General features: G+C 53.2%; 5 protein-coding genes across 12 annotated transcripts in view; 1 reads left to right on the top strand and 4 right to left on the bottom strand.

Moving 5' to 3' along the window:
- Positions 1-8,192, top strand: part of GZF1 (GDNF inducible zinc finger protein 1) — an 8,726-nt gene extending 534 nt beyond the window's left edge. The window contains exons 2-6 of the mRNA XM_058801981.1: positions 731-2,003; positions 4,478-4,572; positions 5,037-5,204; positions 5,837-5,994; positions 6,686-8,192. Of these exons, the coding sequence (XP_058657964.1) occupies positions 745-2,003; positions 4,478-4,572; positions 5,037-5,204; positions 5,837-5,994; positions 6,686-6,997 (1,992 nt within the window). The 5' untranslated portion in view covers positions 731-744 and the 3' untranslated portion in view covers positions 6,998-8,192. The remainder of the gene's footprint in view (positions 1-730; positions 2,004-4,477; positions 4,573-5,036; positions 5,205-5,836; positions 5,995-6,685) is intronic.
- Positions 8,193-8,665: 473 nt separating this feature from the next.
- NAPB (NSF attachment protein beta) lies at positions 8,666-16,961 on the bottom strand. The gene is made up of 11 exons (XM_058801219.1): positions 16,779-16,961; positions 14,891-14,970; positions 14,449-14,565; positions 13,698-13,744; positions 13,543-13,620; positions 12,802-12,857; positions 12,490-12,574; positions 11,841-11,945; positions 11,515-11,583; positions 11,254-11,304; positions 8,666-10,249 (listed from the first exon to the last, which is right to left on the bottom strand). Exons 1-11 carry the CDS (start codon positions 16,874-16,876, stop codon positions 10,145-10,147), a joined length of 891 nt encoding a protein of 296 aa, XP_058657202.1. The 5' UTR covers positions 16,877-16,961; the 3' UTR covers positions 8,666-10,144.
- A 9,244-nt stretch (positions 16,962-26,205) lies between these two features.
- On the bottom strand, positions 26,206-39,652 carry ZC3H6 (zinc finger CCCH-type containing 6). 7 transcript variants are annotated; one of them, XM_058801587.1, is made up of 12 exons: positions 38,999-39,652; positions 35,199-35,379; positions 34,792-34,917; positions 33,980-34,235; positions 33,649-33,788; positions 33,444-33,560; positions 32,406-32,517; positions 31,782-31,891; positions 31,061-31,314; positions 30,104-30,606; positions 29,437-29,721; positions 26,206-28,621 (listed from the first exon to the last, which is right to left on the bottom strand). In XM_058801587.1, the coding sequence occupies exons 1-12, from the start codon at positions 39,088-39,090 to the stop codon at positions 27,120-27,122; spliced, it is 3,678 nt and encodes a 1,225-aa protein (XP_058657570.1). In that variant the 5' UTR covers positions 39,091-39,652; the 3' UTR covers positions 26,206-27,119. The 7 variants fall into 7 exon arrangements, with proteins under 7 accessions (XP_058657570.1, XP_058657572.1, XP_058657571.1 ...); XM_058801589.1 differs by having other exon boundaries at positions 29,482-29,721; XM_058801588.1 differs by having other exon boundaries at positions 33,649-33,770.
- A 2,443-nt stretch (positions 39,653-42,095) lies between these two features.
- FBLN7 (fibulin 7) lies at positions 42,096-48,509 on the bottom strand. Its single transcript, XM_058802893.1, is given in 10 exon segments — positions 42,096-43,167; positions 44,045-44,183; positions 45,193-45,330; positions 45,724-45,861; positions 45,955-46,080; positions 46,396-46,566; positions 46,666-46,838; positions 46,840-46,913; positions 47,373-47,442; positions 48,106-48,509. Coding segments are annotated over 10 exon segments (1,806 nt in total). The 3' UTR covers positions 42,096-42,794.
- Positions 48,510-49,495: 986 nt separating this feature from the next.
- On the bottom strand, positions 49,496-66,578 carry MERTK (MER proto-oncogene, tyrosine kinase). Of its 2 annotated transcripts, none has more exons than XM_058801923.1 (19): positions 66,408-66,578; positions 62,601-62,934; positions 62,407-62,507; positions 62,145-62,318; positions 60,951-61,037; positions 60,256-60,371; positions 57,951-58,134; positions 57,146-57,297; positions 54,711-54,864; positions 54,294-54,447; positions 53,086-53,171; positions 52,895-52,990; positions 52,519-52,599; positions 52,313-52,405; positions 52,108-52,226; positions 51,788-51,897; positions 51,467-51,626; positions 51,053-51,189; positions 49,496-49,975 (listed from the first exon to the last, which is right to left on the bottom strand). In XM_058801923.1, exons 1-19 carry the CDS (start codon positions 66,475-66,477, stop codon positions 49,516-49,518), a joined length of 2,868 nt encoding a protein of 955 aa, XP_058657906.1. In that variant the 5' UTR covers positions 66,478-66,578; the 3' UTR covers positions 49,496-49,515. The 2 variants fall into 2 exon arrangements, with proteins under 2 accessions (XP_058657906.1, XP_058657908.1); XM_058801925.1 differs by having other exon boundaries at positions 54,711-54,861.
- Between the last annotated feature and the right edge of the window lie 471 nt (positions 66,579-67,049).

Here is a 67,049-nt window from a genome sequence, read left to right as displayed (position 1 = left end):
AAAATCATTTTATTGGGGTAAAAAACGTGGCACTTAGGTATCACTGATTGTTTATAAAGCATTGGGTGAGACATCACTTAATTCCCAGGACGTGGAAAGAAATTCCTCAGGTTCAGGTAGGAACAGGATTAGGCTCAAAAGATTCCTCAGAGCACCTTAAATCTATAGAAACCTGGTTTGTTCTGGGGTTAAATATTTGGGAAAACACCCTAAAACTTCCACTCTTTTTACAAGCTTTGTAGCAGCTTCAGACATTCCCGAGAAACAGGGCCCAATGGAAGGCTGGAAATGGGCCTCCAAAATGTGCAGGCTGTGAGTCCATTTTGAGGAACTCCCATCATTTGGGGGATTTTCAGTGTGTGGATACAATTATCCATCGCATAAGAGCTTGGAATTTTATATGGAAGGCATTTTCAGACGGGCTTTTAGGACTGCAGTGAACTTTCTCCTTAATCTTGCCTTCCTTTTATTGTTGCCTGGTCTGGCCAGGAATCGTTCCTTAATTCCAGGTGCCAGCTCTGTTTGCTCCATCCCTGTCTCAAAGGGTAGCTTCTGGGTTTCATGGAAAACTAGGGCTGGGGTTTAAGCTCAGATTCACTCCATGGTTTTCTTGAGGAGGTGGAGATCACTCTGAGGTTTGATTAAACAACCTCAGAGCTCTTCCCAACCCAGCGATTCCATCCGCCCCAAACACGCAGAATCCCGCTGGCTGACGTGGGGATCTCTTCAGCAGGGAGAAGGAAGATGGAAAGCACCCCCGTGCTGCTGGAGTCCAAGTCCTCCCCCATCAACCTGCTGAACGAGATGCAGCAGCTGCGGCTGCTGGGCCACCTGTGCGACGTCACCGTCAGCGTGGAGTACCAGGGCGTGCGCGCCGAGTTCCCGGCGCACAAGGCCGTGCTGGCCGCCACCAGCAAGTTCTTCAAGGAGGTTTTCCTCAACGAGGAGCCCGTGGACGGCCCCCGCAGCAACGTGTTCCTCAACGAGGTGCGCGTGGCGGATTTCGCCTCCTTCCTGGAGTTCGTCTACACGGCGCGCGTGGAGGTGGAGGAGGACAGGGTACAGCGCATGCTGGAGATCGCCGAGAAGCTCAAGTGCCTGGATCTCTCCGAGACTTGCTTCCAGCTGAAGAGGCAGATGCTGGAGTCCGTGCTGCTGGAGCTGCAGAACTTCTCGGAGTCGCAGAATTCCGAGGAGGAGAGCGCCGCCCGCCCCGGCACCGTGCCCGCGGCCAAGGCCGAGCGGGACCCTCCGGATTGTTCCGGAGCGTCTCCCGAGGGGCCGGCTGCCAAGGCCAAGGAGAAGGCGGACAAAAAGAAGGAAGTGCTGAAGGCTCCTTACACCAAGATCCGCAGGGCGAGCGGGCGGCTGGCCGGCAGGAAGGTGTTCGTGGAGATCCCCAAGAAGAAATACACGCGGAGGCTGCGGGAGCAGCAGCGGAACGCCGAGGAGGAAAAGCAGCCCAAGGGCGAGGAGGGAGAGCGGGAGCAGGAGGAGAACTCCAGCAAACCCGAGGCGGCCTCCCAGGAGAACCCCGCCAAGGGCGAGGAGGAGGAGGAGGAGGAGAAGAAGAAGCGCGGCGGCGCCTTCAAGTGCGGCACGTGCCAGAAGGAGTTCCTGTACGAGAAGAGCTTCCTGAAGCACGTCCAGCAGAGCCACGGCATCGCCTCAGCGCTGGAGTTCCGCTGCGAGACGTGCGCGCAGACCTTCGCCAACCGCTGCAACCTGCGCAGCCACCAGCGGCACGTGCACAGCAGCGAGCGCCGCTTCCCCTGCGAGCTGTGCGCCAAGCGCTTCAAGAGGAAGAAGGACGTCAAGAGGCACGTGCTGCAGGTGCACGAGGGCGGCGGCGAGCGCCACCAGTGCCACCAGTGCGGCAAGGGGCTCAGCTCCCGCACGGCGCTGCGGCTGCACGAGCGCACGCACACGGGACACAAGCCCTACGGCTGCCCCGAGTGCCAGGCCAAGTTCTCACAGCCCTCGGCGCTGAAAACGCACATGAGGTAAGGAGCGGCGCTCCCTGCGCGCGAGGCGCAGCCCTCAGGGCCTCCTAAATCCCTGCTTTCTCTTTCAGGATCTCCCAAATCCCTGTTTTCTTTTTCAGGGCCTCCCAAATCCCTGTTTTCTCTTTCAGGGCCTCCCAAATCCCTGTTTTTCTCCTCAAATGCGGTCCAGTCCTCAGGGCCTTCCAAATCCCTGTTTTCATGTGGGGTGCAACCCTTAGAGCCTCCCCAGTCCCCGTTTTCTTCTTCAGGGCCTCCCAAATCTCTGTTTTCTACTCCTATGGAGTGCAGCCTTCAGAGCCTCCCAGATCCCTGTTTTCTCCCCAAATGGGGTCCAGCCCTCAGAGTCTCCCAAATTCTCCTGATAGGGGATGCAGCCCTCAGGGCCTCCCAAATCCCTGTTTTCATATGGGATGCAGCCCTCAGAGCTTCCCCAGTCCCTGTTTTCTCTTTCAGGGTCTTCCAAATTGCTGTTTTTTCCTCAAATATGGTCCAGCCCTCAGGGCCTCCCAAATCTCTGTTTTCTCTTTCAGGGCCTCCCAAAGCCCTGTTTTCTCCTGATACAGGTTTCAGCCCTCAGGGTCTCCCAAATCCCAGTTTACATGTGGGGTTCAGCCCTGGGGGCTTCCCAAATCCTGATTTTCATATGGGGTGAACTCCAAATCCGTTTTCTCCTCAAATGGGGTCCAGTCTTCAGGGCCTCCAAAATCCCCGTTTGCTTGTTCACGGCCTCCCAAAGCCCTGTTTTCTCCTGATACAAGGTTCAGCCCTTAGGGCCTCCCAAATCCCTGTTTTCTCCTCAAATGGGGTGCAGCCTTCAGCGCCTCCCAAATCCCTGTTTTCTCTTTCAGAGCCTTCCAGATCGCTGGTTTTTTCCTCAAATTGGTCCAGTCCTCAGAGCCTCACAAATCCCTGTTTTCATGTGTGGTGCACCAATCCCTGGTTTCTCTTTCAGGGCCTCCCAAATCCCTGCTTTCTCCTGATACAGGGTTCAGCCCTCAGGGCCACCCAAATCCCTGTTTTTTCTTTCAGGGCCTCCCAAACCCTGGTTTTCATACGAGGTGCACCTCAAATCCCTGTTTTCTCCTCAAATGAGGTCCAGTCCTCAGGGCCTTCCCAAATCCTTGTTTTCTCTTTTAGGGCCTCCCAAATCCCTGTTTTCATGTGGGGTGCAGCCCTCAGAGCCTCCCCAGTCCCTGTTTTCTCTCTCAGGGCCTCCCCCGTCCCTGTTTTCTCCTCATATCCCGCATGGGCCAGGCCTGTGCTGCAGGGAAATCCAGGTGGGATTCCTCCAGCACATCCTCAGACTCAATACAAAGACAAGTGTGGAAATATTTGGGAAGCATTTTGCAGGGTTTTCAATGGGAAAATGACGGATTTGGGGGCGAAGCAGGGAAAACAATGGATCTGGGAACAGGAGGAGGTGGCGCGTCACTGGTGTCACCCACACGGAGCTGATCCAGAACCCAGGCTGTTTTTATCAGGGGAAAAAAATCACCTCTGAGGGGTTTTAACCTGTTTTTGTCAGTGTTTTATCTACCTCAGGGCATTTTGATAAGGGAAGAATCATCCCTGAGGGATTTTAACCTTATTTTATCTTTCTGAGGGCATTTTTATCAGGGAAGAAGTAGATTCTGAGGGGTTTAGTCTAATTTTATACCTTCTTTAATCTGCCTCAGGGCAGAGCCCTTTTCATGAGGGCAAAAATCATCTCTGAGGGAGTTAACCTGATTTTCTCAGTAATTTCATCTGTCCCAGGGTTTTTTTATCAGAGTAAAAATCATTTCTGAGGGACTTGAACCTGATTTTATCAGTTATTTCATGTGTCTCAGAGCAGACATTTTGATCAGGGCAAAAATTCCTCTCTGAGGGGTTGAGCCTGATTTTATCAGTTTTATTTTTCTGAAGGTGTTTTTATCAGGGCAGAAATTAACTCTGAGGCGCTCAAACTTGATCTTTTCAGTCATTTTACCTTGTCTCATGATAGAGACCATTTTGTCAGAGTAAGAATCTTCTCTGAGGGATTTAACTTGATTTTATCATTTATTTTATCTGCCTTCAGACAGAGATATTTTTATGAGGGAGAAAATCCTCTCTGAGGGTTTAAACCTGATTTTTTTTCCGTTCCCAGAGCCCTTTCAGGAATTTTGGACACTGGAAACTCAATTCTGCCTTAATTTGGGTGTGGTGGCAGCCGGTGGTGGGGATTTCTCATCCTTGGGGATGTATTTTGCCACATGGATGTGCCTCTCCAGGAAAAGCAGCCATCCCAACCCCCTGAGAAGCTTTCCCTCACATCCCAAGGATTTGGAGCCACAACCTGGAGAGGATTTTCTGAATTTAGCTGCGTTTCACTTTGAAAAATTCACTTTTACCGTAACATTTTTGGATGTGGGTGTTTACCCAGCAGTAAGGATCAATGGGAATGAGGGAAAGGCTCGTTCTGGAGTTCCAACATTCCTTTTTCCTTGCAGGATCCACACAGGGGAGAAGCCCTTTGTGTGTGATGAGTGTGGGGCCCGCTTCACCCAGAACCACATGCTCATCTACCACAGGCGCTGCCACACAGGTGAGGCTGGAAAACTGGGAAAATCCAATCCCAAACATTCCAGGGAAAATGTTGCCTTCAGAAAATGCTTTTTGTCTGCATTTTTATGGATAAAATTAGATATTGTCATCTCTTAGGTGGGATTTGCCTGAGAAAGGTTCCCAAGGATATCCTGTGATTTGAAGCTGAAGGAGGGTTGATTTAAATTGGATTTTGGGAAGAAATTCCTCTCTGTGAGAGTGGTGAGGCCTGGAACAGTTTTCCTAAAGAAGTTGTGGATTCCCATTCCTGGAATTGTTCCAGGTCAGGTTGGAGTGGCTTGGAGCAACCTGGGATAGGGGAATGTGTCCCTGCCCATAGAATGGTTTGGAACTGGGTGACCTTTAAATATCTCCACAGTGAGGACATGCTCTGGAATTTCTGTGGGATTTTAACAGCATTCCCAAAGTTCTTCTGGTTTAATCCTCATTTTCCCCTTTTTCTAGGGGAAAGGCCTTTTATGTGTGAAACCTGTGGGAAGAGCTTTGCCTCCAAGGAATACTTGAAACACCACAACCGGATCCACACAGGATCCAAGCCCTTCAAATGTGAGGTTTGCTTCCGGACCTTTGCCCAGAGGAATTCCCTGTACCAGCACATCAAAGTCCACACAGGTAGGATGTGTCCCTTTTCTGGGATACACAGGTAGGATGTGCTTCTTTTCTTGGATACACACCCCTCGCCACTGCAATATTCCAGCAAGGAATTCTCAGCCACGTTTTTCCCCGTGTGCACTGCTTAATGTCTCATGTTCTCCCCTTCTCCCACTAGTCCTGAGTGACAGCAATTCCCTGGAATTCTTCCACAGGCTGTGGAGATACCTTAATAACCTGCCAGGATCATTGGTGATGGAGAGCTCTGGTATAGCTCCGAAGGTTTTTCCAGGGAAGGAGGAAAATGGGATCTGTTTCCAAACAGGGAGTTTGTGGTGTGTTCAGAGTGATCCCAGGGCTGGCAGTGGCTCAGGGGTTCTTGCTCAGAGAAGGGTGAACAAGGAGGAGGAATACTTGGATTCTGGGCAGGACTTGAGTCTCTAATGGAAAACCCATGGAAAAACAGAGTGGCAGCACATCTTTACGGGGCTGGGAGGAGCTTGCTGCCTCCAGAGGGGTCGCAGTGTGACATTTGTACCCCAGGATGTTTTCCCTGACCACTCCCTGCCAGCCAGGGGTAGCTGGGCACTGCCGAGGCACAGCAGCTGTGCTCGGCCCGCATTCCCAGCCTGTGTCCCATGCTGCATTCCCAGGGGAGCGGCCGTACTGCTGTGACCAGTGTGGGAAGCAGTTCACGCAGCTGAACGCGCTGCAGCGGCACCACCGCATCCACACCGGCGAGAAGCCCTTCATGTGCAACGCCTGCGGCAGGACCTTCACCGACAAATCCACCCTGCGCCGGCACACCTCGGTACGATCCCGCTGCTGGGGAGAGTGTCGGGATGGAATTGTTCCTGGGAGGTTGGGAAGGCCCTGGCACGGTTCTCCCAGAAAAGCTGTGGGTGCAGGACCTTCACCGACAAATCCACCCTGCGCCGGCACACCTCGGTACGATCCCACAGTCCTGGCCTGCCAGGACCACATTCCAGCTCCTCAGAGCCACGTTCCGTGGGACTGATGGGTCAAACCCAGAGCAGACTTGCAGTTCAAGCTGATGGAAGTTGGGCTTAGGTGGGATGTTGGGAAGGAATTCTTCCCTGGGAGGTTGGGAAGGCCCTGGCATGGTTCTCCCAGAAAAGCTCTGGGTACAGGACCTTCACCGACAAATCCACACTGAGCCAGCACACCTCAGTATGATCCCGCAGTTAGGGGGGATGTTGGGAAGGCCCAGGCACAGTTTTCCCAGAAAACCTGTGGGTGCTGCATTCGTGGAATTGTTGAAAAGCCAGGCTGGACAGGGCTTGGAGCAACCTGGGATAGGGGAAGGTGTCCCTGTCCATGGCAAGGGTTGGGACTGGATCATCTTTACGGTCCAGCCTTCCAAACCCAAACCATTCCATGACTCCAAAACAAAAAATTTTTCTACCAACATCAAATACAAGCTTGATCCAAACTTTGTCATCCCATATCCAACCTTCTGTCTCCTGGTTATTCTTTTGCAGATCCATGATAAAAACACCCCCTGGAAGTCCTTCCTTGTCATCGTGGAAGGAGCTGCAAAAAATGACGAAGGGCACAAAACGGAGCTTCCTGATGAGGAATACGAGGTGTCCCCCAAAATGCCGGAGAAGCTGCTGTCCTTCCCAGAGAACAGCCCCTACCAGAGCCTGGCAGCAGTCCCGGGAAGTGGGAATTCCAGCACGGACTGTAAGGCCTCTGGAGCACAGGAGTCCCTGCTGGGAGAGCTCACCGTACTCCACACGCAGACGGACTCTGGGCAGCCCCAGCTCCATGCCCTGGTGAACATGGAATAATTTGGGATTGCCTCCTGCTCCTTAGGCTGCACCCCTTGTACAGTCCTTGGCCTGAGGGAGGCCGGTGGTGGGAAGCTGGGAAAGAGTGGGTTTCCAGCTTTCCTCTGGAAATTCCTTCCCCAGCTCCATCTCCTGATGGTTGGGCAGGGTGGCACCACACCAGGGAATTTGTAGGAATTCAGGGGGTGGCTCAGGTACCTTGGTGGTGCAGGTTTGTTTTCCAGGGAATTCAATGCCACATGGACAATCAGGAGAACCGATGTTTCTCTATGACATTCGCTGTGTTTTCCCCAGTGGAATTTCATCCAGGAGAAGTCTGGCTAAATTTGCTTTTCAGGAAACGTTGGTTTCTCTCTGCTTTTGCCAAAGATCCCAACGAGTGGGAGCAGCTTTGGAGTTTCATTCCAGGAGTTTGGAGTCTCTGAACAGCAAAAAGGGGCAGGTGGCAGCCAAGTGCTACTTCCTTGGTTTTACAACTGCAGGGAAACTGGAGCAGTCTGGCACTTGGATCCTGTCAGTTCTCACCTTCCAGCTGCTCCAGCTCCCATGGAATTTGGAGAACAAGACATCTCCTGGAGCTGTGCTGGAAGGGGCTCAGTTCAGAGGCTTTTCCTGCTCCATTTTTAGTGGAATAGGATTTGAGGGATTTCCCCTGGGCGGGGAAGGAGCCTTGGAGTGTTGTTCCAGCTGGGCTGACTCCTGGTTTTTTGCAACAGCAGCTCTGTGTGCTATGGTTTAAAGCTTCAAACCTTGGGATGGACTTCCCAGTGTAAAAACCCACAGTTTTTCCCATTCTTTTTCCCATTTTTTTGCCTGTTCCTGTTGTATTCCCACAGCAGTTCCTCAGCTGAAGCTGTGAGCAGAACTTTGGGAAAGGTAAGCACAATCCAGCCTGGTGAGATCCAGCAATAAACCCCCCCCCCCCACCTGTGGCACAGAGCTATTTTTTGGGATAAAGGGATGGCAGAGGCTTTCTCATAGAACTCTAAGATAGAAAAAAAGGAATTTTTGTACCAGAGGACATTTCCAAGAGTTATATTTGAGATATTTATTCCTGCTGGAGCTCAGTTATTCCCAATGGAAGGAAAGGGGTTGTAGATATATTTAAGGGCTGAGCACTGGGATCTGGAGCCGGGGAATGTTTTGTAAGTGAGTTACTTGTTTGAGCTGTTCCTATTAAAATATGGAATATGGAGACCTCCCAGTGACTCAGTCGTATCCAAGTGGGACACTTTGGGATATTGACAGGCTTGGAAAGTTCACCTGGAGAAGAGAAGGTTCCCTGGAAACCCCAGAAGGGGCCTGCAAGGAAAAGCGTGGGGGATTCTTCATCAGGAATTACAGAGACAGGACAAGAGGGAGGGAATGACTTCCCAGTGACAGAGGGGAATTCAGGAGGGTTATTGGGAAGGAATTCTTCCCTATGAGAATGGGGAGGCCCTGGAAGAGTTTTCCCAGAGAATCTGTGGCTGCCCCATGCCTGGAAGTATTCACAGGGATTGGAGCAAGCCAGGATAGTGGAAGGTGTCCCTTCCCACCCACATCATTCCCTGATTCCCAACAGGAATTGAAGGCATCACAGCCCCTCCCAGCCTCCATCATCCCACCGTGCTCCAGCCTTTTGAGTTTTCCAGAAGAACCACTTCTCCCTCCTTCCATCCATGATTTTCACTTTATTCATGTACAGAGTCACACCAAACATGATATTCTTGCTAAGGCCATTTCCTTAAATAAGTTTTCCAAGTAGAGAGTGATGGAGGTGGGGCGGGAATACAGCGGGAGTGGCGGAATTGTCACCTGGGAACCGTCACAATTCACCATGGATACAGCAGAGGACATGCTGGAGCTACTCACACACAACTACCAGGTGTAGGGATGGAGTAACAGCCCTCCTGCTCCTCCTGTCCTACAACACCGACACGGGGAACGGCAACAGAACCGAAAAAACACCGGGAAAAGTGGAGCCTCCCAAGCTGTGCTTCCCCTCATCCCGGCTCCCACAGTGCTGGACGCCTGATAAAGCCATTCCTGAGGGTGGGAATGGATGAACTCTGTGGAGCTGGGAGATCCCCCCCACTGCCTCCCAACTTTTCCATCTGGTTGGGATGTTTGGGATGAACACAAGGACCTGTGGGAAACAGAGATCGGGAAGGGTGGGAAAACACCAAACCAAGGAGAATTTGGCATGGATCAAGATTTTTGGTTTTCAGAACTTTAGAGCCCAACGAGCCAAGCTCTATCCAAAGCCCAACATTCCAACCTGACTTTTTCCAAAGGAAAGAGGGGCTGGGGCTGCCTGGAGCCTCCAGAACAGCCCTAAATTACTGACTTCACTCTTCCCAAAGAGTGACAAATTGCACAAGCTCCCGGCGCCTCCGATGCATCCTGGAAAAACCAGGCAGCTCAATCCTCACACACCCATCAATTCCTGCAGGAATTTTTCAACTTTTCGCAAGCAAACTGTGCCCCCCCTGCCACCTGGATTCCAACAAGGCTCCTGTGGGATCCACACCTGCGTGCAGCCAAAGGGTCGGAATTTAGGGATTGTGCCCGGCACACGCAGAGGGTGAGGTGCAAAAACAGATCCTTCCTCGGGTGGAATATTTGGGAGTGGAGGGATGGGATGCACCACGAACTAAAGTGGGAAATCAATCCAAGAAAGATGGAAACCAACCAGGACCTAGGGCCGACACCAACCCAAGGCTCTTGGAATGCCTATGGCGTGGTGGGGATGTGCAGGATATTCCCAATTCCCAAAGCCTCTGCCTAGCACCACTTCCAGACCCCCAAATCCAAGTGTATCCAACACTTGAGAACGGGAAAACGGGAACACAACGGGCTGGAAGCGCTTACTGGTACTGTGCTGGCCGTGATGGAATATGTACATGCTGGAACCAACGGGACAGCAGGAAAACCGGGAGCTGCGAGTGCAGGCACCGGGATGGGCGGGACCAAACCCAAGGAGGAGAAGGAGGAATTCCGCTCCAAGGGCTTCTCCCGCCTGGCATCCGCCCGGAGCGTCACCACAGAGCGAGGGCTAAAGAAACACAGTGAGCCATGGGAGTGGGAAGCGACGAAAGAAAGCGCGGGATTGGGTCGGGAATTCCCGAAAAGTCCTCGGCTGGAGGCGGGAAGGGCCCGCGGGCGTCACTTGAGGTCGCCGTCGCCCTCGCCCTGGATGGTTTTCTTGATGCGCAGCAGCATCGTGGTGAGCCACTGATCCAGCCGCGAGATGGAGTCGAATTCCTTCACCTGGCACCGGCAAAAATCGTGGATCAGGGAGCGGGAGGGAAAGGGAAAGAGGCGGGAATGCGGCGGGGATGGATGGGGGGGAGTGGCAGAGATGGGAATAGACGAGTGGCTCCTCCTGGGAATAAAGGGGAGGGGAAAAGGACAGAAAAGGGAGGAGGGGAATGCAAAGAGCAATAAAGGGAAAGGGGGGGAAAAAACAAGGGAAAGGGAGAGAAAAATAAGGGGAAAAGGGAATAAAGGGAAACAAAGGCAAAGGTGAAACAAGGGCAAAAGCAAAACAAGGGGAAGGGGGGAAAAGGGAAGGGTGGAAAAGAGGAAGAGATAAAGGGGAAGAGGAATAGAGGAAGAGGAGAAAGGGAAAGAACCAAGGGGAGGGGAAACAAAGGGGAAAAACAAAAGGGAAAAAATACAAGGAGAAAGGGGGAAAAAATGCAAGAGGAAAGTGGGGAAAAACAAGGGAAAGGAAAAACAGGAAGGGAAAAAAGGGAAAGAAAAAAGGGAAAGAAAAAAGGGAAAGGAAAGGAAAGGAAAGGAAAGGAAAGGAAAGGAAAGGAAAGGAAAGGAAAGGAAAGGAAAGGAAAGGAAAGGAAAGGAAAAAAGGAAAAGGGTACTAGAAAGAAGGAAGGGAAAGAAAGAGGGGTGAGGGAAAAAGGGAAGGGGGTGAAAAGGAGGAAGGGCAAAAAAAAAAGGAGAAGTGGGGGGAAACAACAGAAAGCAGAGGAAAAAAAGGGAATGGAAGAAAAAAAAGGGAAAAGGCACAGGGCCACAGTCCAGCGAAAAGTCTCTCCAAACCCGACTTGAGCTCTTTAGGCTCCTGTAAAACGCCAAGAGAGCCAGAGCAAACCCAGACAGGATCTGAATTCTCCATGAAAAGCCAGGAATGTTTAAGGAGAAAGCTGGGACCTTGCTGTACCAGCTGTCCCCAGCCCCTCTCTGCAGGGCACAGGCATGCCAAAAAAGAGAAGGAAGAAGCAGCATTCCCAAGTGCACCCATGGGTACTCACAGCCTCGGTGTAGGCCTCACTGTTCTGCTCCTCATGAGCTTCCAGCAGTTTCTGGGAAAACACCAGGAAAAATTAGGGAATGCTCTATTCCTGCATGTTCCCACTCCGGCATCTCATCCCAGGGAACAGAGACCATGAAAAGCACCCACCACAAACAGGGGTCTGGGCCAAACCCAGGGAAAAGCGAGGCTGATGTCCTCTAAAATGCTGGGATAAAGGAAAAAAACCCTGGAAAAGTGAGAAATCCCCCTGGTCACTCACTTTCAATAGCTTGCATTCCCGGGAATCTGTGAAAGCCGGGAACATTTCTTCGTATTTCTCCAGTGCAAGCTGGAAGAGAGAAGAGATTCCTTCACACACCATTCCTATATTTTTCCCCAGGATTTGCCTTCCAATCCTCAAACTTAGGAAAATATTCACTAAGAATCCAATGTGACAGTGGCACATGATGAATTCCAGCCACTGCTGAGGAGGGATCAGGGATGAGGAGGGATCAGGGATTTTGGAAAAATAGCTGTGAGCCCACTGAGCTTCTCCCAGCTGGCTGAGGCTGGTGAGGAGGGATTGGGAATTCTGGGATAACTGACCTTGGCATTCAGCTCATCCACGATGAAGTGGCACAGGGCAGCTTTGAAGAAATATTCTTTGGCGCTGTACTTGAGCAAAGGGTTATCCATCGTGTTTGTTCCCACCTGGACAAAAAAAAAAAAAAAACATGGAAAAAAGGGGCAGGAAAGGAAAGCCTGGATTAAACCAATTCATATTCCACCCTGAGCCACAGGGCTGGGAAAAAAAGGCATGGGAAAAATGACAAAAAGCTGTTGGGAAGCAGGGAGGTTTTGAACTCATCCCAAGGGAAGTCGAAATGGAAAAACAAATCCACTTGGGGAAAAGCTGCTCCAGGATTAACACTCTGTTGGTATTTCCAGGTAAATGTCCGACAAAAGGCAGAGCTGATAAATCCAGGAGGGAATTTTCTGCCAAAGGGAGTTGTAAATACATTCAAAGGGGAATTTTTATAAGGGGAATTTTTATGGATTTTTCCCAACCTTTTCCTGGAAACACTGAAAATCATGGATGTGGCACTTGGGGACACTTGGCCATGCGGGGGGAACAGTGGGACTCTGACCTCAGAGAACCTTTCCAGCCTAAACAATTCCCTGATTCTGGCAGTTCTGCCAACCCCGGGCCCTGTTCCTTGGGAAGGTGCTATTCCCATGGGATGTGGCTCCTGACCTGCTCGTAGATCTCGATGGCTTTCTGGTACTGCTCCAGCTGCGCCGCGTAGGCCGCCACCTTCAGCAGACACTTGTTGGCTGAGCTGCAACCACATCCCAAAAATCAGGCCCTGAATCCTGGGAATTCACCAGCCCACGCCCCAGCACCCATTCCCAGAGAGAGAAGTGGGAACCCAGAGCAGGGATTTAGAGGAATTCTCTTGGAACAGCCCAAATTAGAAGTGTGCTGGTTGTGGGAGTGTTTGGGATGGATCCCTCTTCCAGGGATAGATCCCTGTTCCAGCCCTTCCCGCTGATCCCAAGGACTTGCCTGTTGGATTCCTCTCCCTTGTAGTAATCTGCAGCCTGCTCGTAGTGTGCAATGGCCTGGGGACAGAAATGTGGGATCAGTCATCCCGGGATACAGCACCCCAGGGAACAGCAGCAACATTCAGGGAGGGAGGTGGGATCCAATGGAGTGGAGCTGAGGAAGGAAATCCTTGCCTGGAAAATAACCCCTAAATCCCATCCAGTTTTGTCCTGCAAAATTCCAGCAGGAGATCCACAGCGGGAATTCTGCTCAGGGAGTTTGGAAGTGGGAACGAGGGAATCAGTGCTGAAGTGGGAACTAAAAGTGACTAAAATGGCTCCATGACACTCCCAAAGAGCTTTTCCAGTGGGGAACACCGAGGTGGATCCTCACTGGAGCGTTTGGCCAGTGCTGCTGGCACAGGGACACACCAGAGACTTGGGATTGCTCCATGAAAACCTCCAGGCTGGGAAAACCATTAACTCCAGCTCATGGCTGGATTGCACCTACACCAGGAATTCCGGTGCTGGATGGGAGAAGGGAATTCTTGAGCTCAGGGCAAGGAAATCCCAGAACAGTTTGGGCTGGAAGTGACCTCCAGCTGTGATCTCCTTCCACTGCTGGGAACAACTTCCACCATCCCAGCCTGCTCCAGCTTGGCCTTGGACACTTCCCGGGATGTGGCAACCACGGGTTTTCTGGGAAAGCCGCGCCAGGGCTGCCAATGACGTCACTGATGTTGTCACCAAGGTGTCCCCTCACCTTCTCGATGTCCACCAGCTCGGCCTCGTAGATCTCGGCGATGGTGATGTGGTGCTTGGCGGCGATGGTGAAGCGGCCCTGGGGACGGGAGGGGAGCGGGATGAGGCACGGCGTTCCCGGGAGGCCGCGCGGCGTTCCCGGGAGCGGGGCCTTACCATGTCCGTGTAGATATCGATGGCTGCGTTTAAGCAGTTGATGGCCTCTGCAGCGTGTGTGAGAGACAACAGCGTCAGCCACTCCCGCTCCCAAACCCACCCGGCAGCTCATCCAGGGAATATCTGCCCACAGAGCGGGGCTCTGGAATGACCTCAGCCCCGGCACCCCCAGCAATTCCCAAAGGAACAAACACCAGGATGACCCAACCCCAAGTTTGCTGTCTGCATCCCCCAATGGAGCAAACTACAAGGGATCAACTCCAAAACGCTGCTGTTTTCCAGGGAATCTAAGAGTTTGTCATTCACCCTGAGTTTGTTCCCGTCTCCTGGGATAATGCTGATGGGAGGTGGGGGGTTTGCTTCCAGACCTAGCTAGGGAAAAGTGGATTGGAGACCTTCCCAAAAATCACAGCCTGGTTAAAAGAATCCCAGATCCTTTATTCTAATCCCAACAAAGGCCAGGACTGGGGAAAGCCTCGGGGACACAGCAGGGATCCTCCTGCAATCCAGCTCAGTGACTGCCTGAAGCCATTCCCCAAAGCCAAGCCAAACCAGGATGGAAGCTGCCAAAAGTCCCAACACCCTGCAGCATCCCAAATCCCAACAAACACCAAGAGGAGACGCCAGGACAGCGCTGACCTCCTGCATCATCCCAAAGCACCTTGTGGAAAAGCAGGAATGCAGCTGTGCCAGCAGTGAGCCTTTGGCTGGGAGCAATCCCACATTCCAGTGCCGTATTCCGCTGCCTTACCTTGCGGATCTGCTTTTTTGTAGGCATTCCCAGCATCCACAAAGCTGGTGGCTGAGTCGTGCTTGCTCTGCAGCTGCATGTGCAGCTTGGCTGCCTGGCAAAAGGCATTTCCTGCCGCTGGAAAAGAGGGAATACAACCCGTGAATCCCGTGAGCGAGCGGGAATGCGCCTCTTCCAGAACCTAGGGAGACTCAGGGATGAGAGCTTCCCAAGCAGGATCATCAGCTGGCATCTTAAAATCCCTCCAACATCCTTCAGCTCACTACCTTTGTACACTCTCCCAGTATTTAAATAGGAACTGCCTCCCTTTGTACACTCTCCCAGTATTTACATAGGAATTGCACGGACACAGAGACCATTTCCCATGGAATAATTCACAGGAAGACGTTTGGGCGCTCTGGGATCACCCACGCCCCCCCAGATCCCAGGATTTGGGACTCACCACTCCAGTTTTTGGCGATCTTGAACATGTTGGCAGCCCTGGTGTACATCTCACAGGCCTCCTCCACGCGGGTGTTGCCCCTGGAATGCAGCAGGAATGCTCCTGAGGGCAGGCAGGGAGGGAACGGCTCCAGAGCCAAAGCTGGGATTGGGAATTGGGAATCTTGGCCTCTCCGGGCTCTGTGAGGCTGATTCCACTCCCCATGGGAGAACACTGAAAGGAGAATGCTGGATTTGGGGGCTCTCCCAGAATTCCAAGATGCCAAAGGTCAGACTTTTGGTAAGGAAATGCAGATTTTTCATGGAAACCCTGGGGAAAAAAATGAGGCTCTGGGGGCATCTCCTTGCTCTCCATAACTCCCTGACAGGAGCCAGGAGGGATTGAGCTCTGCTCCCACACTAAAAAAGGAATCCCAGAATCCTTAATGCTGGAAAATCTCTCAAGCCCATGAATCCAACATTTCCCCAAAATCCATGTCCCCAAGTGCCACAACCACATTGCTCTTAAATCAACCTCACAACAGGGATTATTCCACTTTCTTTCCCATCCCCTGGGAATTCTGGCACTTTTCTCCCCTCCCTCTCTCCCTCTGGCAGCCAAGCACGGTTGGTTTGGAAGCACAGGAGGGATTTTTGGATCCCTCCTTGCCCTTGGAAGGCACCTCTGGCACAAGCCAAAGCCAACAGAGGCAGCACCGAGGAATGCTACACCCGGAGAGGTCTCTGGAACAAGGCAAGTCCCAGCCTTTTAATCCCAAAAAATCAGAAATAAAGGGATAACAGCTCTTGTGCAAGGTGATGGAGCAATTCCAGGAAGAGCCCAAGTGGGAAGAAGGCATTTGGCCGGCACTGGGAATCCTGGACATCCCGTTTGCAGGGAAGGTGCCAAGAGCCGAGTCACCCCCCCCCCCCCCCCACCTTTCCTTCCTATTTTTTTCCCCTCCATCTGCTTTTAGCCCTGAAAATTAAAAATTCCTCTCTCGAAATCTCTGTCCGTTCCCTCCAAGGATTTTCAGGAATTTGCCACCCGGATTATGCTCCTGGAGCAGGCCCTGACTGATTAATCTGCCGGCGGCCAGAGAGAAATTTCTATTTAAAACTTGTGGATTTTCGGGCGGCCGCAGCCGATTTTTCCGGGCTGATGGATAAAAACCTCCCGGCCTGCACAGAGCATCGCTCCGGGAATGTTCTTTCCTTAAAAAAAAAACGGAAGAAAAGCAGGACTGGGGTGGCCAAACCACTCCGTTTGCAGGCACACCCCCAGGAACAGCAGGCCCGGGGAAAAGGACGCTCTGCCATTTTCTGGGATAACGCCGGCCGTAGTCCTGGGATGCCCGGGTTCCCTGGGATTTCGGGAGAGCCCATCCGTGCCAGGGCGAACCCGGGGATGCCGGGAGATGATTCCCCCCGGGATAAGGCCGGGATGAGGAGCGCGGGGAGGGGACAGGAGCCGCAGAGGCCGAGCGCGCCCGTCACAGCGCTGCGACCAGCGATGGCCAGGAGGGGCTGATCCAGGGAATCCGGGCTTGGATCGGGATGGGAGCGCTCCGTGTGCCCCCTCCCCGTGCTCTGGCAGGGATAAGGAAAACACTGACCCACAGTGAGGGGCAGGAGTTGGGAAAAAGGGGGAAGAGATCGGGAAGGAGAGGACGGAGGAGATGGGAAAGGGGGGCAGGAAATAGGGAAATGGGCGGATGTGGGAGATGGGGAGGAAGGGGATGCAGGAGATGGGAGGGGGGCCGGGGGCTCAGGAGCCGGGAATGGGGGTGTGAAGGGGGACAAGAGCTGAGGAGGAGGATCCAGAGCCGGGGAAGCGGGGGGAGATGCAGGAGATTGGAAGGGGGATGCGGGAGATGGGAAGGGGGGAATGCGGGATGCGGGCCGCTCACCCGAAGAGCCCCCGCAGGAAGGAGTGCGAGCCCTTGACGCGCTTCTCGGCCTCCGCCATGAGCTGCACGGCCTCCCGCTCCTTGCCGGCGCTGTCCATCGCTCCCGCTTTTCCTGCTCTCCTTCCTCCCTTCTTTCCTTCCTCCTCCTCCTCCTCCTCCGCGGCACCGGGAGCGCGCCGGGCGCGTGCGCGGGGCGGGGCGCGCGCAGGATGCGGGATGCGGCGGGATCCGGCCGGGATCGGGGATGAGCGGCTCCTCCCTCTGGCTATTCCCGAAGCGGGATTCCTTCGGGAGATAACTCAAAAGACGGATGTGGGAATGGGAGCGGGATCCCAGCTGGAGGTGGGATCTGTGGCAGCAGACCAGTCCTTATCCTGAAGGTTATTTATGTCACTCTCCGAGTGTCCAGGGAATTACCTCACCTGTAAACTCAGATTCCCGGGAGGGAGGCTACACTTTCCTGGGAGTATTCCACACTAAGGATAATCAGAAGGGTCACCTGTGTCCTGCCCCCGTTACATGAGCGCACATTTGAGTTGTTCAAAACCGCCCCTGGAAGGAGTGAGCCCTGTACGGGGAAAACTGGGATGGATATTCCTGCCTGATCCCTCCCCTGCGCACCCGGGCCGAGGGAATCCCATAACGCGAACAACCCGTCGAACTACAATTCCCAGCGTGCCCCGCGGCCGGCGCGCAGTGTGACGCCATCACCCCGCGCCCACTGTCGCCATGGCGACGCTGGCGCATCCTGGCGTCGCTCCCATGGGAACGTCCCGCATGGCGTCCCGGGAGCGGCGGGAACTGGGCAGCAAAGACCTCGCGCTCCCCCCGGCCCCGATGTCCGAATCCCTCCCTGTGAGAGAATGCCGGCTCTGCAGTGCCGGGAACACCCCGTGATGATCCCCCGGGAAAGGAAATCCCGGCTCCGGTGTTCCAGGAATTCCAGGTGAGTGACCTGGTTTCAGGGCTGGGCGAAATTAAAGCCGGGAGCGTTTCCCGAGGCAGGAACTGCCATCCCCATCCAGGCTCGCTGGGAAACTGTTCCGCACTGGATCCCAGTTAACCCCAGGGGTTTTTCCCTTTTCCAGGCAGGACGACATGGAGCCTTTTTCTCTCTCGGAGCTCGGGCTCCCAACAGAAAACAAAGCTATCCAGGGAATTCTCTGTCCCATGGCTGTGGAGCTCTGCCACCTCCTCCTCGCCCTGCAACGGGAAGATGGGATTTGTTCGGCCTTTCCCACTTTGGGGGAAAAGGCAGGAAAATTAGCCAAAGCTATGGAAGAACTCGCTGCTGTGGCAAGGAGGTGAGGTGGGTGGGAGTCTCCCGGGTGGATTTTGGGCTGGGAAGTGATGGAAAAGGTGTCAGGGAGCCTGCATCCTCCTGGAGAGGCGGGATTGGGAGTGGGGAATAGAGCTGAGCCCAGTCCTTCCACTCCAGGCTGTCTGAGGATTCCAGCGAGGAAGGGAGCACGGAGGCGTGTCCCGTGGGTGAATCCCTGCTCCAGGCCGGGAGGGACGTGGTGCTGGCAGCATTCCAGCTCCAGGAGCATCCGGACAGCCCCCGGCACCGAGAGCACCTGGCAGCGGCCGCCAGGAGGAGCCTGATGGAGACAGCAAAGGTGAGGGCACACCGGGAAGGGGCACGAGCAGCGGGAAGCTCCAGCAGATCCATGGAGCAAACCACTCCTCCTCCCGCTCCAGGGATGGAATGGGAATTCCTGACCTGAGCGGCTTTTCTGCCTTGTTTCCTGGTTAGATCCTTCAGCTGGAAGAGGCTGCAGGGATGAGGAGGATCAGTGGCACTGCCAGCTGGCTCCTGGAATGCCTGGGCGTGCTGCGGGATGCCCGGGACACTCCAGGGCTGCTGGCTGTATTCCAGCCCTTCGCTGAGGCCGTGCTCCGGCTGAGCCGCCTGACAGCCGAGCGCCTCCAGGAACTCCGGGATTGTCCTGCAGGGAAGAGCTTGGCCCAGACCCTGCAGCTGCTCCACAAGTGCGTCCCACTCATCCACACAGCCCTGACACATTCCAGGGACAGCCAAGCTGACCTCTCCCAGGAGTCTGTATTCCAGCTGACGGAGAGGACCATCAGGGAGCTCCTCTCCCTGCTCAGGGAGCCCCAGGACAGGAGTGGGATCTTCTCCCAGCAGCTGAGCAGGCTCCAGGCTCTCCTCTCCCACCCTGACCCCCTGCGTCTCTCCGAGGGCGGGTTCAGCTCCCACTTGGACGCGGTCATTCTCCATGGAATGCTGCTGGCAGAGTCATCCAGGCTGGATCTGCAGCTAGAGCTGGTGGAACATTGCTGGGCCCTGCTGCAGCTGAGGAGGAGCATCTGCAGCCACATGAGCCAGAGGGAGGGCCAGGGAGAGCAGGGACTGGAGCGGGAATGTCACAGCTTGAGGGAAGAACTGGAAAACCTGGACCGGGCAGCGCTCAGGGCCACGCTGTGCCAAATCCTGGATGGATTCTTCCAGGAGAAGGAGCCCCTGAGGCAGCTGGTTGAAGGTGCCCTTAGCCTTGCCCATTCAGGATGCTGTCCAGCAGGAGCTGGAGGAATTTTAAGGAAGCTCCAGCCCCTCATTGCCTCCTTCTTCGCTCAGGCCCAGCGGATGCTCCGAGCGGCCGATCTGCTCCTGGCCAGGTGTGCCAAGGCCCAAACTGCCAGGGAAATCCGGGAGGGCATGGAGCACCTGCGGAGCCTCCTGGCCAGCCTCCCTTCCCTGCTCATGGAAACAAGTGGGAACACCATGGAGCAGCTCCAGGCCCTGAGCTGTGCCTGGGCCAGAGCCACCAACAGCCTCCTGCACTGCTTTGAGGAGACCATCGGCATGAGGGAATTCCTTGAGTTATCCATCCTGGAGCTGGCCAAGCAACAGGAATGGTGTGAAGCAGCACTAGAACGCTGGGACCCTGAGGGATTCTCCTGGCACAGCGCTCGCCTCATGGGCTGGGCACGCTGGGTGGTGGGAGCCTCCACCCGGCAAGTGGACAGGACCACGGATCCCATCTTCAGGAATGGTTTGCTGGTGTGGGTGGAACAATTGGCCAAATCTATCCTGGAGCTGGGAGCAGTCACGGCCCTCATTCCAGGAAGGTTTTCCTGCCTCCAAAGCCGGGGTGCTTTTTCCCAGGCAGCCAGCTCCCTGCTGGACTCTGCTCTCCGTGTCCAAGCGGGGCTGGACGGCTCCAATCACCCAGAGATCCTCAGCCCGCTCCGGGAGCAAGTGCGGAGCACCAGGGTGGAAGAGGGGCTGGAGCTCAGCCCATCCCATGCTGGGACACGAACCAGTACGGATGAGGCAGCATTCCAAGGAAATATCCAAAGTCATCCATCTTCACCACCAGCTAACCCCCACCTGGATCCATGGAAAGGGGATACACACTCTGTCATCACAGCTCTCCTGGGAGCATCCCAGGCTGGTGACATGGACACTGTCCATGCTGCCTGCTCCATCCTGCTGGAGCTCTCTGATGGATATGTGGAAGCGGCACGGGAAGCACTACCTGTGGCTGAACCCCCCCAGCTGCAGGTGCTGGAGCAGCACTGGGATATCAAAGCCCTTACCCCAAGGATCATCAGCCTGGCCAAGGAAACGGCCCCTGGGCAGCTCCCTGCTCCAGGCAGGCTTCTCCAAATGGCACTCAGGCTCTCGGGAAGGATCCAGGAGACTCGGGAGTGCCTGGCAGCTGTGGCAGGCTCTTGGAATGGTCTGGCCCAGCAAGTGCTTGGATTTATCCTGTCAGGTGACTTTCCAAGAGGGAAGCAGGCTTTGGATGAGACCCTGCTGGGTTCAGCAGGAGCAGTGCAGGTGGCAGGAGGCATTGCAAGCGCAGCCTGCAGTAGGGAAAATCCCAATCCCTCTCATGTCCAGGAGAGCTTTCTGCAGCTCCAAGCCAAGTTTTCCCATGCTGAGCTGAACACCAAAGGGTTCCTGGAGAAGGCAATGTCCTTCAGGGAATCCTGTGGGATGGAAAAGGCCATGCTGGAGCTGCACGGTGTCCAGTGGGCCACTGGCATGCGTGTCCTGCTGGATGCCATGGATCAGTTCGTGGGCAGGGATGTCCTGTTCCTGAGGGAGCTGAGCAGAGCCGTGAGGAACAAGGTTGGCCCACGGAGCCTCCTGGCTGCTGTGGCTGAGAATTCCCTCAGGTTGCAGGAGGCTGCCCGGCTCTCCTTCCTATCTTGCCCTGGAGACCACGGTGCCAGAGAAATCCTGGCACTCCGGGAGGAGATCCAGGTGCTCATGGAAGCGCTGCTGGATGTGTCCAACACCCTCCTGCACTCCCCACTGCCTACTGCCAGCCTGGCCACCCGCTTCGAGCTCCTGCAGAGGGACGTGGCCCTCAGGGCCAAGGCGTTGCTGCTCCACTTGGAAAGGGTCAACAAGAAACAGCTGCAGCTGATCCAAGATGTGGTTGGAGCAGCTCTGTCCGACCTCCCCCAAGAGGAGAGGCAGAGGAGCAAAGAAGGCTTTGAGGAGAAGGCAAATCAGCTCCTGGCTGATGTCCAGAGGGTCAGAAACACCCTCCCAGGTGCTCTGGGGGCCAGTGCTCAACTAACATCCCAGCCTGACCTCCTATCCATGGCTGACCACCTCCTGCTCCTCACGGCTGACGTGGTGGGAAGTGCCCGGCGGCACTTCCAGAGCCACCAGTACCCTGGGGATCCCTGCCAGGACCCTGGGGATCCCCGCCAGGACCCTGGGGATCCCCACCTGGAAGGCATGGTGTGGTACTGGTCGGCCAAGGCTCACTACCTTGTCACACAGCTCTGGGGTATCCATGGAATTGACAGGGACACCCTGCGGTGCCTCAGAGAATGCCTGCAGCAGGAACGCTCCCCAGGATCACCCAGCAGCACAGCTGGACTCTCCCCAGCCCCAGAGCCCCCTGAGGCAGCAGGAATTCATCCATGCAGGAGCAGAGGAGTGAGTGGAGCCGTGCAGGATGTGCGTGAACTGGTATGGGAGCTCTTTTCCCTGGCAGGGTGTTGGTCAGGGCTGTCCGTCATTCCTGGTGCTCCCAGCACGGAGCAGGAATGCTGGCAGGGCCTCTGGAGGTCAGCAGGCCGACCCTGGGCCACTCAGGCAGCTCAGGTTGCTGGCAGCCCTGGATTCCTGGATATCCGATCAGCCAGGCTCTCCTACATCCATCCCAATCCATTTCAGAGGCAGAGAGGCTGTAGCTCTCCCTCACCTCCACACATTCCCTCTGGGAATACCAGCAACTCCATTCCCATGGGTGTCAGGAGCTGGGAAAGGCTTTGGCACAGACCCAGGTCCCTCAGCAAAGTGCTTTAGAACTCTCATCGTGCTGGGAATGAATTGCAAACTGTCAGCTTGCAGGACACCCCATTCCCATTTTGAGATAGCTCCAAGGGCTTTGGATTTACGGAGAAGGGCTGGTGGAAGGTGGAGTGGACCCAGAAGGGGGTGGGCAGCTCTCCCACCAACTTTACTCACCAAAATCTCCTTCAGAAACATCCAGGTGGAGGAGAGCACTCGGCATCGCTGTGTCCACACATTCCAGGTCTGGAATCTGCTCCATTACTGCCCCGGCAGCACCAGGATGGCCCTTCCAGCACCTCCCCTGCAAAGCAGGAGAGAGCAAACTGTGACAAGTGGCAGGGTGGCCCCAGCAGGGTGTCCCAGGTGACCCAGGACATGGCCACGAGGAGGCTCCACATGGCTCAGTTCCTGCACAGGAAGGGCCCCATTGCGGTAAGGCAGCGTTTCATCCCTCTAGTTTTCCCTTAGGATCACGGCAACTCCATCCCAAATCCCTGTGTCACCCAGCTCTTGGGACAGTGGCACCAGCTCTATTTATGCAAAATACTCCAAATTCCTTCCTCCTGGTTGGATGTGAGCTTGGCACCCTGTCCTTTCCTCAGGATCTATCTGAGCCTCCTGGACCTTCCCTGTTCTGCAGGAAAAGCTTTTTTTCCCTTCTCTCCCCAATCCCATTGATTTTTATCCCGTTCCAGAGCAAGGAGCAGTATGTTGCATGTGCCAGGCAAATGGTTTCTGATGGGCAGGTGGTTGTTAAGTTTGGGAACATCCTTGCCAAGCACTGCCTGGACCAGAGATGCTCCATGGAGCTGCTCCGTGCCATTGAGCACACCCAATCCATCAGCAGCCAGCTCGGCATCGTGGCCAGGTGAGCTGCCAGCAGCTGGGATCACCTCTCCAAGGTGATCCAAGAGGGATCCCTTCTCCAAGGAATGTGGGTGGTGGTCTCCAGAGGTCCTAGGGGCGGTGGGTACTGTCCAAGAGTTGAGGAACAATTTGGAGGCCTCCCTTCTCTCCATGGGGTTTCCCTGGGGACAAGCTGGGTTTGGAATAACACTGTCAGGATGTCCAATGTCCTTCCAATAAAATCCTTTGGAATGTTTTTGAAGGGTGAAAGCAGTGACTGGGGAGAGCAGGGCCTCCTCTGAGCTGCTGCTCAGCAACGTGCAGAACCTCATTCAAGCAGTGCAGCACGTCCTGAGGGCGGCCGAGGCGGCGTGTGTCAAAGTGAGTCCATCATGGAACCTGTCCTGGAATTATTTGGGTGGGAAGGGTTGCTCCAAGTCCCATCCAACCTGGCTTTGAGCAGTTCCAGGGATGGGGCAGCCATAGCTCCTCTGTGCCAGGGCAATTCCATGCTCTGGGGGTTTCTCATCCAGGTCTTTATATGGGAGCTGGGATCTGGCTGCTGTGGGACTCCAGCTGGAGCAGATATTCCTCATGGAATACTTTCATTCATCCCAGGCACTGACTGTCCTTGAAGTCACCTTTACCTGGTCCATTCCCCACTGAATTTTTGGATTGTAGAGCACCTTTATTTGGAATTAGTCCATGCTATCCTCTTTATTCCCAAAAGCCAAATTCCCAAGAGTTTCCCATGCAGCTGCCATCTACAGCCACCTGATCTGACTGTAAAGTCCATGGGAGCAGATTTTTCCTGAAAACAACTGGAAAACAAGTGCAAACAGCACCAGCCTCTCCCTGAGGCAGCATTTCCATCTGAATCCCATCCTCTATAATCCTACTGCTTTTCCTGGGATCAGCATCTCTTTTTGAAGGAAACACAGATTTTTTAGAATCCCATTTGCTGAACAATCAGCCCCAAGGGTGACAAAGCTCCTCCTGTGCTTAATTAAACTTAGCATTCTTCTATTTGCCCATTTTCCACTTTGCTGATGCTAAATTAATTAATTCATTAAATTTGACTATCTAGATCCCAAAGTCCTTTATGACCTGGAAATTTCCCTTTGGAAAATTCCCTGCTTATCAACAAACTGCCCTCCTTTCCTCTCCCTCTAAGAAGCTTTTGATGCATTCTGAAGCATTTTGAAGCATTAAGAGGTAGTGACGCCATGTGGATCATGCACACATTGGCACAGCCAGACTTTTCCATAATTTAGGATGCACAGGGATATATTAAACCAATTCCTTCATCCAACAGGGTTTGGGACAACCCCCAGCAGATCCTGAAGAAGAAGAAGTTGCTGCTTTCTGCCAGCAATGGAGGAAAAATCTGACACAGCACAGAGCCAAGGAGGCTTTAAATTCCGACCGGGATGAATTAGGGCTCCGGAAAACTCGAGGGGCAAAGGCTGAGCCCACCCTGATGTCTCTGGTGCAAGAGCAACCCCCTCGGAGCAGGAATATCCCAAAGCATCCCAATCCTAGGAAAGGACACACAGTTATGGACAGACATCTGTAAATCCAGAGGGGCTGCTTGTCCCAGTGCTGTTGGAAGCAGAGGAATACTTTGCAGTGTGAAGGATTCATGTTGGAGTTTTTCATTGTGGCAGGAAAATCTTGGAACAGGCTCCGTGGGGAGGCCAGGAATCTTCTGGTGAGTGTTTTACCCCCAGGTGGTGAGATGGGATGGACGGGGCTCTGGAGAATCCTGATCCAGTGGGAGGTGTTGGAGGTATCCCTGCCCATGGCAAGGGGTGGAATGGCATCATGAGTTAAGGTCCCTTCCCACCCAAACTATTCCAGGATTTTGAGATCCAGAGGTGCTCAGGCTTTGTGACATCCTTCAGCCTTTCCTCCTTCACATATCCAGGGATACAGCAGTGGGGAGTGTTTTGTCTCACCTGCTGCCCCTGAGCCAGCAGATTTCTTCCCAAAATCCCACTCAGCCCCAGGATTCTCTCCTATCCAGAGTAAACATTCACTTCCCAAGATCACCCACCTCACAGCTTCCAGAGTATCCCAGACTGGTGACACTGCTGCTCCTCTATCCTGGCTCTCCACATCCATCCTTCCAGCCTCAGGATCATGAGTTGTCAAATGGAAACACTGCTCCATGCTGGAATCCTGCAGGAGAGGTGGAAGGGAGCCTCCCCTGTGAAATACACAATCCAACACCACAGCAGATCACAACTGGCTCCATGGTGGCTGCAGCCCATTCCAGCCCACCTTGGTGTCCCACCTGCATCCCAACCACCTTCCCCAGCCCAGGAATTCCATCACGTGCATGGCAGCAAGGAATCTCCTCCATATTCCAAGAAAAAGCAGCAGCAGGCACACTGGAGACTCTGGGAAGCAATCTGCAATGGATAAAGCAGAGGAGGGAAGGAGGGAGGGAGGCAGGAAGGAAACACACTTGGAGACAACAGGCTGTGAGGACTTACAGGCCTTTGTATCCATGTCCTATTCCCACACTATTTTTCCCTGCTGGTTTGGTTTTTGAGGAAAATCTTGACCAGCCACACCAGTGAGTAGAAGAAATAACAGACTACTAATAAAGGACTAATGGGTTACTCTAAAATAACAACCCAGTTCCATGTCTATTCTCTACGTTTGCTACACAAAAAAAAAAAAAAAAATTAATGGAATCCATGCTCTGGCAAATCAGGAAGGCAAAGTGAAACCAGGAATGCCTTCGGAGATGCTTCCTCTGCTGTGCAGGAATCACAGGCTTCCCTTGGCTCATCCATGCAAGGCAAAACCTCAGAATTTGGGATAAACACTCTGCTGTCCCAGTGGAAACACCACTTGGCCAACAAACAAGAGGAAAAGGTCCATGACCATCACTTGGCTAAGAGAGAAACACGAGGAAAAGGTCCACCAAGGAAGAGACTTAAAGCAGAGAAGGCTTCCAAGGGGGTGGGAAGCAGATGATTGATTGAGAGGCTGGCACATTTTTATTGGAAAAGCAGCTGCCTAGGAATGGCTGCACTTCCTCTGGAGAAAAAGAAACCCTAAAGGCAGGACAGGAGGTCTGGAGGACAGTTGTGCTCTCCCATGCAAAACCTGGAGAATTCATGACATGCAGGATGTTCCATGATGGAAAATGGCAATTCTCTCCATGAGACCTGGGGATCAGGTACAAGGTTATGTTAAAACCCCACAAACCATCCCAAAAAGCCCAGCTTTAGTCCCCTCCTCCCAGCTGCCACCGTATGCACACGGAGTCGTCACCAGGAATTAACTGTACCCTTTTTAATTGTTTTGTTAAAAATGTCGTCGAGACACCATGAATACAAGTACTGCAGTTACAGCCATACAAAAAAAGCAATACAAATTAAGCAGCTGAATACAAAAATACGTTGAAATACATGAACACCACAATGGAACTCGGAGCACTAAATCCCAATCGTGTAGGCATGGAAAAAAATTAAATAAAAACCTTTTTTCTCGTATTAGACAATGTAGTTTTCTCCACTTCGAACAGTTACTTTTGCTAGTTATGTACTTCACAATTTCTTCTATGTACAGCATAGAATAAAATACTTTTAAAAGATATGACATTTTTCATCCTCAATATGTGATATAGTCTCTTTTACACTAATATTGACTGCAGGAATAAAAACTGTCCGTGTCTTACATCAACTCATTGGAAAAGAGGAGCGACGCTTTCCTTTGAAATCATTTCCGTGAGGTTTTCCATCAGTTCAGGGGTTTGGCAGTCCTGGAACGGCATCTCTCCTGGGAATTCATGTACATAATATTGCTTGGATCTATACAAATGTGGCAATCGGATCTAAGTGGTGGTTGGGAAAGAGGCAGCTCACACATATACAGCTCTGGGAATTTTCCATGACTTATTTACAATGAAAGTGCTTTTCTCAGCTCTAACACGATCCGGGGGGATTGGTTTCCTTTCTACAGGTCAATTATTAGTCTCCCTGAAATTGGAAAGAAAAAGGATTCTCTAGAAAATACCACAGCTTTGCATACACTCGAGCGTACTGGAGAACTGCGTGTGGTTCGGAGATTAGCAGCTGAAAAGTGGTGGGAATTATAATTTAAAAATAAATAAAGCCAAAAGAGGTAACCCAGGTACAAAACAGCAGAGAACTGCAATACCCACAACGGTAAAAAGACTCCAAAGCCGTCTGCTAACAAAACGGGGAAGCAGTTGGATCGAAAGTCTTGAAAACATCTTTCAAGGATTTATCATCCGACTCCCCGTTGGGATCGCTCTCCGGGGCCTGCGTTACCTGTCCGGGCTGCCTCACCTGCCTGGGGTCGCTGTACTGTGGCCGGATTAACCCCGACAGAGCCTGGATTGGGAGATTATGGACGGCAGGGGCAGCGCTGGAGTGTTTAGCCTGAGATTTACTGGTACTGTTGGCCTTGTCTGAAGCAGCTTCCGCTGATCCTTCCGTGGGTTTTTCCGTGTTGGAGGCAGCCTTCTGCTGGGACGCATCTTCCGCGAGACTCGGCTCATTTTTACTGGAATTTTTCAAAATGCTTTTTTTCTGGTTCTCTCCATTCTCTCCCGAACTGGCTGGAGCCGTGTCCGAGGATGAGCTGTGATCCCTGGGATCGTACAAACTGATCCCGCTCAGGATGGAGCCGGGAGTTCCCAGCCTAACACCACTGGATGATAATTTGGGCGCATAGGGAGGCAGAGCATCGGGGTCGGATTTCGGAGTCGTGGCTTCTGAGGGCTGGGATGAGCTGGCAGCAGCTCTAGCAAGCCGGGGGTCAAACTTGGGAGGGTGGGAATCCTTCCCAGCTCCATGGTGAGTGTCTGCACTCGACAGTCTGTGGAGTCTGGGATCAACGTTCTTTTGCAAGCGAGGATCCCCCAGTTTGCTGGAGCTACTGGCATGGGAATCTGTGGATGGATCCAAGTAGCCACCCCGGCCCACGAGGCTGTTTTTGGCCTTGGCAGCGAGCCGGGGATCAGCTGGCATCGCGTTGGGGTGTGGATCGTTCTTCAGATTCCGCAGTTTATTCAGTCTCTGGTCAGCAATGAGTGGAGGGAGAGGTAAATTGATGGAAGAGACGGGGTCGGGTTTAGGCAGAGGGATTGGGAGCAAGTCCTCGGGGGCCCACACAATGTGCTTGGCAAAGTTAGGTTTCATCAGGGTCACATCCATCTTAATGTGGCTGAACTGCCGCAGCTGGGAGCGGGGATCCCGTAACGTGACGCCCGGCAGAGGCTCCAAGGGAATGAGGAAAGCTCGTTCCCTCAGCTCCCTCTCCGAGTCCTCCTCATCATCATCCAGCCCTTTCTGCTTGACCTTCACTCCGGCGTGGGCGTGGTGCAAATCCAGCTTGGCCCCGGCCAGGGAGGGGCCGGGATGGGCGCCCTCGCTGACCTTGTGCATCCGCGGATCGCGGGCCAGCCGGGGATCCAGGGACGCCGACTCCGAAGGTTTCCTGGGATTGGGCCTTGGAGACGCCCGGAGTCGCGGGTCAGCAGCCTGAGGCCCCACACCTTTGTCTTTTGCCAGCCTGGGATCCGTAGGCATCCCAAGCATGTGCTGCTCCGTGGAATGTTGTTGCCGATTCCTAAAGTTTTCGCTTTGTTTCTTTAAGGTTTTGAGGATTGATTTAACACTGCTCCCCTCTTCCTCCTCACTGCTGGAATACCAGTTGACATTGTCATCTAAAAATCAAAGAAATGCCAGAAAATTTAGATTATTCCAGCAAATAATTCTTAAGAGAATCCAACACTCTCTAATGGGAGTAAAATCAAACTGAAAAGATCTGATTTAAAATCACTCCCACAACCTCAAATGACCAAAATCCATGTAATTAAAGAAATGCCATAACACAAAAACCTGGAGGGAGTGGAGATAGAATGCAACACAGCCTGGAAGTGTCTCCATATCCATCAATATTAACCTGGGAAAGTAACCTGCTTTCAAGCAATCCCTATCAGTGCTAGTACAAAAACCAATCTAAAATCTGAGTCTTGACAGGAGAAGGAAAAGTAAAATGGCCCCTTGCAGTGGTCTTTAATCCAGGTAAACTATGAATTTGCTGCCTTACTTAATCCAAATCCCAAAGTTTGTAGGAGAGGTTGAGATTCAGGAAGAGAAGAAATTACAGTATTTTATTTTAAAGGATATCAGAGAAAGAAAAATGCTGCCCTACAGGAAACAGATCAAGAGGTGCAACTGAATAAATAGGACAGAGGATGCACTTCCAGTCCTGGCAGTGAGAAACAACACCTCTGGTCCAACACAGGATTTTCCAAAGTAATTATCAACCAAAGGACCTTTTAAAAGTGCAACTATAGATCCAAAGATTATTCACTGGAGCCAGGATGGACTGAACCTACACTAAGATCCTAGAATAAGCTGGGAAGAAGAGCTGAAAATACTGAGCTGCTGCTGCTTCCAGTAACCATTCCCAGTAACGGGGGACAGTGACAATAACAGTAACATGACACGAGTCAACATCAACCGATTTGCTGACCATGGCCTTCAAGAATGATGAGAATTCCAACCAAAGCCTGCCCACCTTCCTCTTTGCTCATGGCCCTCTGGCCCTGACTGCTGGCAGAGTCTCCATCCCGCTGGTGCTTCTGGCTGAGCCTGGCATACAGGGCCTTCTGCATGGCGGGCAGGAAGTCGGGCACGTTGATGCCCTGGTTGTGGCCCATGTGGCCGCCCATGCAGTCCGACTCGCTCCCGCCCGGATGCGACTCCGGAGCCATGAGGTGAGCCTGGTGATCCGTAAATTCTCCGTGCCATGCCCCATCTGCAGGACAAAACTCCAGTTAGCAGTTATCCTAGAGGAATGTTGGTAGCTATAAACATGGAATCATGGAATGGACTGAGTTGGAAAGGAGCTTAAAGGACATCCAGTTCCATGCCATGGCAGGGACACCTGCCCCTATCCCAGGCTGTTCCAAGCCACATCCAACCTGGCCTGGAACACTTCAAGGGATGGGGCAGTTTCCCACAGCTTCTCTGGGAAAACTCTGCCAGGGCCTCCCCACCCTCACAGGGGAAGGATTTCTTCCCAACATCCCATTTCACCCTAAAGCATAACATGACTTAACAACACAACTGAGAAAGCCAGAACACTGAAGACATTCCAGGAAGCTCCTATCCAAAATTCATCCAGCAGATGTCCTTACCTCCAGAATTATTGGCTGGCTGGAAGTTGTGTACAGCTTGGTGGGAATAATAGTTGTCATAGAAGTCAGCTGGGTTCTGCATGGGCTCGTACTCGCCGGGCATCTGCTGGTACTGTGGCCCCGGGGGGCAGTGATTGTCCCTTGGCATGTTCACCATGTGTCCCTGCACTCCAGGGGAATTGTAGGATCCTCCCATCCCCGGCGGGGTGAGGGGTGGCCCACCCTGCTGGCCCTGCATGGGCATTCCGGTCTGGTTCTGCGGGCCCATGTACCCCGGGGGAACGCCCTGCATGGGGGGGCTCTGCGGCATTCCCGGCCCCTGGGGGCCTCCGCAGGGATGGTGCCCAGGAGAGCCGGGGTGCATCGGGGGCCCGTTGTGTCCTTGGGACATGCCAGGACCTGGCCCTGGACTCGAGCCTGGATTGTACATGTGCTGGGAATGGGGGTCGTTGCCCTGGAACGGCGGCCGCGGGGGTGACCCGCTGTTGTAGAAGGTTGGTGGCCTGGAAGCAGAAGAAAAACAAGGAATCAAATTTTGGACCTACAAACACCAACAGTTGGCTCTCTTTGCCCCCTCCCACTCTTATTTGATCTGACACTGGATAAAATTCCCAAAGGAGCATTAATTTCCAACTACACCCATTCCACATTCTTTATCTTGGCCAAAACCACATTTTTTCCAATATTTGCTGATCTCCATCAGTTTTGCCCAAGAAAAAGCCAACTACAAAAAGACTGGAGCAGGGAACAAACAGCTCCACCTGCAGATGGAGATGCAAACCAAGAGTCAACTTCTGAAAGGTCAGGCCTAAGTTCCTTTCTATGGAAACTATGAAATAATCCTGGTATCAAGTATCTGGCAGATGCTCAACTTAGCCCAGAATCCTGATAGGAACAATGATTAAAAATTCAATGATAAATATCTAGAAGAGTCCTCCTCAGAATTCCAACACCTACTTCTTCCCAATTTTGTGTGCCAAATCCACGGTGGGCTTCACAACGATTTCAAAAAGAGATGGGATTTTCTTATAATCTCCTGAAGGATCTTGGTAATTCTCCATGTCGGACTCGGAGAAGGGATATTGCTCCGGGGGGGTTGGCAGGAGTCCGACCCCCGGCGGGGGTTTGGGAAGGGGAACGATGCCCCGCTTCCGGAGTTCCTCCAGCTCCTTCTCATCTTCATTCTGGGGTTCCTCCTCATTATTCAAAACCTGCAACAAAGCCATGTGGCAAACAGTCACTGAGTTTTCCAGTATTCAATTTAGTCTTGTGCCTTTTATTGAAATATGATTTCCATATTTAGATAAACAACTTTTCTGTTATTTGCTACAATACTGCTGGATAGTGACATCCAACCCAAAGGAATTCTAAACTCATTTTTGGGAGTTATTTTCCAGGACACCAAATCCCAGCCAAGAAAATACTTCTCTATTTCAGGAAGGAACAATTTCCCACAAGTCCACTTAGTTCAAAGAGGTGTGGAAGGAGTTATTCCAAGATTCCTCAAGTGTTGGATTCACACCTCTTTTCTTTAAAGGCCTGGTGGGCAGTGACTGGAGAGGGAATATCCCAATAAAGCAGAGCTCAGGGTTTCCCAGAGCGCATGGAAAAGGCTCCTCCATCCCTTCCCCACTCTGAGTGCAGCAATCCCAATATTCCCAGTATCTGGATCGCTCACCTTATCCAACAGCTCCTTGGTTTCTGCAGTCAGGGGCGCGTGAGAGAATTTGCATTTATCTCCTTGATAACACTTTGCTCCTGTGTGGTAGAACTTGCAGGGGAATTCATGTGAGGAAGGAATTAAGGATTTTTAACAGTTTGGGAAGGTTGTAAAATCCAGCTGGCAGCTATCCCTCAATTCTTCAGCAGGAATTTATCTTTATGGTAGGAATTTTGGAAGCTAACAACCAACTTACCTCTTAACTTCCATTTAAAATTCTCCTAAAAATGACATTTCTGTGGCCTTCAGATTTAATTTTGCAATTGTGATTAAAAAGGGAAAGGTCTCAATTCCAGAGGAAAACACCAAAATAATGACAAATAGGAAGAGATCAGGGTCTTAAACGTGTGGATAAATGTATCTAAAATTCCTGGGATTTTATTTTTAATGTTACAAATCAGTAATTTTATATTTATTTTTTCCTCTGAAGTATTTGAGAAAAAGAATCTTGTAATTAATCTATACAGTAGATGGTAGAGTCTCTTAAAAAACATTCACCTTTACAAATCCTTTTTATCAAAATAAATAGAAATAAAATAATATAAATTTCAGGTGAATTTTAGAAGTACTTTTAAAGGATATTGTGCAAATAAATACAGTTCTCTCCTTTGGTGCAGTAACCCTGGATGTAAAACTTACAGATTTCCTTTTTCTTTTCAATCTCTGCATCATGATCAAATTTACACTGTTCGCCCTATAAAAAATTGGAAAAAAACAAAACAAGGAAAAACCATTATCCATCTGAAATGCTGAGTAATTTAATCCCATAGTAATAAGAACATCCTCCTCTGCTGAATTTAGATTTTTCATCTTTACCAACATTAAATTCCATTATAAGCAGTAAAAGCTGTAAGTAGAGGGGATCTGGACATAGAGAAAATTCCTGGATTGGAATTCAAAGGAATAGATGGAATGGTGACAGAAGACAATTCCTGTTCTCTGCCTTCACCTAGGAATTTGCATTAAAAAGGCACTGAAATTATATTTCACTGAATTGCTTTAATATATTCTATTATTCTTTAGGATTATTTTGCTGGATGGGGGTTTGAGTATCTTTTTTAGGATTTATTTTCCTGAAAAAGACACCGAGTGCTCTTTCAGTCCCTTCTAAAACTGAAGGTGGCAGCAAATAGTCATGTGAGCCAAAGGTATTGAAAGGCAGCAAGGAACACAACATTTCACTTTTATTTCTACCATTTGGCTTAGAAACAGAAAATTCCACTGCTAAATCCCAAGGAACCAAATAAAAGTGAGAAGCATTCAGTGGTTGTGTTTTCTACCAATCCCATTTTTTAAAGTTTAGCACCACAAAGCAATCCCTTCAAAGTTCCCAAATCAGCAGGAAATAATTTAATATATTCAGGAATTGCTGCCTATTTAGATTCCAGACTTGTGAGAAATTATGTCATTAATACATTATCATTCTCAGAGTAAGTTTAGGATGTTTTTATTAATAAAAATGTAATTTTTTATTAGAATTTAAATCAAAGTGTGTAACAGAAAGGGATGCTTTTCCACAAATAATTCCATCTAGAAATCCTCAGCACATCAGAAATGAAAATATTGAGTTTCAACACCCAAGTTTGCTAAAAATTTATTTAAAAAAACAATTAACTTTACCTTAATGCACCTCCCTTCAAGGAAGTATTTACAGATCTGTTTGCCCTTGTGCTCCACTGTGTGCTGGTTGATGAACTCCTGGCTCATATTAACCCATTTCTTCACTGGTTTGCCATCCTGGAAAAAATAAATCCACATTTTATCAGCTCCTTTTTGGAGCAGTGGTGATGCAGAGGTTGGGAACAAGGCCTGGAATTGCAGGTACCTCATGGAAGCCATCGGATCCTTTATTGCCGCCTCTGCCCCTGCCGCGATCTTTGCGCTTCAGTTTCTTTTGCATTCCACGCCCCCTTCCAACGTTGTAGTTGTTCCCTCGTTGGGAAATGCCTGGAAAACAGGAATAACCTCTTAAAAGGATTACAGAAATTAAGGGAAAATGGTTCTTTCAAGGCATCAAAGAGAGACAAATAGAATGAATTAAATTTATACTGCTGGAAATGTTATTTCTGACCAGCCAGAATATCCCAGGAAAATATTCCTGGCAGCTTCCCTCATCCAGGTCTCCACCCCAAAAATGCCACCAAAACTCCCCTTACCTTTCTGGATCCCTTTCATGCCCTGTTTCTTCACTGGTTCCTTTGGGAATGGAGGTCCCAAATCCCCACTGGAAGTCTCCTTAGCTTGTCTGTACTGTTTGAGCTGGTCAGCAAAATCCTCATCCTTTTCCTCCTCGTTGTAATTGCCAAAGTTTTCATCACTGTAATGACTGTAGTTGTCATATTCCTTACTTTTGACATTTTTTTTATGCTGCATTTTCTGGGAACTCATGTAATTCCCTGACACGTGTCCATGCTGTAAGGAAAGGGATTGCATTAGGAAGCAATTCCATATTTCCAAACCCCACCCCTCCAAACTGCTCTAAAAATCTATTTATGGGGCTGTTTTATCATCACCAGATTTGCCCCAAAAAAAAAGCATTAATAATACAGGGAATATCAGTTATTCAGGAAAAATTAATAATTTTAATTCACCAGCTGAGAAAAGCCAAGAAAACTGAGCTCCTAAAAAGCAGAATTAACTTTAGATACTGAGAAGTGGCTTTTCAAGAGTTTTTTTCTGAGTCCAGCCTAAATCCAGTGCAGGCAATACAAAGACTCCTTAATAATAAAAGATTCCTTAATTCCTGACACCTGATGGAAGAAAAATTGTTATCAGGCTTATTTTCTACCACAGATTCTGCTTTACATCTGAGAATCTCCTCAGGGAGATGAGAACTGGATGTGCTTCCAGAAATCCAGGAGAACAGGCACAGGGATGGAGCCAAACTTCCAAACCCACACTGTTTATATTTGTATTTTTGGAATGTCACCTCAATAAGGACAAGAGGAATGAGTTTGAAACTTCCTACCTGACTGAAGGAGGAATCATAATCCCTGTAGGAAGAGCTGCTGCTTTTTTTGTGGGGCCTTTCCGTGCGCTCCATGTCAGAGTCGTGGCTGTAGTCAGAGCTGTCATCGCTGGAAGGGGAGTTATGCTAGAAAACACAACAAAAAATTTGTGAATTTTGAGGAAATCATCTTCTTTCCATAAATATATGAGCACAAAAGTGATAAATTTACATTGTGTATCTTATCCTAAAAACTCCCAAATCCCTCTGGTTCAGCTTCCAAGCCCTGTGCCTAACTTTGAACATTTAAGACCAGTTTAAGTCTTACATTTTAATTCCTTTGCCAATTTCTTGGATCCTTGTCCTGGACACCCATGAATCAAATCAGAACTATCACAACTTCCAAAATGTTGTTTTTTTTTCCTAACCTTATGCTTGTCCCGTCTTCTCCTTTTGGATTTTTTCTTTTCCTTCTCTTTTTTGCGTTTTTTCCGGGATTTCCTGTGGCCTTTCTCATTTTTCTGTTTGTCGTCCCCTTTTGAGCCATGTTCCTTTACATCCTCATAGGCTGCATCATCTATTTCCCCATCTTCCAGCTCTCCATCTTCCCTGAAAGAGTGATACCAGGAAGACAATAAAATTCCATGTTATCATCCAGCTCACCTGTCACTGGAAAAAAACAGTTAAAAAGTCTGAAGCAACCCCAAGCTGTGATTTTTTGGGATAAATGGATATGCCAGGGAAAAGACATAACTGCTGTATGACCTGGAATTTCTTGGAATTACATTAATGAAATAACACTGGAACATTATTATCCCTGAAATACCTGCAGCTCTCCCAAAAATCCAATTAAGTTTTGATGATACCAGTTAAACTCATTCCCTCAAGGATCAATTAAAATATCCTCTTCCATAAAATACCTACAGAAAATGCTCCTTGGGGACAAAGTTGTTCCCATCTCCCAGTTCCTCTGGGAATTACACTCATGGATTTCCACTTTTGGGATGCATCCCTGACTGGAATAACTTTCCAGGTAAACCAGCCTCAGTAATACAATCCCTTGGATTGCATGGCAGAGGGAAGATTACAGAAGCCCTCTAATCTCTAAATTCTTTCCACAACATCCAAGCATTTTCCAAGGACTGAATGTAAGAATGTAAAAATTTCAAGAATGTAAAAAAGGAGGTGAGGAAAGGAAAAAGAAGGAAAAATCTAACAACTGGATAAATATGGATTGAAAAGATAATGGTCAAATACACCATTTATTGGAAAGTAAGTTATTTTTCAAGTAAGTGCCAAGGGAGGAATTATCTTCTGGTTTAGCTGCTTTTATTCCAATTTAAATCCCAAACTGGAGCTGTGCAGCAGGAAGGGAGAGCAGAACCTCCTTTTCAGGAGTTCCCCCCTCTCCCACAACCTCCAGATACTTGGAGCTGGATATGAAAACAATCCCAGAAAACATTCCCAGTGTCTGAAGGCATTCCTAGAGCAGCTCTCAAATGGATCAGAAAGGCACAGAAGCCAAATGATCTTCCAGGGAAAACCAACTTGATGAAATCCCTAGGCAGTTCCACAAATGTTTGGGAAGGGAGAATCAAAAAAAAAACCAATTCTGGTATTTTAATTTAATTTCTAACCTTTAAACCTGGATTTTAGCTCCCCTTCTTTGACCTTATTTCAGGTCACCCTTAAAAATAGAATTCCTTATACCCAAAGAAGATTTCTCCAGAAGCTCCTTAAGTCCAAGATCCAAACCCAGGATGCATTTTCTGAAATATTCTGGGAATCTTTCAATCATTGTTGAGGATTTCATTCCCCATAATTTCATTTAAAATTTTTACTTTAGGTTAAAATTCCCAGATGGCTAAAATTCCCCAAATTTTGATACTAAGGTGCTGCTTAAGAAATTAGCAATTAATAAGAAAAGTAACTCCAAATAACAGAGAATTTTCACTGGGAAAATCAAACAAAAGCAGAGGGTGGCTGGGAGCAGTAAAAAGTGAAAGTAAATTAATTTCAAGCTATTTTCTGGGAAATCTGGCACTGATTTGTGTGTAAACAAACTTGCCTCCAACTTATTCCTTACCCTGCCATGGATTTACCCACAGAGAACCAGGAAATCCTCACAAAATGCTTGCAGGAAAAATCTGTTCAGGACCCCTGTGCTGGAAGGCTCAGGCCCTTCATCACCAAAATATTATCAACAACAGGAATTAACTAAAACTAATTAAAGAACATTCCTGTCTTGAGAAAACTGCATTAAAACCTTCCAAACTGGAATATTCAAAGTGTGGACAGACAGGGGTTTTTAAATTATTTTTTACCAAGTAATTTCTTTATCATTCAACAGAGCAGCTCAAATCAAATTATTAACAGAATTCCTGCTGCACAAATTGATTGGGAATCATGAGGTTGCCAGTATGAGTGTTCCCTGCAGTGAACTGGTTTTACTGGTCCTACATTTGCACACCTGAGGTTACACAAAAAAGGAGTTGGGCCTTTTTGAAGTGAATGAACTCATTTTACAGAGCTAAAGTTTTAGAAAAAGTATAAGTTATGATCTCCCAGATCGTGTGTATTGTTGCTCTTCACCTCATTAATTAAAACATTATAAAGCAACACTTGTAAATTACAATTAATTAGGTTGTTAGGTGGCACTTATTGGCTCTATTTCACAATTACCAGTGTCACAACTGGTTGTACTGGTGGGAACAGCTGGTGAGAGGATGAGAACTCCAAGCTGGAAAAACTCTGCTCCCAGCACTACCCGGAGTCACTCGGGCTTGTCCTCAAGGATTTGAGAACTCCAGATATTTTCAATCCCTGAAACAGTGAAAAGTCACAGCCTGATTGCAGGAACTCCACAGCACAGCTCTGCCCCAGCTCCAGAGATCCCAGTGGATTCCTGGTGTGCGCTCAGCTCGGCAAACAGAGCACGACACAACTTCCACCCTTGGCCAAGGACAAGCAGGGAGGGGAAAACAAGAACTGGGAGCTCTGGGCTCTGCCTTGGACTCCACTGAAGCCCAGGCCCATTTCAGGGATCACTTCCCGAGGACAAGCAGGAAGTGGAACACAAACACAAGCACCAGCAGCTCTGGGCTCTGCCCTGACCCTTGCACTCAATCCCATGAGCATTTCCCAAGGACAAGCAGAAAGGGGAAAACAAGAACCAGCAGCTCTGGGCTCTGCCCTGACCCCTGCACTAGACCCGAGGAGCATTTTGGGACCACTTCCAATTTATAACACAGAACTCGGGACTCTTTTCTCCAACAAGGAAACAGTTTTGCATTTACCCACAAGCCTTCTTTTTGTTTGTTTTTTTGTCTACTTGTTTTTTCCCCAGTGTTTCCTGGTCCTCTGAAGTACCACAAACGGTTGTGGAGCTGTGTGGGGGGAGGCCAAGCTCTGGCAATGCCAAAACCTCGGCGTTTTTAACTCCTGCAGCTTTGTCAGGAACGCTCAGGGTAGGTGTAGGCTCAGGCTCTGGTAACTGCCACCCTGGCACAGTATTTTTGGAACTAGTTAGGAAGGCCAGAGCTGCCTGGAGAAAGGATTTGAATTTCCAGCAGCTGCAGGAGAGAAAAGGAGGGAGGGAAGGAGGGAGGGAGCAACAGAGGTCCTTTCACCAGGAACAGGACTCTGCGTTTCTGCGCATGGGGATTGAGAGGTGGCAAAGATAACGTCAGTCAGCCCTTAATCTGCATAAAAAAGATCCAGTTAAATGTGTAAGGTGGAATCTGGCAAGAAAATGACGTTAAATATGGCTCTAGTGAGAGATTGTGGTATCAACAAAAACAGCCAAAAATAAAAAACCCGCCCAACTCGGAGCACCCTTTCCTGCCTGAGACAGAGAACAATGGTGACATTCAACAGACACCCCCTGGAAAGTGCAATTTATGGAAAGAATGGCAAACAGCCCCCCTTCCCAGCCAGAATAAATCAATGAAGATGTAAAAACGCATGCATTCCAAAAGGAAAAATTAAAACCTTGCTAAGAAAATGCACTTTTAATGCAGTGACACCCCCCCTCCCCAATTTGCATTCCCCACCACCACCACCCCGCTCCAGCCTGAAGGTGACCTGCCCCCCAAAAACATCGTTAACCCCCTCAGGCACATTAACAGAGCATCATCATCATCATCAGCATCATCATCATCATTACCAGCATCACCCCACTAAGTACCACCATTATGAGAAGCGGAGAGAGAGAAGAATGTTACTCGACCTTTCGTCCCCTGCATGTTGCCTGTCAGAGTCGGGCATGTTTGGGTCAAGAACTGGGTTTGGGGGTTTGGAGAACAGGCTTTCAAAGGCCATTGTGCCTGGCTGTGGTGTGGTGAGGAGGAGGAGGAGGAGGGAGGTGGAGGAAGGCAGGGCCCCGCCGCTGCCCGCGGTGCGGAGCGGCGGGAGGAGGCGGCGGCGGCGGCGCGCACGGCCGCGCTGGGGGCGGCTCGGTGAGGAGGAGGAGGAGGGCCGGGCCCCTCAGTGAGGAGAGATGATGAAGGTTTGCACTCACGGTTACTTAGTGAGACACTAACGGGCACTCAGCGCCCGGGCCCGGCCGCCCCGCGCGGGCGCTGCGGGGAGGCGGTGGCGGCGGCGGCGGCTCGAGCGGCAGCCCCGGGGCACAGGAGAGCGGGAGGACACACACACGGGGGGAGGGAGGTGCTGCTGGCCGGAGATGGCGGCCCTAATTCTTCCTTACAAACATGGCGCCCGCGCGAGGCACTAGCACAAAATGGCGGCGGCGGCTGAGGGAAGAGAAGGAGGAGGAGGAGAACGGCGGCAGCAGCAGCGGCGGCAGCGGCCCCCGGCGCTTTGCCCGCACACGCTCGCTCAGCGCCCGCGGCCCGCACGCGCCGCCGCCGCCGCCACAGCGTCTTCCGCGCCCGCCGGGGCCGCGATGTCGTCGCGTCCCCTCACGCCGCCGCCGCCGCCCGCCGCGCTCCTCCTCCTCCTCCGCCGCGGCCCTGGGCCCGCCCCCCCCGCGCGTCGCCATTGGCCGCGGCCGCTGCGTCTCGAGCGCCCATTGGCTCCTCGCCACGCCCGTCAACCCCGCAGCGACGTCACGCGCGGGCCCCGCCCTTCTCCGCTTCCCCTCGGCCGCCGCCGCCGCCGTGCGCGCGCGAAGGGGGCGGGGCCTCGCCGCGCGTGCTGTCACGTGCCCCGCGCACGTCACGTGGTGGCGGCGTCCCCCCGGGAATGGTGGGGGAAAAAGGGGGGAAAAGGGAGGGAAAGGGGGAAAAGGGCGGCGGCTTCCGCCTGCCGAGAACCGGGACGGGCACCGGCAGCGGGAATGGGCCTCCCCTCCCGCCACTGCGTCATGGCCGCCGCCCCCCCTCCCCTCCTCACGCACTGCGGGCAGCGCCCCCTGGCGGTCGGTGCGTGTGAGGGGAACCGGCCCGTGCGTCATTAATTAGTGACGCTCCTAATTAAACAGAGAACGTGTGTCCCCAGGGCGGGACAAAAGCGGTGCCTGGAGTCGCTCTCGGGGTCAGGGCGTGACAAAAACCGGGATAAAGCGGTTCCAAGACAGTCACTTAATAAAAATGCGGTGGGCGAAGGGAAGACGTGTTTGTCAGAGTCACTTCAATGACGTTTAATCAAACCTTCCCGGGAAAAGTTGCATTTGTATCTTGTCCAGCTGCCTCCCTGCCTTTCGAGGCTTTTCAGGACACGGGGCTCAGCTTTTTCCAGTGCTAGCGACCGAATAAACTTTATAAAAACAAGGAAGAACACTCGCATGGATTCTCGTGGGATTCCGGGCAGGAGGAGCCTCAGATCCTTCAGGGAAGAATTATTTCCCTTGGGCCTCACACACCTGAGCAAAGCAAACAGGACGCTGATCATCAGGGAAATCAGGCAAATCCAAAGAAAAGGCTGGAAAACACCATTCCTACAGGGGATGAGGTTGTGGTGTCTGGGGAGCGTCATTAGGGTTACTTAGGACTAATTAGCCCCATCAGCACAGGTGGAGGCCTGGAGCTGATGCCCACAGGGCTCAGCATCATCTCCCCAGGCCATAGGGAAGGAAAAAAAAATAGTCCAGGAAAATCTGGACTTGAAGGAAAAATTCTAAATTTTTGGTTAAATATTCTGGGGTGAGAAATGGTGTTTTTGGGACAGCACATCTGGGGCCAGCTGTGCCCACCAAAGGGAAGCAGAAGCATTCCTGCTATTTTTTTCAGCTCCCAAATATTATTATCCCAAATGAAAGTTGCATTTCAAGAGCGGAAGAACCTCTCTCTGCAAATTCCAACCTCAGGAAGTCTGAAAGATGCCGGAGCAGCTGCTCTGGGTAGGGAAAAAAGTCTCCTTTAGTCAACTGGAATGGCAGCCAGAGGTTGAGAAAGGCAAAGAGCCGAACTTAAACTTTTCCAGGGCTGGAAGGGAGAAACCAGCTCACCCTGGCCTCGGGAATTAGGAAAATGTTGTCAGTTTGGGATGGTGCCGCAAGGAAAAGCCTCGGGAGTGTGGTCCAGGCGCCCGTCTCCAGCTGTGTTATCCGGAGAAAGCAGCAGATGGAAACTATTCTGCCCTGTCAGGAGCTTGTCCTCTCCCAAATTCCTGGTGTTCAGCTCCCAGATTTTGTTATCATCCCAAAATGGGGTCATGGCTTGTTGGAGGAACGTGTCCAGCCAGGCAGGGAAAGCAGCAGCCATGCTTCTAGAAAAGCATTTTCTCCTAATTTTGGGGGATATTTTTGAAGCACTCTGGAGTTTTCCCTTCCCTCCCCCAGCACAACGCTGGGATGCATTTCCCTGCCCAGCTCCACGTCCCGCCAGAGCTCCTGCCAATCCAAACATCCTCCATCCGCCGACAACAGCCCTGAATGTCCCTTCTTGTTCTGCTGGAGAGATCCAACCCCTTCCCAGGCTCCTATACCCCCCAAAAATCCAGGAGCTCAATCCCTCAGAAGAGACAGATCCATCTTGGGAAGTCTCTTTCCCCGGGACAAGGAGTGGGAATGGTTTTAGTGGGTGCCTCTCAGCAGGATGTAATGGAGGGAGGGTTCCCAGGGGAAAGGATGCTCAGGGATGAGGATTCCCAGGGTGAGGATTCCTTGGAGGGAAGGATGCTGCAGGCTGGAAATGCTCAGGGATGAGGATGCTCCAGTGGGAATGAGCCCCCTGCTATCAGCCAGCCCCTCCCAAACAAAACAAAGCAGGAAAATAAAACCATGGATAATGGGTTCTTGCTCTCCCACACCCCAATTCCCCTTGGACTGCTCCGGGTGAGAATTCCCCCATCCACACATCCATCAGGTGCTTTACTCCGGTGACATCCTTTACATCATCCTTTAATTGTACTAAATCCAGTGGGATGAGGGAACATGCAAAACATGCACAAGCAGGAGGGTGAATCCTCCTGGGAAAAGCTGAATCCCAGCTCTTCCCAGCATTCCTATGCCAGGATGGAGGCTCTGACTGATGGAGCAGGGAATATTCCCACTTCCACGTGCAGCTAAGCTCTGCTATGAAGAGGATCCATGGGGGATCCCCATTTGAGAGGTTTAAGGAGCAGGGATAGCCCTGGAATTCCTCCTTTGCCCCATTTGCCAAGGAGGGCACCCAGGTGGGTGTTCATGGAGTGTTCCAGCCCTGATCAATCCCAGGGGATTGAGGCACCAGGCCTCAATCCCTACAGGCTGCCAGGGGGATTCTCAGCATCCAGAGGGAAGTGGAAGTGTGTTTTTAGGGAGCAGGACCGGGCGCAACAAGGGAGGGGAGCAGGAAAGGCCATGAGCCTCCCTCTTCCCACACACTTGGCTTCACCGCTTCCTAAAGGAAAAAACGGGAATTCAGAGAAAATCAGGGCTGCGGTTTCCATCTGCTGTTGCAGGACATCATCTCTCTGGAGCTGGGATGAGGATGAGCTTGTCCACCTCATTTGGTGGCATAAATCCACATGGGAAGAAGAACTTTGGGACAGAGCTGAGAAGGCCGGACATCTGCAGAGCAGCTCCAACCCGGACATTCCCCATGATCCACGGGATGCTGAGCAGGGAGCAGGACCCACCCCTAGAACTCATAAGCCGAGACAAAGAGGGTGATTTTGGACAGGTGCTTGGCCTGGAACGCCCTGTCCAGGTACTCGGCCATGTCCACGTCCACGTGGACGGTGCGGGGCCCGCGCAGGCTCTGCAGCAGCAGCAGCTCCCCGGTGTGCCGGTCCGAGCGCTGCACCACGAAGTGCCCGCGCTCGTTGCCGCCCGCGATGCCGAAGCGCAGGCTGTCGGGGCCCGGCCGGCCCGGCGCCGCCGCCGTGGCCATGCGGAACAGCGGCGCCGGCGTCTGCAGCCCGGAGGGAAGGGGCAGGTAGTGGAAGGAGATGGTTTTGGGCGCCTGGTGGCACGAGCGGCTCTCCATGGGGCACGGGTTGCGCTCGCACTGGCTGCGGAAGGAAAAGCAAGGAGAGGTTTTTGGGGATGCGGCATCCATGCCCACCTCGTCGGCGTTGGATCCATTGGGATGCCGTGCCATGGATCCATAGAGATGCCGTGCTGTGGATCCATAAGGATGCCATGCATGGATTTTATGCCCTGCACTTACAAGGGGGAGGTTTTGGTTTTGGATTTTGTGCCCCGCACTTACAAGGGGGAGGTTTGGATTTAGTGCCCCACACTTACAAGGGGGAGGTTTTGGATTTAGTGCCCCACACTTACAAGGGGAAGTTTTGGATTTAGTGCCCCGCACTTACAAGGGGGAGGTTTTGGATTTTGTGCCACACACTTACAAAGGAGAGGTTTTGGATTTTGTGCCCCGCACTTACAAGGGGAAGTTTTGGATTTAGTGCCCCGCACTTACAAGGGGGAGGTTTTGGATTTTGTGCCACACACTTACAAAGGAGAGGTTTTGGATTTTGTGCCCCGCACTTACAAGGGGGAGGTTTTGGATTTTGTGCCCCACACTTACAAGGGGGAGGTTTTGTATTTTGTGCCCCGCGCTTACAAGGGGAAGGTTTTGAATTCTGTGTCCTGCACTTACAAGGAGGAGGTTTGGATTTTGTGCCCTGCACTTACAAGGAGGAGGTTTGGATTTTGTGCTCTGCACTTACAAGTGGGAGGTTTTGTATTTTGTGCCCCGCACTTACAAGGGGGAGGTTTTGGATTTAGTGCCCCACACTTACAAGGGGAAGTTTTGGATTTAGTGCCCCGCACTTACAAGGGAGAGGTTTTGGATTTAGTGCCCCGCACTTACAAGGAGGAGGTTTGGATTTAGTGCCCTGCACTTACAAGGGGGAGGTTTTGGATTCTGTGCCCCACACTTACAAGGGGGAAGTTTTGACGTAGGAGACGTTGCCGGCGGCCAGGGGACACTGGGGGGTGACACACTGGAATCCCCCCCCGGTGTTGATGCAGGTGCTCCCGCTTGTGCAGTTATCCTGGGATAGGGAGCACTCGTCAATATCTGGAAAACAGGGGTGGGAAGCGGCGTCAGGGCCTGGCAGCCCCCAACTGAACTCAGCTTTCCATCAGAAGATAGGCAAAACCACATTGAAACAGGTTAAACGTGACCCAAAAAATACAGGAGCATCCCAGAATTCCATCTCCTCTCCCCAAGCTCTGCCCCAGGCCAGCATGGGTTAAGAGCAGCCCTCTGCCAGCAGGAAGGCAGCTGCTTTTCCAAACTTTCTGCTTGATTGTTTGGAAACACCGGTCCCTTTTTATTTACTGAGCACCCGTGGGACGCCTGGCAGGAGCTGGAATGCAGAGGATTTGCTGGGAGCATTAGTGAGATGCCATGCAGCACAGGAAAACCAGGGAGGAATGGGGAAATAGGGATTTTCTCACCCTGAACTGCAGCAATCAACACTTCAGGGCACAAAAAATTCCCTGTTTTTCAGGAGGCTTTCGGCAGTTTTGGCCTCCCACCATTCCTACCCGCTGCCTTCCACCTGCACCCCAATCCCCTTGGATTGGGGGAGATGCTGCCACCCTCTGAACTGATCATGGAATTCTGGAAGTTTAACATTACTTTTGGCTCTTCCCAGGAATTCCCTGCTCCAGGAACATTCTCCACAGCCACAGTGGGGTTGTCTTCAAGGAGGTGCAGACCCAAAGTGTTGCTCCATCATCCAGAGAGGTAAAGGAGAGAGGAGAGGGAAAGGGAGAGGAGGAGAGAGAGAGGAGCAGCCATGCTTCCAGAGAAGCATTTTATTTTCATTTTTAGGGATTCTTTTGAAGCACTCTGGTGGAGTTTTGCCTTCCCCAGCACAACCCTGGGATTCTTTCCCCCACCCAGCTCCGCATCCAGCTGGAGCTCCTGCCAATCCAAACATCCTCCATCCGCTGCCATCCTGCAAAGCATCCCTCCATCATCCCCCTCCCCTCTACACCAGCCTTTCCCTTGGATATGGAGAAAAAAGTGGGGGAAAATGGCAGAGCACTTGGGACCGAGTGGATTCCAGCCTCCTCACCTTCGCAGCTCTTGCCGTCGCCCAGCAGGACGTATCCAGCAGGGCAGGAGCAGCGGAAGGAGCCGGGAATGTTGACACAGGCGTGGGCACAGAGCCGGGGTCCCCCTTGCTGCCGGTACACCTCGCACTCGTTGAGGTCTGCGGGGACAGGGATTCACCGGGATCTCGCCCCATCCTCCTGGGAAAACCCATGGAGCGAGCGAGGGCCGGAGGAGCGGGCATGATGCGCGTTGGGAAGGGCCGATGGCAGATTCCAGGGAATGGGAGCGCGGCTCGCGGGCTGTGACCGGCAGTGTCCCGCAGAGGGCGACACTGGGCCCGGTCTGAGCTCAGCCATCCATGGATGGGATGGAGGCCTTGGAGCCTCCAGAAGGAGCTTGGAGCATCGGCCGGTCACTGGGGATATTCCAGAACCACCTGGGCACAATCCCGTGCTGTGTGCTCGGGGATGGTGGAGCCGAGCCACTGTGCTCCTTCCCGATGTGATTCCGTGACCCTGGAGCCCCGCAGCGCTGCCGTGTCCCGGCTCACCCTGGCAGATCCCGTTGGAGGCCGTGCCGCTCATGTGGAAGCCGGGATCGCAGCTGCACTGCTGGGTCTGGGCGACCTGGGCACAGCGGGGCTGCCGGCTGAAGGCCGGGTCGTCCGTTACGCTCCAGGTGGGAGGAGCTGCGGGAAAACGGCGGGATGGGGAGCTGGGATGAGCTGGGATGAGCTGGGGGATGAAATGCTCCCATTTATGCCCCATCAAGGGTCACCCACCAGTCTGAGCCTGGTACTGGCAGGTGGTTCCGGTCCACTGCGGGGGACAGAGGCATTTGAAGTGGTTGAGACCCTCCAGGCACGTCCCACCGTTCTGGCAGGGGCTGCTCGAGCACTCTCTGATCTCTGCGGGAAAAGCAGGCACGTTCTGTGTCATCTCCTTTTGGGAAGCAAGGCTCAGGAATGCTGCACACACCGGGATGCTTTGGTACCCTACACCAGGCACGTCATAGCCATGATACCATTTCCCCTCATCTCTCCTGCTGAGCTGCTCCAGCTGTAATTCCCAGTTTTCCTTAAAACAGAAAAATCCCAAAACCATCCCTGGAACTTTATGGGGGAGCCGAGATCCCTCCCCACTTTGAGCACCCCGTTATCCCCCCCATGTTTATACAAATCCGCTTTTCCAAGGCACATCCCAGGGTGGGCAATGAGCAGTACCTGCACAGCGGGCCTCCTGCCCTGTCCAGCTGCCGTTGGCCTGGCATATCCGTGTGCTGGAGCCCAGGAGCTGGAATCCTGGGTCACAGGCAAAGTGAACCTCGTGATCCACCAAATATTTGCTGCCGAACTTCCTCCCATCCGCAGGGGCTTGGAGGGCAGGACAGGCGGCTGCGAGGTCATGGAAAAGGGATTAGTTTGGAGAGGGCCCTATCATTCCAAGCCGCCCTTTACCTGCATTTTCCCTGGAATGCTGTCCCAGGGACTCACCGGCGGGCGGCTCGGGGGCGGCCTTGGCCAGGGAGGCGTGGATGGTGCTCAGGCGGCTCCTGACAGCGCGCAGCCCCTCGGAGAACCGCGTCTCCTGCCCCTTGAGCAGCTGCTGCATCTGCCGGATGGCAGCCAGGAGCTGCTGCCTGCTGAGGCAGCTCTGCGGGACACAGGGATGGGGACAGGGATGGGGACCTCCCTGTGCTGCCACTCCTCCCAGGAGCCAACCTGCTGCCCGTGGGAGGAGGCTGGCGCGGGAGCTCCGCAGCATCCGATGTTCCCTGAGCGCCCTGACTTTGTGTTTTCCCCCAGATCCAGGAGTTTTTTCCACCTAGGCCAGCGCTCCAGGCAGGGCTGGGATCGCTTTGTGGGAGAGATGCTATAACTCATGTTTCATCCTGCAGGAGCTCCAGCCCTGTCCCACTTCCACATGACAAAAGAAGAGGAAAACAGCTGTCTTGTGAGCTCTGCCGCGGCCAGGAACGCTGGTGGGACTCCTGCCTGCAAACCGATCGCTCCCACGGGACTGACTCATGCCGGAGACGGGCACCGTTATTATGGGATTCCTGCGGAATTGACTTCAAACCGAGGAAAAAAGAGCAAAGCCGTTCCCAGAGCTCAGAAATGTGGGGAGAGAGCGCACAGGGACCAGGCTGGGGGCTATGGAATTCCGGGAAAGCCAGCGGAGGTGGTGGGCTCTGCCCCACCTGGTCGAAGGGATTTCTCCCCCCCTTTCCACAACCGCCCTGTGGAATGATTCCCGTTTCCAAAGAGCTGCTGAGGGTTGAGAGAGGACAAACACAGCAGCGCAAGCAAGGCTCTCGGTGCCCTCTGCTTCCCCGGGAGCGGGACCGGAGGTCCCGGGCTGCCGGGGGGGATGAGCCGGGCTGTGCTGGCAGCTCTGGGATACCCCGAGCCCAGAGGAAGGGAGGCAAAAGCAAACAGATGCTGGCGCGTCGCTGGCTTTAATAAACAGCTCTTTGTTAAGGCTGGGTTTAGCTCCGAGAGCCAGCGCGAGCTCCGGCGGGATGCTGAGCCATCGGAAAGCTGGAAAATCCCCCCCCACCACCACCAAAAGCCCCAAACGGGGATTCTTTGCTCGGGGGCAGCTTCAGGTGTGGGGTAAGAAGGGCGAAAAGAGCCCAGAAGCAGCGAAAAGAGCTCATGTGCAGTTTAAGCGCGGCTTGGGGCTTTGCCCACCTGTTTGCCGGGGCAGGAGCGCGGGCAGCGCTGCGGGGCTCTCGGGCAGCGCGGAGCGAGCGGGAAGCGCAGAGGAGCCCCCAGAGCCCCTCCCGGGTCCCGGTCCCCGCTCACCTGGGCGGCCGGCGCGGCCGGGGGCGGCAGCAGCAGCGGCAGCAGCAGCAGCAGCAGCGGCGGGAGGCGGCCCCGCGCCCCCCGCGGCCCCGCCATGGTGCGGTGCGGCCCCGCCGCTCTCGGCACCGGCTGCCCCGCGCTCTCCCCGCCCCGCCCGCGCCGCCCCCGCGCTGCCCCGTGCTGGGGACGCGGCGCTTCCCCGCCCCGGCGCCAGGCCGGCCCCGCGCATCCCTCCCCCGGGACACCGGCCGGGCATCCATCCCCCGGGACACCGGCCGGGCTCCGAGGGCATCCATCCGCCGGGACACCGGCCGGGCTCCCTCTGCATCCATCCGCCGGGACACCGGCCGGGCTCCGAGGGCATCCATCCCCCGGGACACCGGCCGGGCATCCATCCCCCGGGACACCGGCCGGGCTCCCTCTGCATCCATCCGCCGGGACACCGGCCGGGCTCCGAGGGCATCCATCCCCCGGGACACCGGCCGGGCATCCATCCCCCGGGACACCGGCCGGGCTCCCTCTGCATCCATCCCCCGGGACACCGGCCGGGCTCCCTGTGCATCCACCCCCCGGGAGACACCGGCCGGGCATCCATCCGCCGCGGCTGGGGTGCCGGAGGGTGGCTTTTCCCCCAGCAAAGCTCTTTCTGGTGCTGCCAGGACAAGCGGGAGCCCCTGTCAGCCCCCCGCTCCAGCGGGGCCGGGACCAGCCTTTCCCAGCCCTGCACCCCCTCCCCAGCTCAGCACCCCATTTTCCAGCTCCTGCACCCTATCTCAGTCACTGCATCCCTTTCCCTAGCCCCAAAATGCCTTCCCCAGCTGCTGCAACCCTCCGCCCCCAGTTCGGTACCCCCTTCAACAACTCCTGCACCCCCTCCCCAGCCTGGTCGCCCCATTCCCAGCCCGGTCTCCCCCAAGGAGAGGCAAGAGGTGCTGGGTCCAGCTCTGGTTGCTGCCGAGCAGCCCCAGCTATGGAAGCAGCAGAATTCCCCCCGAAAGAAGGGGCAGCAAGGAAGGGCCAGGCCATGTCTGGGAGCCTCCAGCCCTTCCAGGAGCCCCTCAGGCTCCTGTTTCCCTGGTGTTGCCGCAGGAGCGATGGGATGGATGGAAACCCGTCAGGGAGAAGGGAATGTGGGAGCACCCGCTGCTCCCATTGGAGCTCCCATTGCTGTTTTGCATGGGGATCTCTTGCAGTGTGAAATCCCCCAGCAGGCTGTAGAGCTGGAGCACTCACCATCCAGGGGGATGCCCATCCCAGAAACCTTAACACGGGATGGAAAAGGGGGAAAATACCAGGCCCTGCAAGGCCAGCTGCCCCCTCAGCACCATCCACCCCACCCTGCTCTGCTCCTCCTGGAGAAGATGAATAACTACAGCAAAATAATTCCGCTGTCAATTCCAAACCCCTGGGACTTCAGCCCAGGAAAAAGCTCCTGGGGAGAGCCAGCCTCCACCAGGCAAACCGTGCAGGAGATAATAAATAAAAGAGACGAGTGTTTATTAAAATATTCCCTCTGTGTCCTGGCCGTGGTGCCGCTCACACCATTCCCGGCGGCGCTTCCGAGTCCTGCCCGGGCCGCTCCGACGCCGGCAGAGTGCTGGCCTGGCTCCATCGGCTCCCGGGCTCCAGCGCCTGGCAGGGCAGCAGCGGCACGTAGGGCTCCTCCACGGGGCCAGCCAGCTGCTCCTCCACAATGTACCTGCTGTCCCACAGCTCGCTGGGATGCAGGTCCACAGCCACCAGCGCCGCCTCAGCCCCGGGGGAGCCGGGCTCCGACGCCTCCCCGGCGTCCAAGTCCGAGTCCGCCTGCAGGAAGCCGGAATCCTGCGTGGAGTCCGGGCTCTGCTCGGGAAGGCCGGTGTTGATGTAGATGATGTCCCCGCATGCCTTGGAGCTGGGCAGGTTTTCCAGCAGCTTCTCCAGCTGGACTTTGAGCTGGGAGAAAGTGGGGCGAGTGGCAGGGTCGGCTCTCCAGCACTCAGACATTATTTCATACCTGGAAATCGGGAGAGGAGTGTGGTTAATAGAGGATCCCAGAATGGTTTGGTTTGTAAGGGACCTTAAAGCTCATCCAGTCCCTGCAGGGGCACCTTCCACCATCCCAGGTAGCTCCAAGCTGTCCTTGAACACTTCCAGGGATGGAGCAGCCACAGCTTCTCTGGGCAGCCTGCACTCCTCTGGATTAGGGGAGGCATGGGGGTTGATTCCCAGTTTTCCTCCAAGCTGGGCAAGCCTTGAAATTCCCATTAAATCAAAGTGAAACCAACTCCCTCTGCTCAGGCTGCTTCCCAAGGGCATGGATTCATCAGCCCAAGCTGTTAGAAATGTGAGAAGTCTCTTCCAGTGCAGCCCTGGGATCTGTTCCCTGGGAACATCCCAGCTCTCTGTGTGGGATGCCCAGTCCTTCCCTTGGCAGGTTCCTGCTCCCAGGCTGGATGTCAGGGAACCCTGGAAGCTCCCAGCATGTCCCTGCCAGCCTCTCTGCCCTCCAGCAGGCTGGATTCGTAGAGGTTCCTGCACTGCTTCCTTCAGGAACAGGCCATGGAGAGAAGCCTTTTAGGAATGTACAACTCTGGTTATTCAGTTGGGATTCAAAGCTCTCAGCCATGGGGGGTTAAACATTATCAGCTCTAGCAGCACTGGAGAAAAACTGAGCAAAGAAGCTTGGGAGAAAGGCCTTTGCTGAGCTGCTCAGAAATCCAAAGGTTTGTGTATGCTGCATTTTCCCTTTCCAGAGGGACACAGATTTATAGATTTGAGGCAATCAAGGGACCTAGAGGGAGTTTTGTGGAACAAAGAGGAGCATCACCAGCCAGGACCTTTTTGGCCAAAACAAATCCAAAGATAAATAAAATACCAAAAAGTCCTATCACTGACTGTTCCTGGTGACTTTGCCAGCCCTACAAACCCATTATTTCCCCTGAGGATATTTGTTGGGATTTTTGCCTGGAGTTCAGCAGATGCTGGCACATGCTCTGCTCCAGGATCCAGCTTTCCTTAGGCATGTTGTGCAAACATTAAGGGGTTTGTTTCTAGGAAAATCCATTTTCCCAGCTGTGATCCCAGGACTCACAGCTCATCCAGGCAATCCTCAGGCTTCTTCAGGCGCTGCCCATGGTAGAGGTACTCGTAGATTTCGTGGTTCTGCACCCCTGGGTACGGCGTCATCCCGCGCGTGGCAATCTCCCACATGGTGACGCCAAATGCCCACTGCCGGCACAAAGGGAAAAGGGCTGAAGGGACACTTCCAGGAGGAATGAATGGAATGAAGCTTTTCATGGGGAAAGGTCACTGCCTGGCATCCAAGGGACAACGGGCAGAGCTGTGGTGCTCCCAAAACTGGAATGACCAGGATGGAAGCGAGGGGCCTACTCAAGGAACCGACTGCGCTGGCTCTGGCAGCCCTCTGCACTTCCAGGGAATGACTCCAACAGGAGCACGGCGTGGCTCAGCCCAGGGGACTGTCCCTCCAGGCACGGGGACCTACCACATCACTCTTGGTAGTGTAGACACGGTCAGCTAGGGACTCGAGGGCGATCCACTTGACGGGCATCTTGGCGATGCGGCCCTGCCGGTAGTAATCGCCGCTGTAGATCTTCTTGGAGAGCCCAAAGTCTGCCACGCACACCGTCATGTCATCCCGCAGCCTGGGGCAAAACAGGGATCAGCACAGCCCCAGGGATGAGCACACAGACCCCAGGCTGAGCTCTGGGTTTCAGAACCAAGGGAACTTTTATGGAAAGGAGCAGAGTTGTGCTGTAAATCCGCAGGGTTCATCCCGCGGGATGGGGCAGAGGAGAACACTCACATGCAGTTTCGAGCTGCCAAGTCCCTGTGCAGGAAGTTCCGACTGCTCAGGTATTCCATGCCCAGGGCGATGTCCACCATGAACTTCACCAGGGTCTGCAGGGGCACAAACTGGGGAGGGAAGGTGGGGGTTACACAGTACTGATCCAAAAGGCTTCCCTATCCAGGGCTGCCATCCCAATGGATGAGCCCACGGCAGCAGACGAGCTCTCATCCCTCAGACCCTGCCATTCATTGACCAACAAGCCTGCAGGAGCTGCAGAAGGGGATTCCCTTCCCACCTCGATCCCACCCCATTCCTCTGCTCCTGGTGCTCCCTACCTGGGGGGCCATTTCCAGCCGGGAACGGAGCAGGAAGCTGTGCAGGTCTCCGTACTTCATGAATGGCAGGATCACCATGGGCTTGGGCACCTGCAGGGAGCTCAGCTCGATGCACACCCCTGGGAAACATGGACACCTCACACAGTGCCCTGGGAAAAGGATCCACCCAAATCCCAGCTGGAGGGTGGGAAGGGGGAGCCCATACCGAGGAGCTTGATGACATTGGGATGGTCAAAGTCCTTCATGCACGCTGCCTCACTGAGGAACTCTTCAATCTCCCTTTGGGAAAAGTTATCCACTGGGAAGCAGAGAGAAAGAAAGAGCTTTAGAACCCCAAAATGCTGCCAGGATGCTGTTCCTGAGAGGGGTCCTGGGAATGTTGGTATCCAGTGGGGCAGAGAGACAACTTACACTTCATGGTCTTCACAGCCACCTTCTGTGGGGGCCCTTCGGGCTGGCTGAGCCGTCCCTCCATCACGGATCCAAACTCCCCTGCACCACGGGAAAGAAGGAATCCCTTTATCCAAAGCACCACCTCTCAGGGCATCACCAGATTCCTAAGATCTGGAATGCTCCAAGATGGAGCCAAAAGGCTCGTTCCTCATCAGCGACAGGAGGAGGACAAGCTGGGCTCATGGAAGGTTCCCTGCCCATGGCAGGAGGTTGGAATGAGATGAGTTTTACTCAAAGGGCTCATTCCTCATCAGTGGCAGGAGGAAGACAAGCTGGGCTCGTGGGAGGTTCTCTGCCCATGGCAGGAGGTTGGAATTAAATGAATTTTACTCACCCTCTCCCAGGACCTTCCCCAGGCTCAGGGCATTTCTGTCCACGACAACATCCTGCAGCTTCTGCTGCAGCTCCCTGCTGACACCCAGGCTTCCCACTGCAAGAGAGGGGGACAGGAGGAGCTCAGGCACGTCCTGCCTGCTGCCATTTGCCCCTCCAGCTTCTTCCAGAGGGACAAAAATGTGTCCTTACGGGTCAGTTCCACGGCTCTCCTGCAGTAGGACTTCTTGGCTGTGTAGCTCACTATCTGCTCCGAGTCGCTCCTGCTGAAAGCATTCCTAAGGGAACACAAACACATCTGCTGTGGCTGCTTCAGCTGGATGAAGGAATCAACATGGCAGGGGAAGGAGCCCAGGGGATGCACAGGAAAAGGGGAAATGCATGTTCCATTTCCTTTTTCCTGGATCAGCACCATCGCCTGCAATGTCTGAGCAAAACAACAGCTCCACAAACACCACTGGACCATCAAGGAGTGAGTCACAGAGGTTTTGGGGAGGAAATAGGGTACTCATTTCCTACTCAAGGAGCAGGAATGCTGCTGGAGCCCTGCAGAGTCCAGCTTTGGGAAACAAAACCAGGGCAGGATGCTCCAGAACTGGGAAAGCAGGGAAAGAGTGACAACAACCAGTTAGGAAAGGGATCCTTACTCGGTACCAGTTCCCAAACTGGGAGCATGGGGCAGTTAAACAGCACTTGGGAAGTCACGAGGATGAGTGAGGAGTGTTGGGTTATTGCAGGAGATAACAGCCCTTTGTCTGTGTTTTTAAACAATGCTGGGCCATTGAACCCGGGCGTGGGATGAGGCAGGAGGGTTTCTCCAGGACATGGGATATGATGGAATCATGGAATCGTGGAATTGAAAGGAACCCACAAGGATCATCCAGTCCAGCTCCTGGCCCTGCACAGACACCCCAGCAATCCCACCCAGTGCATCGTCCAAATGCTCCTGGGAGCATTGTCCAAATGCTGGGAGCATTGTCCAAATGCTCCTGGAGCTCTGGCAGCCTTGGAGCTGTGACCATTCCCTGGGGAGCCTGTTCAGTTCCCTCTGGGGTAAGGATCTTTTCCTCAAATCCAGCCTAACCTCTCCTGATACAGCTCCAGCCACTCCCTTGGATCCAGGTCACCCTCTGGTGACCAGTGACACCCTCTGCTCTCTCATTTCCGTGCCAAAACATCTCCCCCACCAAGTTGCACAAGATCACTTCCCTTTAAAAATAGGAATAGTGAGCAAAAGGTGAACTGCTGAGCTAAGGAAGGGAGGGGAAGGAAAAACCCACTTAAAAAATGTCATTTGTGGTAACAACATCAGTCCTGGAGACAGAATCCTTGTCCCCAAATCCAGCACAGGCTGCTGGCCCCCCACCCCTTGGGAGCCACCCTCTTTTCCATCCCCTTACCCATATTTTGTCTCCACACATCGTTTGTGGATGACCACGGACAAGCAGAGGATGATTCCAACAGCAATTGTCCCGCAGATAAATCCCAGGGCCACGACAAAGGAGTCGGCATTCCCGGAGGCTGGAGTCGAAGAGGGGGCTGAGGTTATTAATCCTAAGAAAATATCCTGTTAATGGAGCCGGTGAAAGAATCAGCCTGCAGCACCTGGGGCTTGGGGCAGGAATTCCCAGGGGTTTTCAGCAGAGCCCAAAGGGTTACATGGGAATGAGGAAAAAAGGGAATGAGGGGTGAGGCTGTCCTGCTCCCCAATCAGGATCTTTGGCTGACAGGGAAAGCATCCGAAGGAGTGATGCAGAACGGCCTCATGGAAAGCACGCCCTGGGCTATTCCCAGCATCCAGCCCTGCATCTCCTTACCACTGGCAGGGATGAAGATGTCCATGGGAGTGCTGAAAGGTCCCACTCCCCCCTTGGTGACAGCAGCCACACGGACGGAGCAGGTGGCATTGGTGGCCACCACGGGCAGCACGGCCACACTGCCGTTCAGCCGGACCTCGTCGGACACGATCTGCTGGAGAGAGGAAAGAGAAGAACATCCTGGGCTGGGGAAGGCAGGGAAACCTGGGGATTTACTGAGCACTGTCCCCTTGGCAACCTTTGGAGCTGCTCTGCTTTCCCAGCTCAGAGGAAGTGCAGCGCCCGGCTATTGAGAGAGAAGAATGGCCCTGTGTGCGAGGGCCGGATGGGATCGGGAGCGGGGCTGAGCGGCGCTTCCCGTTCAATCCAAGCATTCCTGGCCCTCTCTGCCTCACAACAGCAGCAGCCAGAGCCAGAAAAGAGGCAGGGAAGGAGCTGGCTAGGAAGGGAAAGGCTCTGGTGACATGGATTGTGACCCTCAGCCTTTGTTGTGGCCAGTTTGGCCACTGGAGCCCTGTGAGCACCCACAGGATCCGTGTGCTCCTGGTAGGATTGTCCAAGTGCTCTGGAAGTAGATCCTAAGCTCACAAACCACTCCTTCTGTGGCTTTTGTGTCCAGCTAATTACAGTCCCATGTATTTTATGCATATTTTTATGTATTTTTTTATGTATTTCCTTGGCTGGTACCATGGCAGGAGGCAGCATGGCTTAGTAAAAACATAGGAGCCTTTCCCTGCAAATTCCATCCTTTCCTGGTCGTTTCCAGCTGAGAAAGTGCTGCTGCTGCTCCCTGCCGATTTCCAGCTGCAAAACAGCTGCCCAGCTGCAGCCAAAACATCTGGCAGGCTGCTGTGCCTAGCAGTACCTGGCTCCTTCCTGAACATCCCACAAAAAAAAAAAGCAGGAGCTGAGGGGGATCAGTGGGTGAGGAGAGGGAATGGAGCTGAGGGGGGATCAGTGGGTGAGGAAATGGAGCTGAGGGGGATCAGTGGGTGAGGAGAGAGATGAGGAGAGGGACTCAGAGCTTCTCAAGTGGAACCAGTTTCTGTTCCCTGTCCCAAAAAAGCCACGGAAACCGATGTGAAACACCCATGCCCTGGGAATGCGTGGGCACCTAGTGGCAGTGACAGGAGCTGGGACCTGTTGTCACCTCTGCTCCCACATTCCTGCCTTCCTCCTCCTTGTAGCCACATGGGATCCTTTCCCTACCACCAGCCTGAAACTGGGATCTTTCCCTGTCCTAAAGGGCTCTGCTGTATCATCTGAGGACAAGCCCAGACTGTGAGCACAAAGCTGGGCTGACCTGCCAAATTTAATGGGATTTTATGAGTTTTGTGGTAGTTGAGGAATTTCTTCCTGTCCCAACTCAGGCAGCCTTGGCTCCAGCAAGGACTGCTGGTTAAGGAGGAAAACAAACCAACTTTTGGGAATTTTCTGGTTGTTGAGAGGCCTGCAGGTGGCCCTGTGACACCAAAATCCAGCTTCTTCCCGACTTTATCCTGCAAAAACTGGTGGTTATTTTGGGGCAGTCCAGATTTAGCCTGTGCAGGGCCACAACTCAGGGACTTTATTTCATGGAATCATTCACACAGAATCATTTAGGTTAGAAAAGACCTCTGAGATTATCAGGTCCAACCTTAGAAGGAGCTTTTTGAGGAGTCAGAACTCCAGTCTCGTGTCTCAGACTCACGGAAAAAATGAGAACTGGAAAAAAATTCACTCCATAAGCTGGAAAAATGGACAAAAATGAACAAACAACAACAGCAACAATAAATCTCTCAGGGCTTAAAGGGCAAGGCCTGGGCTTGGCCTTTTGCTGGAGGGAGACAGCCCCTGTCAGCACTTTTTTTCCGAGTCACAAGACCATGATTTTGTTTCCCTGGCTTCATTCAGGCTGGATCTATACAGGGAAGCAAAAGGAGAACAGAAAGTGCAGCATCTGACAAAAAAATGGCATGAGTCACTGTTTCCAGCCGGGGTCACTCTGCCAGCCTGGCACAGAGGAGCCCAAACCTCAAACAGCTGGATCCATTCCTGCTCTTATCCACAGGCTCTGCATGGGATCTTTTGCCCAGAGCCCGGGCCAACCTTGCCCTAGCAAATTCCTGCAGCTGCTTCCCAAATCCTAGAAAAGGCAAGCAGGGTGTGCCAGGTGATTTCATGCACTCACAGAGAGGCCTTTGGGCCAAAGAGTTCCTCAAGCTCTGAAATTCTGTGCTGTGGGTTAAGGAAGGGAAAAACCCCATCTGAGTAAGGAACAGCTCAAAATCCAGGGAATGCAAGGCCAGGAGTGGATTGAAGCCCACATGAAAGCCCAAGACAGCAAAGAAATGAACTCCAAAAGAATCTGTGGAAGCACCAAAACCCATCTGGACATCCCTGCTGGGAATTTTTCCAGGATTTTAGCCATTCTTCCCCACTTCCTGGTGACTCACCATGCCCTCGGAGTTGTGCCACCTGTACCAGATGTGGTAGCCCTGGAGCTCCCCATGGATCCTCTCCAGGGGTGGCTTCACCCAGTGGATCTCCAGCGAGGAGCTGGATTCATTGAAGGACATTGTGATGTTCAGGGGTGGCGTGGTCGGAGCTGTGGGAATCAATGGGAAAGGAGTGAGGGAAGCTGGGAGAACTGGGAGAAATGGTGCAGAGATGTGGGAATCAATGGGAAAGGAGCTGAGGGAAGCCGCAGGAATGGGTGCAGAGATGTGGGAATCAATGGGAAAGGAGCTGAGGGAAGCCGCAGGAATGGGTGCAGAGATGTGGGAATCAATGGGAAAGGAGCTGAGGGAAGCCACAAGAATGGGTGCAGAGATGTGGGAATCAATGGGAAAGGAGCTGGAAGAACTGGGAGAAGGGGTGCAGAGATGTGGGAATTAAAGGAGCTGAGGGAAGCTGGGAGAACTGGGAGAAGGGTGCAGAGATGTGGGAATCAATGGGAAAAGAAGGTGAGGGAGAAATGGTGCAGAGATGTGGGAATCAATGGGAAAGGAGTGAGGGAAGCTGGGAGAAATGGTGCAGAGATGTGGGGATCAATGGGAAAGGAGCTCAGGGAAGCTGGGAGAAATGGTGCAGAGATGTGGGAATCTGATGGAAAACGAGCTGGAGCTCAACCAGAAAGCCCATGAAAAAGGGAGAAGTTTCCTTTCCCACCCTGGGAGCAACCAGGACTCGGGAGGTGCCTCTCCTCCAGAGGGATTGAGGCAGGGAAACCCTTCTCAGCCCTCACTTCCCATTTCCTACCTCCCTCTGTGGTGCTGGCCGTTATCCAGGGGCTGAATGCCGACCAGCCCACCTCATTCCCGCAGGAAACACGGATGCTGTACTCCTCCATGGGCTCCAGCTGCTGGATGTGGTACACGTGGGGAGGCACCGAGGCATGGAAGGCCTGAAGGGAGACGTTGCCTCTTGGAACGACTTCCTTGACCTTTAATTGGAAAATCAGCCCACAAACAGGGATTAGTCAGCAACAACCTGCAGGGAGAGATGTTAGAAAACAGGATCCAGAGCCCTGCCTCCCATCTGAACTCTGCGGGGAAAAGCTCCTGCAGGGAAAGCTCATGGCAGGACATTCACAGGGCACAGGGAGAGGGCTCCAGCACATGTGGAGCTGGGAATATTCCAGGGATGCTGGGAAGGAGGGAGGAATGATTTGCTGTTTCAGAGTAAAAGGAGCCCTGAATAAAACAACCAGGCAGCACATCCCAAATAAACAAAATACAGCTCCACTTTTTGTGCAGCACATCATTGGAAAACAGGATTTATCTCCATGGGATGTAACGGGACTAATCCCAATCCTTGTAACATTTAGCAGCATGGATGAATTCAACATCCCAAAAACAAGTCCTGCTTTTCACAGAAAGACAAATTTATGGATGTGGAGCCCCCATGGAGCTGCCCACAGAGCCACTGCAGCTTTCTAGGAAGCATCTCATTTTGTAGGAAGCACTTCCTGGATTGGGACAGAGGGGGGAAAGAGGGAAGTGCAAGAACAAGGAGAACCCAATCCATGTGGCCAGGGGCTGTGCACTTCTCTGAAAAACCCCCATCCATTATTTTGGGATGGCAGGACACCCATCCTTGTGCTCAATCTAAAGAGTCCCCCATGGTATCCCAGGATGGTCCCAGCATCTGTTTTACAGCCAAAATATAAAGGAACAGCCCTCATCCTCAGGTTTTCATGGAGAAATTCCCAGAAAGGCTCCAAGTAGTTCTCTGGAAGACTCTGCAAGCCTGGGCTTGCTGCTGTCCTGGTCACACACTTCCCAGCCAAGCAGCATTCCCAAAGTCAGGATTTGGAGGGGCAGGTTTCCCTCAGCTTCCCATTCCTTACAAATAATGGGAAGGGTTGCCTGTCTCCTGAAAAAGTCAGGGAATGCCACCTCCATCCCCAAGCTGTCAAAAGATGCTCTGAGGGAGGCGAGCAGCGACCACAGGAACACACACGACGCTTCCAGGACCAAACTCCTGAGCATCCAGCCCAATCCTCAATTGTCTTCTGAGAATAACCCACCAAATTCATGGATTCTGGGAAGAAATCAGGATGTTTGCAGGCTGCAGCAGTTGGAACTGGCAGGTGGGCCAGCTGCAGCCCTCGGGAATGAGTCACTGGCTCGGTGGGCCCGGGGATTATCCAAGGGGACAGCAGCAAAAGGGCTGAGTCACTGCTGTGTTTTTGCCAGAAACCCTCTCCTGTTTTCCACTTTCAAAGGCTATTTCCTACAGACACACCATGAATGTTAAGTCATAGGAAATTCCTTGGCTCTCCACCCCGCTTCCCAAGCTCCGGCTGGAAGGCAGCAGCAGGACATGGTGCTAATATTAGCCCTGGTACCTTTCTTCCCTGAAATTCCTTTCACTTTTACCTGGCTTCAAAGGTCTCCTCTCTCCACGTGTTATCCCAGCTGGAGTGGAGATTTTTCCAGGACAAAAATCATATCCATGAGACAGCAAAGCCAGCCACGTGCAGCAGGTGGGAAATGCCTGCAGGCTCTACCCATGGATGTGATGTTCCCTGAGTTCTCCAGGAATACAGGCAATCCCTCAGCTCCTTCCCAGGAGTGGGGAGCTGAGGGAAACCTGCCCCTCCAAATCCTGACTTTGGGAATGCTGCTTGGTTGGGAAGGGTTCGACCAGGTGCATAAAACACATGGCAACCTGACTGTGTTGCCCAATGGAAAGGGGTTCCAGGAGAGCCAGAGAGGGACTGGAGTGACAGGACAAGGGAGAATGACTTCCCACTGCCAGAGGGCTGGGATAGATGGAATATTGAGAAGAAAATGCTCCCTGTGAGGCTATGGCAAAGCTGCCCAAAGAGGCTGTGGCTGCCCCATCCCTGGAAGTGCCCAAGACCAGGTTGTAGCAACCTGGGATAGTGGAAGGTGTCAGAAGAGAGCTGGAACTGGATGATCTTTAAGGTCCTTCCAACCCAAACCATTCCAGGATTCCATGAAATCTGTGCAGCTCATGCCAAACACCACCAACTTCCACCTGCCTCGGAGCATCCGTGTGGGGGAGCTGCAGGGATATGGGAATTCTGGATGCTTACCTGGACACTGCAGTTGTTCAAGGCAGAGAAGGCATCAAAGCCTGGCACCCAGGATATCCTGATTCCATGGGCTGTCCTGTTGAGGACCTGCACACTGACAGGAGCTGATGGGATTCCTGCAGGGAGAAGCCAAGGGCAGTCAGTCAGCTGGAAGCCCAAACACAAACCTGGCATGGTGGCTTTTCCCTGGAGCTCCCAGGGCTCAGTGTGTGACCCCACATCCGAATTCTGCAGATGCGCCGGACCACCGGATAGGGAAGCACAAAAATGTCACTTTCAGAACTATTTTGGCCATTTCTATATTTGTGACCACTCTGGGCAGCCTAAAGACCATGATTTATTTTGGGGAACACCCTCCTTACATTGCTGGAGCGGCTCCCATCAGGAATGTCAGCAATTTCCACTGTTTCCTATGGAAAATTCTTATGGAGCACCGCCCTGGTTATGAAGGAAGGAAAGGAGCGATGCAGCCCTTCCAAATCCTGCTTTGAAGCTGACAGTTTTGCTTTCAAATTTAGATTTTGGCTCTCCCTCCCCCATCCCAGTGCTGGGATGACCAAACCAGGATGACCACGTTACAACCAGATCCTGCTGGATTTTAATTGCAGGATTGGAGGGATCTCCCTCAGCTTGTGAGGGATGAGTGCTGGGATGTGTGGGATTGCACAGGGGTTTAACAGGGAATGGGAGCTGACCTTTGATGTTGACCTGGCCGGGGCTGGATGCAGTCAGGCCTTTGCTGTTGTGGGCCTCGCAGCTGAACAGCGCCGACTCGTTGAGTCCTGCCGGAAAACACAGCCCCGTTCCCTGGATATCCCAAAAACATCCCAATCCCACCACCAAACACTCAAGGTTTTAGCCTGTTTTCACTTCCCTGTGTGACACTTTTGGTGCCAGTGCCTGGGGGTGACCCCAGGCTCCAGCTGTCCCAGTCCCACCCCGGGGGCACACGTGTGCCATCCCTGCCGGACACAGCAGGGACGGGATGTCCCCGCGGAAACCTTGCACAAGCTCCTGAGCAAGGGGCTGTTCTCCCTCCAAAAGGGGAAAGGCAGAAAGCAGAAGAGCCCCTGCCACGGCCTGGTCAGATGATTTAGTGCTGGTCAAGGATTGCTCAAATCCCGCAGCTGATGGCAGGGAAGGACCACTGGAAATACCCGAGGGCGGATTCTCCCGGCTGGGTGAGGTGACCCCGGGCTTGGGATGCCTGTCCCGTGCCAAGGTGGACGTGGGGAGTGCTGGCTCATCCCAGCAGGGTGCCAGGGCTCCTGGGCCAGGAGAAGCTCTGCTCCAATGACCCATCCTGGCGGGTGCCAGGCGGATGTGAGGACATCCAAGAGGAATGAGTCACTCCTTCCGGCTTTCACTGCCCTTTAAAGGCTGCCTGCCGCTGGGTGCCAAGACCAGGCAATTATAGCCCAGCTCTTAATTAACCACCAGCCTCCTCCTCGTGAGCAAAGCAAGAAATACCCCATCTTTTGCCTCTGCAGCAAACCAGAGTGGGGGTTTATGGGACACCAAGGATTTTTCTCCCTGTGTCCCAGCAGCTGTCATGGACACACAGCACAGGGGGCATCCCAAACTCTTCCAGAAAGTGGGGACCAACATTCCAGCAGCCCAGGAGAGCAGCCAGGTTCCTGTTGGCACAGCCAGAGGCTGGCGGAAAAATCTGCTGCTTGCTCAGGAAAGAGTTGGTTGAGTTGAAATCAAGGAAGGGATTTCTGGCAGCAGCCAGAAGGGGTCAGATGGGGCTTCCTGCTCCAGAGGGGCCCCAGGACTGTGCATGGCATGGGAACAGCCCCTCCTGGCAGGGAGCAGCTCTGGGACACATTCCCAGCTGTGGTGTCCTACAGCAGGGACACTCCATGGCAGGGACACTCCCAGCTCACCTGGCACAGTCAGGACCGATGGGGAGATCTGGGGTTTGTGGTAGACCAGGATGTTGTTCCGGAACCAGTAGATCTCCACAGGCTCTGGAGGCCCCACAGCGTGGCACGTCAGGTTGAAGGGGCTGTTCCTGGTGACATTCAGCTGCTCGGGCTGATGGATGAAGTGCGGGAGACCTGCACGGACACAGGGAAGCAAAGGATTCCCCAATTCTGACTCCTGGTCACTGAGCCAGGACACAACTCCAGAGCTGCTCCAGCTCACCTTCCAGCAGCACCAGGATGGGGTCAGACACCACCTCCACGCCGGAGATGTTGAGTTTGCAGACGTAGGAGCCGTTATCCGAGCGCTGGGCGCCAAGGATGCTGCCGGACACAAGGGACACCACCTCAGGGATTGCGGCTTCCCACCTTCCCTGGGAGCCAGCCCTCATCCCCACCTGCCCCAGCAGCACTCACCTGAAGGTGGAGGTCATGGCCACCTCCTCCTCAACGACGATCTCAAAGTGGCTGCTGGCGATGCGATCCAGCACGTGCAGCTCCCTCCCGTCCTTCCAGAGGGAAATTCCCGGGGCATCGGGCCGCAGCAGCTCCTGAGGCACTCGGATGGAGCAGTTGAAGGTGACGTCCTTGTGCTCGTTGATGACCACGCGTGGCACCGTGGGGTTGAAGCTGAGCTGTCCAGCAGAGCTGCCTGGGGGCTCCTCCCCGGTGCTCCAGAGCAGACTCCGCTGGGAACGCCGGGAATGTGCCAACAGGAATGGCCTCACACCTCCTTCCCCGTCAGCATCCTCTGCAAGGCAACACCTGAGGCTTGTCACCACCACCAGCAAGTCTGGGAGACCTCGCAGCAAAACAACCCCAAGAATAATCAAAGGCAGCTCATTTCCATTTCCCAAAATGTCATCCCAGGATTCTGTACAGGTAGCAGCTCTAAAAAAGTCCTTTTTAAAACAAACAGCAGCAGCCCAAGCTAGAGAAAACACTCAGCCACGTTTCTTTGGGGAGAGGCAGGAGCTATTCCTGCTGTGTTACACCCCCGGGACTGGAACATAAAAGGATGCCTGGGCAGCAGGAATCTGGGACTTTACGGGACTTTACTCGGCAAACCCCTTGCGGGGCCTCATCTGAAGCATTTTCAGCTGGGGCAGAGGAAGAGCTCCCGGCTGGAATTTTGCTGATTTTAGGCTCTGCCAGGAGCCTGTCCCTTCCCAGGACAGGGAGAGCGGGACACGCTCTGAGTCAACTTTCTTTAAGTGCCTCCACTCACTGCCTTTCCCAGGAAAAGAGCTGCAGACAGATGAAGAAATGCCTTTGGACAGTGTATAGGAGCCAGCTGCTGCTCAGTGCTGCTCTCCCAGGGTCTTCTCCCACATTTTTTTCCCAAGGGAAAGCTCTTTTTGAGGATTTCATACCCTCACCTCCAAGTCACCAAATGGCATTTTCCCCCTCCTCCAAGCACTTCCCACCCAGCCACGGCTGAGAAGAAGAGCAGCTCCACTTCAAGCAATTCTCTTCCAAAAATGCGTGTGTTTTTAAGATCACATCTAGGGGATCCAGCACGTGGAGGCTGGTTTTTCTGGACCATTTCTGAGCTTCCTGAGGCTTTCCCAGCCATCAGCAATCCCGAGCTGAGTGGTAAATCTCCCTTTCAGCGAGCAAAGGCATTGTGCCAGACAGGAATTTCAACTAAATTAATTCCCTTTTCCAAGAAAGAAAAGCCAAACAACCACTCACAGTTTAAAAGATAAAGAAAGCACAGTTCTTATTGAACCTGAGCTCAGCTGAGTTTGTTTTTGGGCAGGTTTTAGCCCTCAAACATCAAACAACAAGTTTTTACAGCTACGTCATCACTGTTGTGAGTAATGGTGCACGAGCCTGGTGTGCTTTTCCCAGAGCCAAGAAATACAGCCCAATTTTGAGGTTGGATATATCCCTTTGCTAAATCTCTTCCTATTTTTAACCCTCAAGAAATGCTGCTTGAGGACAGAATGCCAGCAGGGTTTTTAAATCCAGAGAGAAGGGGGAGGCTCTCCCTGCCTCTCCCGCAGCACAATGGGTTTCCCTTTCAGAAAAAAAAAAAAAAAAAAAACAAAACAAAACACAAAAAGAGCTGCAGCTTTTCCAACCTGTGTCCCTGAGCCTCCCAAAGCAGCACAAACAGAGCCCATGTGACTGCTGCAAAGCTGCAGGGACAGCCATGGATGTGCAGCCACGTCTCCAGAGCTCCCAAAGGATCTGCCAAACGCAAACAAGCAGCGACCCCAAATTCCCTTCCCTCCCCTGCTCCTCCCGGAGGTCACCCAGGCTGGAGCTGCTCCCTGCCTGGCACAATCCAGGCTCCAAGTGCTATTTTCATGCTCCATTTGAAGGGTTCTGGCTCTGGCCAGAGCAGCTCCTCCGGCACAGACCCCTGGCTGGGGAGGCCATGGATTTGTGCTGTGTCCTGGGATGCTTTCTGCTTCCCCGGGCTGCTCCAAGCTTAAAGGCAAAGAGCAAGGAGGATCTCAGCCTTGTTTTCACGCTAATTAAGTGGGAAGAGGTGTTTGCTGGCCGGGGAATGAAATACTTTCCTCTCTGACTCACGAGAGTTCAGGAATTCCTCATCTCCAGCACCGCCTTTGGATACCCCACAAGTTTGGGATGGGGATGTCCTTCCAGCAGCTTGGAAGGGACTCGCCCTGTGTGGCAGGAGAGCTCTTGCTTGAGCCCAGAGCAGCTAGGCTGGCTCTAAAACCCCGGGCTAAAGCCAGGGAGTTGCAAGCCTGGCGTGCCTGTGTGGGTGCAGGAGCAACTCCCGTCCCAACCACAGCCAGGCCTGAGGCAAAACCTGGCGTGGAAATCAAACCACTCGCAAGGGCACTGCTGCTCTCCTGAACACCTGGAACTGCAGCAAAACTCCAGGGCCAGCACAGGCAGAGCTTGCTGCACAGGTCCTCTGTGCCTTTCTCCCTGGAGGGAGAGGAATTTTAGCAGGAAAATCGGGCAGAATACTTCATTAGGAATGAAGTAACCACGACTGAAACAAGGTCTTTACTGCAGTCATGATGCATCCAGGTCTGCCAAAACACTGGCTGCATCCCCAGCCCTGGAATTCCCACTGCTGGGAGTAATTCACCTGCTGACAAGAGCTTCTGCTCACTGAGCAGGAGGAATGAATGAGGAGCCCCTGCCTGTGGGGAATCCAACCTCCCATTCCCTGGGAGCTGTGGTAGACCTGGAAGTGTCAGGTTAACGTTGGACTCAATGATCTTTTCCAAGCCAAACAATTCTGTGATTGTAAGAAATTAATTTTCCCCGAGGCCACACCTGAATCCAAAGAAATCTTCCTTATTCAAACACCTTTTGTACAAACCAGCCCAGGATTCCTGGTTACATCCACAGAGGGTTCCCCTCACTGCAGGCTCCTGCTGTGACAATCAGGACTTTAACTCCTCCCTGCCCAAAGCAAACACTCACATTCCTTTCTTCCCTGCTAAATTCCATCAGCACAGCGACTCCGAGACCCCCCAGCAGCCCTGAGGTCACCCAGCAGCTCCCAAAGGTCAGGCAGTCCCGATCACAGGATTTTTGAAAGTCCAAAAACTACTTTATCTCCTCATTTCTTTCTCCAAATGGAGTTGAAAATCCACCAAACTGCCTGCACTGCAAAGCACCACAAACCGTGGTGATTCCCGAGGATTTTCCTCAGCATCGCTACGTAGCTGGCTCAAGACTAACGGGGCAAATCCCACCCCGATCTGCCACAATTTGTGGTCCCTGCCTGTCGCGGTGTCCCCGGCAAGCAGAGGCACATCAGGCAGTGAAGTACTGGGGCAGGACCACGCTGTGGAGGCAGAGCTTTGTCCTGGGACAGCCAGATGGTGTGCCAGGATATCCAAGTCACGTCCCAGAGGAGCCAGACCCTGTTCTCCAGGACAGCAAAATCCTGTGTGGCAGGACAGCAAGACCGCGGGTCCGAGGACAGACAAACCGCGTGTCCCGGGACAGCCAGACCCTGTGTCGCAGGACAGCCAGACTGCGTGTCCCGGGACAGCCGAACCCCGCGTACCACAGCAGCCAGACCCGCTCCGGGTTGCGATCGGCCAGAATCCCCTCGGGACATCCCTGCGCAGCCTCTCCCCGGCACCCACCGGCCGCCCGTGCTGTCCCCGCCACAGCCGGCCCGGAGCAGCCCCCGCGGGGAAGGCGCTCCCCGGCCAAGCTCCGCTCGTCTCCCCCGTCCCGGTGCCCTCCCCGGTCCCCTCCGTGCCCCTGCGGACTCACCGGCCGCTCCGCGGGGCGGGCGCAGGGCCGCCAGCAGCGCCCACAGCAGCGCCCAGCGCCCGCCGCCCATCGCCCGCCGGCACCGCCAGCGCCGCCGCCGCGCTCCAACACCGACACCGGACCGGCACCGCTCCGCCACCGGGACCGGGCAGGACTGGCAGCGGCCCCGGGAACGGGACACTCTCGCTCGGGGGCCGCCGGCGCCGCCGCTCCGCCCCGGGCCGGCCCCGTCCCGCCTCCCGGCGGGGGAGGGCGCGGGCAGCACCGGCGCGGCCGGGCCGAGAGCGCTCCCCCCGGACTGCGGAGCCAGCACTGCGCCCTGTCCCCAAGGGCCGCACGGCTCTTACACCCCTGCGCGGTGGGGAGTCGCCATTTCTCTGCGCAGCAGTGCCAGGGCTGGACAGTCTGGACAGGCCTTTCTGTGAAGGAATTTTCCCAATGTCCAACCTAAACCTCTCCTGCCACAGCTTGAGGCAGACTCCTCTTGTCCCGTCACTTGTTACCCCGGAGCAGAGACCGACTCTCACAGTGCTACAACTTCCTCTGCCCCATTCCGACTCTCACCTACAACTTCCTCTGCCCCATCCCTGGCAGTGTCCAAGTTGGATGGGGCTTGGAGCAACTTGGGATAGTGGAAGGTGT

This window comes from Ammospiza caudacuta, chromosome 3 (genome assembly GCF_027887145.1).
Source record: "Ammospiza caudacuta isolate bAmmCau1 chromosome 3, bAmmCau1.pri, whole genome shotgun sequence".
Taxonomy (NCBI): Eukaryota; Metazoa; Chordata; class Aves; order Passeriformes; family Passerellidae; genus Ammospiza; species Ammospiza caudacuta.
The sequence above is the reverse complement of the archived record's forward strand: the minus strand, read 5'-3'. Positions and strand labels throughout refer to the sequence as shown.

What these genes read in the sequence shown, in the direction of transcription:
- NAPB (XM_058801219.1), bottom strand. Translation starts at nt 16,876, where the DNA reads ATGGACAGCGCCGGCAAGGAGCGGGAGGCCGTGCAGCTCATGGCGGAG. An exon ending in CAAAAAAGCAGATCCGCAAG is followed by an intron (nt 13,745 to 14,448) that starts GTAAGGCAGCGG and finishes CACACGCTGCAG; the next exon opens with AGGCCATCAACTGCTTAAAC. An exon ending in GGGAATGCAAGCTATTGAAA is followed by an intron (nt 11,305 to 11,514) that starts GTGAGTGACCAG and finishes GTGTTTTCCCAG; the next exon opens with AAACTGCTGGAAGCTCATGA.
- ZC3H6 (XM_058801587.1), bottom strand. Translation starts at nt 39,090, where the DNA reads ATGGCCTTTGAAAGCCTGTTCTCCAAACCCCCAAACCCAGTTCTTGAC. An exon ending in GAAGACGGGACAAGCATAAG is followed by an intron (nt 34,918 to 35,198) that starts GTTAGGAAAAAA and finishes TGTGTTTTCTAG; the next exon opens with CATAACTCCCCTTCCAGCGA. An exon ending in GCACACAAAATTGGGAAGAA is followed by an intron (nt 30,607 to 31,060) that starts GTAGGTGTTGGA and finishes TTCTGCTTCCAG; the next exon opens with GCCACCAACCTTCTACAACA.
- MERTK (XM_058801923.1), bottom strand. Translation starts at nt 66,477, where the DNA reads ATGGGCGGCGGGCGCTGGGCGCTGCTGTGGGCGCTGCTGGCGGCCCTG. An exon ending in TGAACAACTGCAGTGTCCAG is followed by an intron (nt 58,135 to 60,255) that starts GTAAGCATCCAG and finishes TTCCAATTAAAG; the next exon opens with GTCAAGGAAGTCGTTCCAAG. An exon ending in GAGGATTGCCTGGATGAGCT is followed by an intron (nt 49,976 to 51,052) that starts GTGAGTCCTGGG and finishes CCCGATTTCCAG; the next exon opens with GTATGAAATAATGTCTGAGT.